This window comes from Paramormyrops kingsleyae, chromosome 8 (assembly GCF_048594095.1).
Source record: "Paramormyrops kingsleyae isolate MSU_618 chromosome 8, PKINGS_0.4, whole genome shotgun sequence".
Taxonomy (NCBI): Eukaryota; Metazoa; Chordata; class Actinopteri; order Osteoglossiformes; family Mormyridae; genus Paramormyrops; species Paramormyrops kingsleyae.
Genome location: NC_132804.1, coordinates 6,236,107 through 6,291,579, shown reverse-complemented (window position 1 = coordinate 6,291,579; position 55,473 = coordinate 6,236,107). Strand labels below are relative to the sequence as shown.

The 55,473-nt window shown below is 46.5% G+C and overlaps 4 protein-coding genes across 8 annotated transcripts; all 4 read right to left on the bottom strand.

The window, feature by feature from the left end:
* Positions 1–1,402: 1,402 nt before the first annotated feature.
* LOC111853488 (pleckstrin homology domain-containing family M member 2-like) lies at positions 1,403–22,476 on the bottom strand. Of its 3 annotated transcripts, none has more exons than XM_023830429.2 (20): positions 22,077–22,476; positions 21,569–21,851; positions 20,808–20,914; positions 18,406–18,515; positions 17,890–17,989; positions 17,173–17,260; positions 15,474–15,639; positions 12,610–12,880; positions 11,405–12,187; positions 11,253–11,322; positions 9,412–9,502; positions 9,112–9,233; positions 8,808–8,896; positions 8,057–8,189; positions 7,148–7,338; positions 4,836–4,901; positions 3,674–3,833; positions 3,377–3,556; positions 3,078–3,194; positions 1,403–2,997 (listed from the first exon to the last, which is right to left on the bottom strand). In XM_023830429.2, the coding sequence occupies exons 2-20, from the start codon at positions 21,770–21,772 to the stop codon at positions 2,860–2,862; spliced, it is 3,186 nt and encodes a 1,061-aa protein (XP_023686197.2). In that variant the 5' UTR covers positions 21,773–21,851; positions 22,077–22,476; the 3' UTR covers positions 1,403–2,859. The 3 variants fall into 3 exon arrangements, with proteins under 3 accessions (XP_023686197.2, XP_023686205.2, XP_023686215.2); XM_023830437.2 differs by having other exon boundaries at positions 9,112–9,176; XM_023830447.2 differs by lacking the exons at positions 21,569–21,851; positions 22,077–22,476 and having other exon boundaries at positions 20,759–20,892.
* Positions 22,477–23,510: 1,034 nt separating this feature from the next.
* Positions 23,511–33,001, bottom strand: ddi2 (DNA-damage inducible protein 2). 3 transcript variants are annotated; one of them, XM_023830630.2, is made up of 10 exons: positions 32,540–33,001; positions 31,713–31,839; positions 31,124–31,396; positions 30,900–31,026; positions 29,870–29,997; positions 29,153–29,281; positions 28,801–28,904; positions 28,543–28,723; positions 27,348–27,400; positions 26,770–26,864 (listed from the first exon to the last, which is right to left on the bottom strand). In XM_023830630.2, the coding sequence occupies exons 1-9, from the start codon at positions 32,675–32,677 to the stop codon at positions 27,387–27,389; spliced, it is 1,221 nt and encodes a 406-aa protein (XP_023686398.1). In that variant the 5' UTR covers positions 32,678–33,001; the 3' UTR covers positions 26,770–26,864; positions 27,348–27,386. The 3 variants fall into 3 exon arrangements, with proteins under 3 accessions (XP_023686387.1, XP_023686398.1, XP_023686407.1); XM_023830639.2 differs by having other exon boundaries at positions 27,348–27,397; XM_023830619.2 differs by lacking the exon at positions 27,348–27,400 and having other exon boundaries at positions 23,511–26,864.
* A 1,880-nt stretch (positions 33,002–34,881) lies between these two features.
* On the bottom strand, positions 34,882–39,726 carry ddost (dolichyl-diphosphooligosaccharide--protein glycosyltransferase subunit (non-catalytic)). Its single transcript, XM_023830966.2, has 11 exons — positions 39,469–39,726; positions 38,982–39,092; positions 38,695–38,781; positions 38,494–38,597; positions 38,268–38,362; positions 37,994–38,087; positions 37,508–37,656; positions 36,595–36,742; positions 36,362–36,482; positions 35,742–35,848; positions 34,882–35,340 (listed from the first exon to the last, which is right to left on the bottom strand). Exons 1-11 carry the CDS (start codon positions 39,716–39,718, stop codon positions 35,191–35,193), a joined length of 1,416 nt encoding a protein of 471 aa, XP_023686734.2. The 5' UTR covers positions 39,719–39,726; the 3' UTR covers positions 34,882–35,190.
* Positions 39,727–45,413: 5,687 nt separating this feature from the next.
* LOC111853022 (heat shock protein beta-7-like) lies at positions 45,414–48,885 on the bottom strand. Its single transcript, XM_023829465.2, has 3 exons — positions 48,481–48,885; positions 46,833–46,957; positions 45,414–45,985 (listed from the first exon to the last, which is right to left on the bottom strand). The coding sequence occupies exons 1-3, from the start codon at positions 48,626–48,628 to the stop codon at positions 45,806–45,808; spliced, it is 453 nt and encodes a 150-aa protein (XP_023685233.2). The 5' UTR covers positions 48,629–48,885; the 3' UTR covers positions 45,414–45,805.
* Positions 48,886–55,473: the final 6,588 nt, after the last annotated feature.

Genomic DNA, 55,473 nt, shown 5'->3' with positions numbered 1-55,473 from the left:
ATTCCATGTCGGGATGACATGGTAGTGCAGTGGTTAGTACCGTTGCCTTACATATCTGTGACCTGGGTTCATGCCTCCACCTGGGTTATATGTGTGTGGAGTTTGCATGTTCTCCCCGTGTCGTCATGGGGTTTCCTCCAGGCACTCCAGTTTCCCCCCCCCCACAGTCCACAGACATGCTGAGGCTGATTGGAGTTACTAAATTGCCCTTAGATGTGCGTGTGTGTGGATGGTGTGTGTGTGTGCCCTGCGATGGGCTGGTCCCCCGTCCAGAGTTGTTCCCTACCTCATGCCCATTGCTTCTGGGATAGGCTCCAGACCCCCCGTGACCCAGTAGGATAAGCGGGTTGGACAACGGATGGATGGATGGAATATTCCATGTTATTGAAACTGCAATATTGTGCAATAGCACTTTCAAGGGTTCGCAACACCCCTGAATGTCCAGTAGGGGTTGAAGAAGCTGTAAAATATTGTGTTCCTTAATGGACCACAAGTCTACAGTCGACCCTTCAACCTTGCAGAGGTTAGAGGTGCATGGCCCTTGCAATCTAGAAAAACTTTAACATTTTTTGGTCCCATTGGTGAGCAAAACAAAAAGATACAAGAAACACAAGACATAAAGATCACCATGAGATATCTGGAGAGGCTGCCATGAACATGCTTGGCATCCTCCACACCAGCACTGTACATATATTTTGTACATTTATGTGCTCCTAAATTGTTGGGTGTCTGCGGCTTTTGAAAAACACCCAAAAAATTCCCATTTCATTTCTCATGCCAACCCCACGATATATCGCGATAGGGTAGTTCGTGATGCAGAAAGGTTAATTGTACAGTAAAACCTCGGATTGCAAGTAACTTAGTTTACAAGTGTTTTGCAAGACAAGCAAAAATTTTATACATTTTAGCTTGATAAACGAGCGAGGTCTTGCAATACGAGTGTCACGTACTGTATACGCTTTGTCTGCTGAGCGTCACGTGATCACAACTGAGCCAATGGTTTTCTCTCTCTCTCTCGCTGTGGGATTGTGGGTATTCGTCTCCCATGCTCGTTCTCAGTCGGCGTCCCTCACTCGTATAGACAAAATTTAGTAGAAAAGCATCACTTGAATAAGGGCGTAGCAGTGCGGGTGATGAATCTGTTTAACAACAATGCAATTTTGTATTAATCATTTTTATATGAATATTTTTGGGTTGTGGAACGAATCATCTGAGTTTCCATTATTTCTAATGGGAAAATTTGCTTTGATATACGAGTGCTTTGGATTACGAGCACGTTTCCGGGACTAATTATGCTCACAATCCGAGGTTTTACTGTATTCCCTTTTGTGAAAATATTTCTATGTGTTTATTATAGTGTGGTTCTCAAGTCTTAGTTCAATGTCTTGCATCACTGCAAAAATTCACTCCAAAGAATTTTAATTAGTTGATTACCCTTGATATTAAAACAAGTAGAAATTAAATTACATTTAAATTTGAACATACCAGTTATTTTCGGGCAAAACAAAGCAAGCCAGTTTAGTTACAACAGCCCAGTGCTATTACAAAGTGTATACATTCAGAGATAAAAATGTTGAATGGTAATTTGCCGTCTTTTATTCCTAGATTAGAACAGGCATGAACATATTTACACACAGCAGTATAAGAGCAGCATGCACTTGCCAATGTGTACTGAGGTTTCCAAGGCTCAATATAATAATCCAGTTAGAGACATTCAGATAACATTTAAAACAGAATTAAACTGGAAAACACTGTGCATCGTGTTCATCAAGACAGTGATCCTGAAAGTGTTGATCCATCTACAGAAATGCTTTTGGATTTTGACTGCACTGCCTTCACAGTGGAGACCTTCTACACCTCAGTAAGAAATGATTCCTTGCTGGCAAACACCACGTCTACTCAGAGCTGATGGCAGACCTCGAAAAGGTTGCATGTAAACAAGGTCTTACACTAATTAAAATGCTACAGGCTGGGTTACATCTTCCAGGCCTGTTTAAGGACGGGCAAAGTGCTGACAGACTGCTGATCAGCTGCTGCAGGGCACTTGCTCTTACGCTAATACTAATGTGTCTTGACATTAGTATCAGACCAAAAGAAACACAATTAGCACTGGAGGCTCACTATTTAGTAGTACGAATAGTAATTCCCCAGCAGAGAGGCACTCGTAGCCAGAGATACCTCATTTTCTGAGGTTAGTGCAAAAAAATAACTAGTCAAGTTTCTCAGAGGAATTTAACTAAACATTAGTCAACTCAAAATAACGGAGATGATCCTGGACGCAAATTACCGGTGCTCTTTGACCACTGGGGGCAGCATCTCTGTGCCTATGACTGGAAGGTCGCTGGTTTGAGCCCAGCCTCGGGAGGGGCCCTTGAGCAAGGCCCTTAACCCCCAGCTCCATGGGCCCCTCTGCAGGTGGCTGCCCTTCACTGCCAAGCTCGCTCTCACCTATAGGTATGTCTGTGTGTGACGGAGAACAAGATGGGGTAGGCAGAAAGACAATTTCCCCACGGGGATCAATAAAGCGTCATTATTATTATTCAGATAAACGATGACCAAAAATGCCTCTCCTACATATCCATCTATAGTTAGCTTTTTTTTACAGTAAGTTAGTGTAGGGCTCAGTTTCCTCAATGCATGTGTAATCTTAATGTCTTGACCCTTGACCCTTTCATTGTTTCATTTGAATGGAGGAAGGTCACTGAATAGTGTCCTGGACGTAAATCAGCTGAAAGCTGAAATTTCAAACGGAGTCTGTCACCCCTGTATCTGCAGAACCTCCTGCCCATGTTCCAGTTCTGTATAATCATGCTGCTCCCAGATCAAACACCCTCTGGATCTTCCACCACAGCCTCCAGCTCAGCACCAAGGTTCTCTCTGTGCTCGACCCCTATGCAGACTGTCGCTGCGTTGCCAGGTGCTCCTGATCAGCGCCAACGCCTCGCCGCACCGTTTCTGCATGGACGGGTCAGCGACGCACCTCTGCGGCAGACACACCTGGGGAGCAAGGGGACGGTAATGTTCTGCAGGAATCGGGTGCCAGTCAGTCAGATAAAGGCGCTTCCTGTGAGTCGCACCTGGAAGAGTTCCTGCCAGGTGCTCTCTAGTGCCCCCTGCAGCCGATCCCTCTCTTTGCAGCTGCTGAAGTACAGAACCCAGGGAAGCTGCAACTGAGTGGAGTTCTCAGCAAACTCCTGGAGAAACGATGAAATTACAGAGATGTAAAATTAAAGGGGAGGGCGGGGGGCAAAAATGCACAGTTTAGCAAAACGTGTGACATATGTGTATATGGAATTTGGTGCTTAACTGCTGTTTTAGTCATTAGTTTGTTTTTATGTTTTGTACAGCAAACTATGCTACGGACTCAGAATCTCACAATTATGCAGTATTCTTTGTCTCTCTCCAAACAAATGTTTGTGATGTCACCCAGCTCAGCTTCTCCAAGTAAACGGAAGAAGCCAGTCTGACAATCCTGATGGCATGTAAGCAACTTCCTGTCAGTCAGGACAAGGCAACACGGAATACAGGGCGTGGGAGTCATTCCCGGAGGGATCACCTGGGGCGGAGATGAAGAGGCACACAAGCGACAGTCACTCTCCATTCCTGTTCACTTTTACCACGAGCTGCATAAAAGATTATCGCTCAGTGTACAGACGGGCCGTCAGGCACGCACCCCTTCGGACACCGACTGGCACAGCACCCGCATCCAGTCTGTCATGTCCTGCTCGCTGTCGGCACTGAGCTCCAGCAGGGGGCGCTCTGTCAGGATCACTTGGAAGGTGTGTGGACGCTCGGTGGAGTTCAAGCGCCGACAGCCGGTACACTGTGCACCCCTGCGTACACAGAAGAGTTATGTTCATTTTACTAGTGATAAACTGAAAGCAATATGATGCAAATAACATGCAGACAGAACGATGGTCATCTGGCTGTACGTTTAATAGGCATAGGGCCACAAGGAGAGGGCCGCAGACGGCCGCATAGGGCCACAGGGAGAGAGCCACAGGGAGAGGGCCGCAGACGGCCGCATAGGGCCACAGGGAGAGGGCCGCAGACGGCCGCATAGGGCCACAGGGAGAGGGCCGCAGACGGCCGCATAGGGCCACAGGGAGAGGGCCGCAGACGGCCGCATAGGGCCACAGGGAGAGGGCCGCAGACGGCCGCATAGGGCCACAGGGAGAGGGCCGCGTACGGCCGCATAGGGCCACAGGGAGAGGGCCGCAGACGGCCGCATAGGGCCACAGGGAGAGGGCCGCAGACGGCCGCATAGGGCCACAGGGAGAGGGCCGCAGACGGCCGCATAGGGCCACAGGGAGAGGGCCGCAGACGGCCGCATAGGGCCACAGGGAGAGGGCCGCAGACGGCCGCATAGGGCCACAGGGAGAGGGCCGCAGACGGCCGCATAGGGCCACAGGGAGAGGGCCGCAGGCGGCCGCATAGGGCCACAGGGAGAGGGCCGCAGGCGGCCGCATAGGGCCACAGGGAGAGGGCCGCAGGCGGCCGCATAGGGCCACAGGGAGAGGGCCGCAGGCGGCCGCATAGGGCCACAGGGAGAGGGCCGCAGGCGGCCGCATAGGGCCACAGGGAGAGGGCCGCAGGCGGCCGCATAGGGCCACAGGGAGAGGGCCGCAGACGGCCGCATAGGGCCGCATAGGGCCACAGGGAGAGGGCCGCAGACGGCCGCATAGGGCCACAGGGAGAGGGCCGCAGACGGCCGCATAGGGCCATAGGGAGAAAAACAATGAATAACAAACGACCACAGTCACATAAACAAAAAAAAAACACGAGCAAACAAACTGCATAAGGCGACAGGCAAAAGCAATTGGGGCGATACTTACCCCACAGCTACCGACAACATCGGGGTCACGTCTGTCCTGTCTGGGTACTGGGACAGGACGCCATTGCTGGAAAACCAGTAAGCATTTAAATACACTATTAATAAACCACAGCAGGACAAACCAATTAAGAAGCACCAGTGTAATACCAAGCATGTATGAAGGACAAAAGGTGTGTGTGTGTGTGTGTGTGTCTGTGTAATAGATATATCTCAACACACACATCACATAAACAAGTACAAAAGCGGCACCTTCCCAACATTAAATTGGACCCAATCCAATCTCAAGTGACCTTGACCAGGAATGTATGAGTAGCAGGCTGACACCACATTGATAATGCTTGGTTTTCCATATTTACGTAAGAAGCACGATAGCGGGGTACATCTGGAACACACGAACACAGTGACCATCAATGACCAACAAACAATGCAGTGCAAGGCCTTACAGACAATGTGCAGAACCAATTTCTGCAACTTTAAGCATTCATGTCTTCACAGGCTCAGTTGATTGTGATGCTATTTCAGTGAGGTGGCTAAATGAGCACAGCTGCGTCACTGGTCCCCTGGCTGCTATTAAAAACAAACCGCTTCTTCAGTCCCACCAGTAAGCCATTTATTTTGTGCATGCTCAGCTACCATTGCAAACAGTTCAGTATGGTGAGTTTTGGTGCGTTCCATTTGCCCTCGGAACTCGGATTCCGAGTCGGATTCCGAGTTTTGAAGCCGGAAGTGACGACATGCGCGCTCCCGTTTCTCGGAGATCCGAGAAATATCTCGGAGCAGCACAGAGGATCCCGAGTTCAGAATCCAAGATGGCTGCACCCTTTATCAACAGAAGGGAAAGTTGTAGTTTTATACTGTTTAAGCACTACTACTCATTTGTGGCTCATTAAATCGGTCGCACACACTATACCGTCCAACTTATCTGTGGACGTGTTGCTACAGAGTTTTAAGCACTGTGCGTAATGTGTTATCAACTGATATTGCTAACAATGGCTAACAATTAACTGGGCTAGAATTGGATTTCATGATTAGTCGGATTATTTGTCGGATTTAAGGTAGTTCGGGCTAATTGTAAGTGAACGGAGATAAAGGCCATTTAAACTGAGGTACCTTTAATCCGACAAGTTGTCCAGCTAAGCAAAAAATCTTGCTTTTTGATACGGGTCCATGGTATTGCTACTTCTGCGGCAAATGGAATGCATCCCAATGCATTTTCCCCGAGTTTGTAACGGATGTGACGTAATATCGGCAACCAAAACTTGCATCCGAAGGCAAATGGAATGCACCATTTGATAGTGGCATCAGACGTTATATTTTCTGCACTAGAGTGGGAAAAAAGTCGACCTTTTTAAAAGAAAAACTCCACTTTTAAACCTGTAATGTTGGATGTCAACATTCTGAAGTGCTGTGGGCGGGATCACAATCACAATCACATCAGTTCTGGGCCACACACCATACAGCAACTCCACAGACATAAACCCACTTTAGTCAGTGTAACAGGTGAAATGTGACATCCAGCTTTCACCTAGATTTTATCCCAGTCTATTTCAAAGGCTGAGGTACTCCTACTGTTTTGCCCACTGAAATTACGGGCTGTAACTGCACACATTCATGCTGTGCCGTTTGGTTTGGAACGCACAATGAAACTAATTAATGCATTTATTGACACGGGTGGAACCTGAATTCACAACGAATGTTAAACAGGGGAAACATCATACTAATAATGGCTATGGTTCAGTTAGGCCTGGTGCAGCAGAGCTCAGACACTCCAATGTAGTTCGGGAACACTGCAGAGAGAGTAGCTGATAAGGTTCAGTTCTGTTACACCAAACTTTGATATGTTGCTGGAAACACATGCTAACGACATGCTAACTCATTTCAGTGCGTGTACGTCCAGCACATGGCATTTCAGACACTTTGGCCAGGAAATGCAATCTGGACAAAATAATAGTAACAACAAAAATAATAAATACCTACAGCTATAGGGGTGTTTATTGCTACAGATGTTTGACTATACTCATTAAAAATAAAGGTTATAGTCATTTTTTTCATTTTTTATTTCACATATTTGGTGCCAGTTTACAATGGCTTATAATCTGATTATCAATTAGGTTGTAACACTTTGTAAATTATAAATAGACAATTTTAAACAAGTTTTCTTTTTATTTATGAGTTACTACCATTTACAAGGCAAAAGGGAATCTTATTGTAAAGTGGTACCACATATTTTACAGTGTGCAAATGACCCCCCCCCCCCCTGCCCCCAAAGTATATACATACAGATGCAGTACATTTGCTATGTATAAATCATACCTGAAAAGCAGGTAGCAGCTCTTCCACAGCTCTTTGCCCATGTAGGTGGTCCCGGCCCGGTACAGCAGCTGGCCCTCTTTGGTGCTGCTGGACTTGGAGGGCCCACCTGGGGCTGCGTGGGCCTCAGCGTTGGCATCCAGTGGGTCCTCCCAGTGAATCAGGCAGTACAACAAAATGCAGGCGTTGGACGGCTGCAAAAAGAGGCGAGCGACGTCAGCCTCAGCACCAGATTCCACATCCCTCAGAAACTACCTTATATGCCATGGGTATAGCTAGGGCCAGGCAATACGGCAAAATATTTTATCGTATATAATTTTTTTTTCATATCCAGCGATGTCGATGATTATCATACGGAGCCCTGGAAAGGATATGGAGGACAAAAAAAAAAAAAAGTGGTTGGGGAAAAGAAAAAAAACGTACAGACGCAACGCAAAGGTGAGATGGACTTTTAGCGAGATCACGCAAAGCCTTTTACGAGATATTTATTTACAAATCAAATGATGTTGACAAAAAAAACATGAATTATCTTGTGTTCATACTGTCTGCAATGAAATAAAAGTTAAGGGAAATTTGTAAATTACTGCTTTATTTTTTTATTCACATTTTCCACACTGTCCCAACTTTTTCTGATTTGGGGTTGTACTTACTCATTACCATTAATAACTGCGCTGTGTCCATTTAAAGTACAAAATATGGAATTTATTTATGCACTAATAAGTATAAACCTAAGTGATACAGACATGTCCGGTAAAGTGTGCATTAAGCATTAAACTGTAGGCGACAATGCACTGTGTCCACCGAGTCTTTCTGAAACCACCACCATGTGTATCTATCACAATCAAAGACCGTGGGAATGCCCTAAGTATTCCTCTAGGTGGCAGCAGGGAGCACGCCTCAGGCACCCCCTACCTCACAATTACACTCCTGGGACACAAACTTGGCGAGTGAGAGCTTCTCCCTGGTGGCGTCCGTCAGGATGGCGGGGTAGGGGGGCTGTCGGAGCCCCTTCGCCATGGCAGACTTCAGGACGTCTATGAACCAGCTGGCAGAAGAATCAGAATCAGAAAAACTTTATTGATCCCGGAGGAAATTGCTCAAGAAGGCGTTAAGAGACACAACGGTTAGGGTGTCCCAAAAAAAATAATTTTTTAAGCAGGCAACATTGCCAACAAGTGTGGTCCACGTTCTGGTATGAGTTTTCTTACAAGCAGCGCTTTTTCATCTTCTGTCACCAGTGATGAGAAGGGACTCTCTTACAGTGATCAGCGTTCAGCATTAAAGAAGCAGAAGTGATGTCATTTTGTTTTAATTAAGTTTAATTAAATTGCCTTACTTTGTTACAATGCACTGTAAATGTATTTGTGAGTTTCACCTTGTTACTGAAATAAAAACTTATAAGGTCACGAACATTGCGAATTATTTCAATTTTAGCGGTATTTTACGAATCTTTGCAGCTCTTGTGCCACCTCTAAATGAAGTCCGATTGAGCTGAAATTTTATATGTGAGTACAACTTACCAAAAGGAAACTTTTTAGGGGGTGTCACTTCGATTTTTTAAAAAATTATTTTTTTTGGGACACCCTAACAACGGTGATACATGTGTTGGGGAGGGGGAGTTAAAAAACGACAAACCGAGGAGCAGGACAGGGATTCGACTCACGTGGTCAGGGACATGTCCGCCGTGTCCAGCAGGAACTGCTTCCTGCGGTTAATGCACACCAGCGTGACCGTCTGCTGGTCCACACCCACCTGGGGCACAAAAGCAACTTTAACTTCAAAGCCGGTAATCTGTCAGCCCATGAGATGGAGCTACGCGTAAGGTCACGTAAACATTCGGCATGTCAACTTCAGCGGCAGGATGCTGCATTTTAACGAGTCTAAACCTCTCAGGCGGCTGAGAGGAGACAATCACAGATGTGAAGACACGAGATAAAGGTAAAACAGACAGCGGTAAGATCACTCACAGAGATGTAGTCCAGCTCGCTGTAGGATATGGCGTCTTCCACCATGTAAGGCTTCTCCGAGGCCCCTGTGAGGAACCACACCGAGACACTGCTAAACAGGGTTCCAATGAGGCAACTGCAACCTGCAGTGTGTGTGAACCAGGGGGCTTAGACACTGTACACTGTTAGTTAGGTGGTCAAAAAAAGGGAAAACTTCACTGATTTCTATTAGCATTCATGTTTAAGAAAGCCATATTAATATTAGTAACAGGAGTGGCCACCCAGTAAATACAATAATTCCTCCAAAAAAACAACAGTGACCTTTGCGGAGCAGGTAGATGGAGCAGTCAGTGAGCAGAAGGTAGAGTGGCTGCAGGTCGCCCTCCATGTGGCCAGTGCTCATCCTCATCATCTAGAAAGGCAGGCAGTGGTCATGCGGAACAGGTTAAGGGGTGATGTTCACAGAACTGGGTACGCCACTGGACTAATCAGGAGTCAGCACTGTTGCTGCAGTGGTCACTGGGTCACCTTACAGTGAGCCAATCTCTGCATCTTCCACAGTAAGTGAAGTGTTCATAAACCATTTACTTTGGTAAATAATGTTTAGTTAAATTCGAATGTTTAGAATTACAAGTTGACTGCTGTTAACTACCTTGGTAAACATCCGTTTCCGCTCAGATTTCGCGTATTTGAGATCGCTGCTTTTTTGCTCGCTATTCCAGTTATGGTTTTATTTATTTTTTTGCACGTATTTGAATTTTATTGATCATAGTTTCCCGTTTTTGACTCCGTTTGCCTCTACCAATCATAGGGTACGTATAATTGTAATATTGGGATTAATTTTCTTAACAATTGAACGCTATTTGCACATTGGCGAAAGAAAGGGCAGGCAAGAAAACACGCAGTGATATTACAATGACCGGACTGGGGAAACAAACTGAAACGCGGACTAAATACAGAGGACTAATGACAACCACCAGAAACAGCTGATCACAAGGGGATTCCACACGAGGTTAACGAGGGGGCGTGGCACACAGAAGTACGATCGGGGCAGGACAATTACTATCTGAAACTGCATGATCATCAAATCAAAGCAAACTTGTGGGGTTTTGAAAATATTCTTCTGGTACTGGAAAAGTTTTGGAAAAGTCATGGAAATTTATTCTGCCAGAACTGGGGGAACCCTGTTAATAGAAACGTCACTGTTTGTAAACATTGCCTAACACGTGTCCCTTACGCTAATGGAAACGCGAGCAATATGGCTAAGCATCTCAAGCGTAGTCATGCTGATATAACGGTTCCTGAACGGAGGACAGACGAAAAGGTAACTGCAGGTAAACAAGTGTCTATCGAAAAAGCTTTAACAGACATACCCTGCCACATCCAATAAACATACGAAAATAACCCGTGCAGTGGGAAGGTTCATTGCTAAAGATTTGCAACCCTTTTCTGTTGAAGATGCGGGGTTTTGCCACTTAATTAAAACGCTCGGCCCACGTTATGTTGTGCCCTGCCGTACACATTTCAGCGACGTTATAATTCCCGACCTCTATGACAAAGCGCGCAAAAGCCATCGAAAACGATTTGGCTCAAGCACAGAGCCTCGAGTGGAATATAGAGCGTTTAGAGCACTTTAAGAGGCACTTTAACATTATTTAAACTGTTTTTATTTACATTTTGTAAGTTTGAATTTTATACATGTATACATATTTTTTACATAAACAACAGGCAGTTTATTGTTTGTTTTGTTGTTATCTGTAGTGTTGTGTTTCAACTGAACCGAAATCGTGGCCCAAATACCGAGGTACATACCGTACCGTAGGATTCCTGTACCGTCGCACCCCTAGTGGATACATCATGGCCTTTTTATGCTACCAAGCGCCACCTAGTGGATAATGTTAGGAACAACATTGTTTTTTTTCCCCCCCACAGAATGTTGAAGAATATTTCATATGAATATTTCATCACATACACCCATTTTGTAAGAGAGATAATTAGATTTCTTCATAAGACTATGCAGAAGAGGAAGTGATGAACTACCACTAAGCTGATAAGTGACTGCCAAAGCCAGTTGAGGAGCTATGAAACCGTAAAAGCCCCTATGATCTGCCCACTGGCCACACTTTCAGGGCTTAGCAGGTCTGCAGCAGTAGCTCGCTGACCTTGACGAGCTGCTCCTCGGTCTCCCGGAAGACGTGGATCATGAGCAGCAGCAGGTGGTTGTTGTCGACCCTGAAACACCGTGAACCCGGTCAGCGATCAGGTTCAGACACCAGGTGAAAATGGGCAACGAGAACTAACAAGGGCATCGCACCTGAATTCAGCAGGATGGGTGCTTCCTGCAGAAAAGACCCTTTCCGCTTCCTCCTCTCCTTCCACTGTCGGCGCCTCTGTCTTCGCTACGTCCTCGTGCCCCGCTAAGGGGCCGCGGGTATCCGGCCCTGTCGGCGCCTCTCCTTGTCCCTCACCTTCATGGCCACCAAAAAGAGCCTCCTGCTGGCCATTCCCTGCAGGGTCATGGCAGCCACCACCCTGGGGAGCAGGGTCTGGACTGTGCGAGGCAAAGACGAAGAGGTCCGCTGGGGACTTTGGGGTCTGCAGGACGTTGGTGTCCGAGGCCAGAGCACAGGACCGGGGCGACAGCGGGGAGCGACCGGCAGGGTCAGGAGGCTTGCCTTCTGGGTCCCCCCGAAAGGGCTGCTGATCAGGCGGCTGCGGCTCGATGCTGCAGCCCCTAGGGCCTCCCTCCCCAACATCTGGATCCCAGGCCTGGCCATCCAGAGCGCCATTCAACTTGTCCATGACCTCCTTCAGGGGGAGGCCAACACTGTCCATGGAGGTGTCCGTCATCTCCGGGAGCCTCAGCAATCCCTCCTCCTCCTCATCGTCCCCCCGCGACCTCACAGCCTTGGCCTCGGGGCAGCGAGGCCTTGGGGGTAACGCCGTCCCTACTCTAGCAGGATGGCCTTCAGTACTGGGCTCGGGAACTGCAGGGGAGGGGACTCTCTCCAGGAGGGAGGTGCTGCTCTCCCTGTCGGCAGCTTCTGGAGCTCCTTTTCCTCGCCGCCTTTTCCATGGTTTCTTGCGTCGGGCCATCCTTTAAAAAATATGTATATATTGGTGGAAAGATAAATCAACTCAAGCAGTTTTAATGTTAGCAGCTGCACACTCTAAAAACCAAAAACAAAAAAAAAAAAAACTTCCGAGAGAAAAAGTGAAACAAGCCAATTGATACGATGAGTTTATTTTATTCAGAGACCATTTTTCTTAATCATTTTTTCCACAGTTAGTTTCAGTGAGAACAACAAGCAAAACGGTGAGCGCTTACTCTTTATCATTTGTTATTTTATAGGGGAAAAAAATAAGTCACTCAGGGCAAAAGGGATGCTTGGTAGATTCTTTTAACTCTTTAATTTCATAATTTGATTTCAGTCAGCCATCTTGCTTTCCACAATTCTGGGCCGTACTCAGTAGGCCCTGTGGGTCCGCTCCTATGGCAGAGGGGGCAGGGATGCTGACCGTATAACTTCCAGCTCTGTGCCGGTGCTCTCTGTGTCGTCGCCGTTGGTGGAATCACGTCGGTCGGCTCTGCGTATGGGACTGTCATCAGCTGAGGGATTAGCGTCTGAGTCTTCGTCCAGCGGCTTGCGCCGAACCGCAGTGCTGGGTGTGGTGGGGTCCTCCGGCACTTTCAGCTCCTCCACCCTCAACTCTGCTGCCGCTGCGACGATGCCCTGGGGGTCAGAGGCCACAGAGCTGGGACAGAGGACTGGGTCGACCACCTCTTCATCTGCCAGGGTGAGAGCACATGGGGGAAAGGTTTCAGCAGCTGGCACTCTGTCACTCAGAATTATCATTCAGGATGAAGTCTCATCAGAACGTTGGAACCAGGAGGCAAAGCGAGATCAGCGGCACGAGGCGGGACCCAAAGCGAGATCAGTGGCATGAGGCAGGAGCCAAAGCGAGATCAGCGGCACGAGGCGGGAGCGGGGAGCCAAATCGAGATCAGCGGCACGAGGCGGGAGCAGGGAGCCAAAGCGAGATCAGCGGCACGAGGCGGGAGCAGGGAGCCAAAGCGAGATCAGCGGCACGAGGCGGGAGCGGGGAGCCAAAGCGAGATCAGCGGCACGAGGCGGGAGCGGGGAGCCAAAGCGAGATCAGCGGCACGAGGCGGGAGCGGGGAGCCAAAGCGAGATCAGCGGCACGAGGCGGGAGCGGGGAGCCAAAGCGAGATCAGCGGCACGAGGCGGGAGCGGGGAGCCAAAGCGAGATCAGCGGCACGAGGCGGGAGCGGGGAGCCAAAGCGAGATCAGCGGCACGAGGCGGGAGCGGGGAGCCAAAGCGAGATCAGCGGCACGAGGCGGGAGCGGGGAGCCAAAGCGAGATCAGCGGCACGAGGCGGGAGCGGGGAGCCAAAGCGAGATCAGCGGCACGAGGCGGGAGCGGGGAGCCAAAGCGAGATCAGCGGCACGAGGCGGGAGCGGGGAGCCAAAGCGAGATCAGCGGCACGAGGCGGGAGCGGGGAGCCAAAGCGAGATCAGCGGCACGAGGCGGGAGCGGGGAGCCAAAGCGAGATCAGCGGCACGAGGCGGGAGCGGGGAGCCAAAGCGAGATCAGCGGCACGAGGCGGGAGCGGGGAGCCAAAGCGAGATCAGCGGCACGAGGCGGGAGCGGGGAGCCAAAGCGAGATCAGCGGCACGAGGCGGGAGCGGGGAGCCAAAGCGAGATCAGCGGCACGAGGCGGGAGCGGGGAGCCAAAGCGAGATCAGCGGCACGAGGCGGGAGCGGGGAGCCAAAGTGAGATCAGCGGCACGAGGCGGGAGCAGGGAGCCAAAGCGAGATCACGCTGCATGGACGCTTGCCACGCACTTCTCGATCAATTGATGAACACTTACATTTGTGACACATAAAATGTTGTTCAGTAAGAGAGAAGTCGAACAGGCAGTTTTGTCAGCACCAACAAAACACCGCCACTATCATTTCTGAATTTCTATCATTTCTGAATTCTCTGTGGAAAAGTTAATGTGGATTTCTCCTGGAGTGAATTTTACTGTGTACTTTTCATTTTGTATTTTCCCTCCCGGTGAGTTGCCCTGTTGTTTGAACTGTGTTGTCTTTCATCTGCCTGCTTGCCCTATTGCATTCCCTTATTTGTTCAATAATTCCCCCACTGGTGATTTTACAGATGTGTCTGCGTTTGTGCTCCATTGCCAGTCCAGACAAGCAGTCACAGATGAAGTGACGTCATTTCACTGTCATACAAAATGTGTCACCAGCCACACACTAACCTAGCCAATCGTATGCCGCACGCCAACAGAAACAGCCACTCCCACACACACTGGAATCAATATGCAGGGGGGCGGAGCATAACGGCCATGATGACTGCTTTCCCAATTTCAGTTGGGCACTGAATACAGGGTAGGGATGGGCCGATCCACATTTTTTCAGTTCCGATCCGATTCTGATACACAACTGCCGATACCGATACAGATTCCGATAAAAGAGTTCTTTTTACTTTGTTATACTTCATATATTAATTTTTTTTAAGCTAGTAAATACAGATGGGAAAAATGTATGACGAAAAATATTTAATTAGGCTACTACAAACATACCTACCGTACTGTTCCACCTCGTTTGCAAGTCACTGTACTCACACCCACTGAGTAGCAAAAAAGACTGAGGGGCAGCGTTAGCGTTCGATTTGAAAGCCGCAGAAAAACACATGTAAAATGGGAAAGAGCTGTCGTGCGATTGATTGTACAAATAGATTTAACACAAAATAGGAGCTCTCTTTTTAGAGATTGCCAAAAAGTAAATAAGTAAGTACAGGACGTGGATCGGTCACACAGGGCCGATACCCGATCCGTTAAATAGGTCTGGAACGGTGCCGATACTGATCCGAATATCAGACTGGTGCATCTCTACTACAGGGCAGCAAAAATGTCACATCAGTCTAATGGGAGGCATGCAATTCAAAGTCAACTGAATATTCCAAGGTAGTCTGACCAAAATAACGTCTTTTTCTCTCCCCTTTCATCAAACAACCAGAAACACAGCTACACCGGCCTACCTGCCCCAATGTTCACTGTCTGAAAAGCAATTTAGCAGTATCAACATTCGACTGCAATCTCTGTGTACATGTTAGGTCCTTCGGGGAAACTGTATGCAATTAGTACAAGTATTTACAACCTTAATGACTCTGTTTAAGTCAGTAACTCATTTTCAATGTTTGCCTGATTAACCTGGAGTTCTTTCCTAACAGAAACCAAATTAACATTGAGAAATCATTATCACATCACTATTCACTCTTCCTACTGTTTCTGTGCTTCCTTCTCAACTGTCATCCATTGCAAAATTGTGCGATGATCTCACCGGTTCCCTACCATCAGTAGAAGGGGCAATGGCGCTGTCTTCCCATTCCAGATTGGTGGAGTTGAAGGAGTGCAGAGACAAGCTGTCCGTGCTGGGCAGGCGTTCCTCAAAGTCCAGAAGGTTCTGGGGCTTGTAGTAGTCAGGCATGTAGGCAGCCACATCCAGGTAGGGTACATCCTGCCCGAAGGGAACCAGGAAGGATGAAAGGACAGAAAAGGGGCTCAGAATTTCAGGAAGAAGAGCCCTGCTCTTCATTTACGCACAAAAGAAATGACAAAACATTGCTATGAATTTCAAGTTGATACCTCTGGAAACCAGAGTGCTACTCAATAGAGGTGCACCGATTAATCGACTTAGTTGATTAAAATCGATGACCGAATTAGTTGCCGACTAATTTAATAGTTGATTAGTTGGTCACGTCATCACGTGTGTTTCTTGCGCTAACTCAAAATGTTTTGATACTAATACTCACTAGAGAGAAGTTAACCAAAGCACGATGGAAGCTTCAAAAATAAAAAACCCCGAAAGTGTGGGAGCATTTCACACCAAACTCCGAAAAAAAGACTGTCAGTTGCACGATTTGTAAAGACGACCTTAGCTGGCATGGGACCAGATCCTATATGCTTAAGCATCTGAAGAGGAAACACTTGCTCATTGGATGAAGAAGACTCATCTCAGTAGCTAGTTAATGTTAATATTAATATTAAAAGCCGTTCTACTTCATGTTATACGCTGTAACATTTTCTGTTTTGAAATGCATATTCTTTTGAATTAATGGAGTTGGATAATGCTGGCCTTATACCTAACTACTTTCACTGTTGCAAAAAAATTTCCATTGTCGGACTAAAATGAGCGTTTTGCTGGAGTTTTAGCACACTCCCATCATCTCGATCGTTATCTGTAAGTCAATCTTTCTAGCATGTTTAATTTTATCCTAAGTTTAAAGTCTTGGCTCATGCAAATAATGACACAGACATTGTCAACAACATACCCGACCTCCCCCGGAAGTCCCAGGAGCCCCCCCACATATTCAAAGTGGCTCCATGACTCCCACAAATAATATGCAATATCCCAGAAATTCATTATTTTTTTCTTTTGACAGCGAGCACAAGAAAGGCAGAGTGACAAACGTAGTGACAGAATGAGAGAGATTGGCTTTGTATTAGACTATACTATTATACTGATGTCATGTATGCAGTATAGACTAATACAAAGCACAAGTGGTGATTTAGGGAATGATTTATGTAAAACTGATGTAGTTTTGGTATATTTACTTGCTGCTACATTGCTTATCCTTGGCTTTAAATTTTAACATGTCAAATGGATATTGAATTTTTTTATTTATCTTTTGTATTAACAGGAACGTTCATAAAAAAAAAAAAGTTTTTTTTTTTTTTTTTTTTAATAAAGTCTTCAGCTTTATTGTCTTGATTAGCAAATGTATGAAACAGTCCCAAGCTAAATTTTAAATCTGATAGCTGATACCAAATAAGAGTTATTTGGCAATTGGGCAATTCGATCGACTAATCGATTATTTGTTTAAGTAATCAATAGATTATTTGACTATCAAAATAGTCGTTTGTTGCAGCACTACTACTCAACGCACCAGTCCAATGTATAACATACACAGACACATAACTATTAACATAGGAACAAATGATTCTTGATGGAATGCTGCTAGCTTTATTAATTTCATAAAGGCATGCTTACCAGCTCCAGGTCAAATCGGATAAACTCTAGACCTGAGACTAGTGTGAGGAAGAGGGTGAGGTGATCGTGACTGCAGACCAAAGCATTCCTGGAACACACAAGGACCCGTTAGCACCACACGGAGTGTGGTCACATGGAGATGACATCACAGGCAGAGCCCTGGTCATTCCCCAAGCGTCAGCCATTCCACAATTCAGACAACAAATTGACCTCTAAGCAAGTTTATTTTTAAATCGGTCTATTCCAAGAACTCCTAATACTTTCGGCCAATGCTGTTCAAGGATCAAACGAGCACAGAACTCAAAGAAAACAGACTAAATGTTCAGCTAAATTAGATAACACTGAGCTGCAATACTGGAATCACCCTGAAACAAACCAAACCACTGCAATTGGTTTTTACTAAACAAAAGGTTTTCTGGGTAACAGAGAAACTCTGGGATGAGGCAGAAGGTGGAAAAGAAGCTACACACTTAAATGTACAAAGTTTGTTATAAATAATGATATTTGGGGGTTTTTGCAATAATGGATATTGTTAAATGATAACAAAAAATCAAATCATTTCAATATCAGGAGTCCAGTTCTGAGGTTTGTAGCAGTATGTGATATGATTTTTATGCATCTACATCTGGTTGCTATTTCTTGCAAAATTTTCCTTAGCCCTAAACTCATTTATGAATATGCAAAGTTAATATGACTGGATTTCTCTGAGGGACTCACTTAAAGTAGTACTTGTGAAGCAGGGCCTGGTTCTCCTGGAAGAGTCGGAGGTAGCTCTCCAGGGAACTCTCGCTGAGAGCCAGGTACAGCCAAGCACGACCTAAAAGGCATCAAATAAGGACAGAACACACACACACACACACACACACACACACACACACACACACACACACACAGTAATGTAAACACAACCGCGCTATGTGAAGAATGAAAGCGTTCAATACCTTGCATGCCATGAGTGAGGAAGTGGGCGTTATTCTCATCTCATCACTGGCAAAGGCGGCTGCAAATCTGCTCATAGCTGTGTAATTTAGTTTGGCTCTATTTCCCATTTATTTCACCATTTGCCTTCAGTGGTGAATGTCAACATATTAAAACAATATCCCAAAGCTGAGATCGATCTTCCCCCTCATGAACAATCACTTAGCAGCCTTCATCCCCCTCGATGGAGAGGAGCACACATAACTCTGCCCAGCTCTGCGTATCCACAGTGAGGTGTCACGGGGGGGCACTCACTTCGTCCGAGGTTAGTGGCGATATTCTGGAGCTCCTCTATCTGCTGTACCGCCTCTTTGCGAGTGAAGTGGACGACCAAGACCCAGTAGCCAAGCGAAATGTCCTGCAAGCTGGACACGTTCCATTGGTTAAAATAAAAGTTTTTGCAGGTATTCTGAGTAGCATACAGAGAGCAGTGGAAACAGAGCAAAAGTAATAATTAAAAATCAGATTTATCAATGTGGCCATCGAATCACTACAATGTAAAATTTCCAACCCCAGGTCCAACAATATGTTGCACGCTAAGCTAAAGCTAGCATGTACTAGGCTGAAGATTAACAGCCGTGAATAATAGAACCCAGTAGTGGCCTCATCTCCAAGGTTGTAGGTACAATTATAGCCACCAGCTGTGCATGTTTTTCCTATATCTGCATGGCTAGTGTATCAGTAACTTCTGCGAATGAAAACACAAACGCAAATGGACTAACAAGCCACGTAAGATGGAAGATACACTCGAGTGGGGGTTTAGTATTTGCCTAAGATATAGAAAATTACATATGGAAACAGCTATTGAGACAAATCAGTCAGCACAAACGAATGGGGAAAACCATTCACATGTAATTTGATATTTATTTATACCCTATCAGAGCTATTTGTAATTTGTTGTATATTGTATTATTTAATATTGGTATTTTAACTTGTTCTACTTCTAACTTTCTTACTGTCCTAGAGCAACTTTAACCATATATTTTCCTCAGGGATTAATAAAGTATTCTGAATCTGAATTTATTATATAACGTTACCCTTTAAAACAGCTAGATACCCAATAAATCAGTTCTAACAGAACACAAGTCAACCACCTAACAGTAGCTGCATTGAAATGTTTTAGTGTAATATGCAGCTATTCTGAGCGGCAGTGGTCAGCACTGCTAACTCACACCTCTGGGACCAGGGTTCAAGTCTCTGCCATGGCTCTGTGTGGGTGGAGTTTGCATGCTCTCCCCGTGTCACCGTGGGGTTTCCTAGGTACTCTAGGTTCACCCCACAGTCCAGAAACACGCTGAAGTTAATTGGAGTTACCAAGCTGCCTGTAGGTGTGGATGGTGTGTGAGCGTGCTCTGTGATGGGTTGGCATCCCATCCTGGCATATTCCCAGCCTCTGGACCCCCCATGACCCTGAATAGGACACGGATGGATGTAGGTACAGTGGTACCTCGGTTCTCAAACTCACTAGAACTCGAAATTCTTGAAAGTCGAACAAACCAGTTTGACCTAAAACTCGATCTGAATATCATTAGTCGAACCGTGAACACTGACCTAATATAAATTGTACGCGCCGGGAAATGAGTCATACTACAATGCAATTCTTACTTGAATGCCTTCTTCACAGACTGGACGATTAACCAAATAAAGCAGCGCAACATTACAGTAACTAACAATAAATAAACCACTAACTTACGTGTACTATTAGAGCATTTATGTCATTTATTTAAACTTTATTTTACCAGGTAAATTAACTGAAAACCAGTTCTCACTGTTTTACGTGATATTCGGGAGAAATAGCAGATTACGCATTGGAACTGCCTGAGATACAAACGTCATGCGTGTAACTAAACTCTTCAGCCAATAAGGGCAAAGGTGTGTCGTCACGGAGGCGGTTCCAGTGTGTGCAGCCAGGTGAGAGGTCGCAATCCATCTAACCGTAATGCATTGCGTCAGGATCAGAATGCGTTGCTTTAAGCCAGCGCTGTAAGCAAGTCAAACGCACCCAATGACCCGACTGGGGAAATAAACTGAAATGCGGACTTAATACAGAGGACTAATGACAACAACCAGAAACAGCTGATCACATGGGGATCCCACACGAGGTTAACGAGGGGGCGTGGCACACGGAAGGAGCGGACGATCGGGGCAGGACAGGGGTAATGTTGGGATAAGATCTTTATCGTTTTGGAAGCCATTAAGAAAAAAATGCTCTTCTTGTTTTATCCTGTTCATTTTGTGTTTAAATGCTAAAAAAAAAAAAAAAAACATATTTAGGTGTAATTTTGGGGGGCTGGGAACCAATTAATTGGCTTTCCAGTATTTCTTATGGGAAAAATTCTATCAGAACTCGAACTTTTTAGGATTCGATCCGGAGTCCGGAACGGATTAAGTTCGAGAACCGAGGTACCACTGTATTCTGTTAACCTGAGAAATTATAATACTTGCACTGCTTGTCAATTGGAAGCTGAGCCTAGCTGCACTTTATACCCAGCAGACTTCTTGACAGCTCTATGCTTGTAATGTACCATCTGCCTCATTTGTACATCGCTTAGGAGGATTGCATCTGTTACATAAATAAATGTACATTACTGTGCATTAAAATACTGACCAATCACCACCCTGTGGGTTCCTCTCCCACTCACGCACACGCCTCATACCCATAAAGCAAGGCGTGGTCCAGGTGCTCGCAGAGGCGCTGTAGCACGCGGTCGTGGTTCCTGATCGCTGGGGCCTCGTCCTCACAAGTCGCAAAGTAGCTCTGCAGCTAGACACAGACCACAAAGGCGTACTGTCCCGTCAGCTGGGCGCTTCGTGGTAACCAGTCTCTGAGAATCTCCCAGATAAACAGACAGTAATTTCTGAATCTTTATGAAACCCAAGACCATTACGATGCTTAAATGAATGTAAAATCATGTCATTTTTGAAAAGGCATTAATTTAACAAGGTAGCAACCCATAGAGGCCTATATTAAGGAAGCCTTAGATAAATTTATAATCAAAATCCAAACTGAATACAACAGTACAGATACTACACCCAGAGCTTAAAGTAAACAAAGAAAAAAAAAATCAGCAGAATTCTGGGCTCAAGGGTCACATCATACAGAGCAACAACCTCGCAGAGGCACAAAACAAATCATACTGCAAAAAGGGAAATTTAGAAGGCTTAAGTGCCCAAACATGACTACACAATGTGACCTAGTTCGCCTGGCCCGGGCAAAAACCTGCGTCCCACATATTACTAAAAAATCCTACTGTGTCGATCAGTGCAATAAGAGCAGCGTCATAATAGATAGACATAACAGAGCGATACAGGCGGCATGAGACGCTTATATTTTCTCTTCGACTAATAAAACATGCGCCATCCCTGCCGTCTCCAAGTAAAAACAGCGTCCCCGCATCTAGGAGTCGGTACCACCGACCTTCTTCACGGAGAGAGAAATGTTTTCCAGGATGCCGTCTTTGACTTTAAAGGGATCCATCACCGCTCGGCTTCTCCCAGGCCGCCGGGCCTCCAACCGCACGCCGGTGCGGAGCTCCTTTACGGACGTGGCGATCGCAATCCCACCGGGCGTCGGCTCGATTTTCCGGCGAATACAAGCGCTGGGTGCTTCGGGTGCTTTCATCCGGCCGGGATAAAGAGGTGCGCCGCTCCGACTGGCCTCGATCACCCTCTTACAAGGCAGATCCCGGCATTTAAATTACCTGGTTAAACGCATAAATAAATACCTCTGAAATTATATACAAATACATGGGGGGGCATCAAGAATGTCCAGTGAATGGTGATGCAATGCAAAAATATTGCATGAAGGTTCACCGTCAAATGCACCGTCTGGGTGCAGAAGTTACAACCGGTGCAATGATCACATCAGTTATGATCGTACATATTAAAAATAACCAGGTTTCGGGAATGTCAGCTGTACCACGCACCTGCTCTGGGGATGCTCCATTCGGCTTTCCCCGCTACCCTTGTTGTCTGGCAGCCCCTAAGATGGACAGTCTGCCGGCTACAGGTGCAGGTCTTCGCGTCTCAGGGTGGAAGCGAGCGAGCGGACGGAGGGAGGGACGGAGGGAGAAACAGCGGATCGGGCTGTGGAGCGGTACACGCATGCCGGAGCGCCGCAGCCGGGCACGCCTGTTGGGCAGGGCAGTCACCGTAAGCTGCCTTTCAGCCGGCTCACTGCTATCACCAAGGTCCGCTCGGCTCTGCACGGGCTACGACAGAGACGGAGATTACGCCATAGCACGACCGACCTTTGCAGAATCAGCATCTCCCACGGTTCGCTTCAGAATGAACCTGCGCTTCACAGCGGCGGAAGTGACGTCGTGCCCGGAAACGCCCGCTTACCTTTATTCCCCACTATCTTTATTGAGGTACTATAAACTTGCATTTATATTATATATATTATATTATATTTATACCCATATAAATGGGTATAAATAATGTACAATAGAATATGACCGTATACAATAGTAATAGATAATATAGTTCTATTACATATATCTTCATTATATGAATTTAATCTGTAAATATTTCTTTCCTACCTCGGTGTTAATTATACTCTGGCAGTAAAACAACAAATCTTAGAGATCATTAATTTATTTATATTACTGTGAACTTCCCTTCCAGTTTTCTGAATGATTTGCTCGGTTGTAGTATTCTGAAATTGCATTACATTTTAATTTTCAGCATGTAACCAATGAAAGTGTACTTTCCGTGACCTGAGGAACAAAAGCGTCTTACAAGGTGTTTTAGGGTCCTAAATATTTTATTGAATATCCATCCATTTTCCAAAACCACTTATCCTATTCATGGTCGCGGGGATTTATTAAACAATTTAATATAAAAACACATTTTTCTGTCATACACCCAAAAAATATTCATTTGTAAGAAAAAAAAAACACCAGCATTTCTCTCTGCGCCCCACCCCATAGGGGATAGAAAAGGCTTCAGTTGAGTAACATTCTATTTAAGTTGCATGTAAATTTTCAGAGGAACACACTTTTTTTCCAGTGACTTCAAAGAGAGAATACTACTGCGTGCATTATCCTCTGTCCTACACAAATCTGTGTAATGTTGGATCTCTTACCTGTGATATAAGGCAGCTGTATGACCACAGACGGCTGAAGGGTTTTACACATGGTGCTAAAACAGAGTATCATATGAACGTGGTGTGTGGGGGGAATTGCTTTGGGGAACATTACCACTGATGCATAGCAGTATTGTTCATGCAATGTTATACCACAGGAACCCTAAAGGAACCATCAAGCAGAACTGATTCAGCCCTGCATGGAGTCAAAGCCCAGTGGCTTAACACCTTCAGCATATCTGTACAATATAAACAAATGTAAACAAAACCAGGCTTGTAAAATATAAAGAACCCATTTTATTAATTTCTTTTATCATGTGTACAAGATCAAACTGAAAAATCCATACAGCCTGTTGTAGTACATACATTTTTTTAAGAAAAAAAAATATTAATATCCTAAGGATAAAATGATGAATGAGAAAATGCAGTAACGGCTGGATTGGGCATCCTAAGAAAGTGAACAGAGATTGAACCTGAACTGAAAACCGAAACGACAGAGAAAAGACAATACCCTGAAATCGAGGTTTAAAAAAAAATATTGGCTTAACGCAAACTACCCACAGGTCCAATCCAAGTAAAACCTTGTCCAATGTCCAACAAACAGGAATTTATCAGCATATCTCACAGCTACTTCAATTCAAATAAGGTAAAATTGTAATAATTAAGGTATAAAGGAGAAACGAGAACGAAAGGCTGCATTTCTTTTTTGCAAAATACAGATTTAAAAAAAAAAAATCAGTCTGCATCAAATATTGCAGCATTCCCCAAGCAGTCTATGATTGTAACTGACAGTATCTGCGTGAATGACTGACTGATAATGAGCGACAAAATGATCACAGATAAATCGCAGGATTTATAGGCAAGGGATGGAAAATTAAGGAAAATGATCCCACAGCACCAGCTCGCCCTGCAGCTTCCATTATCTCCTCAGTTTCTCTCATCACCTCATGCATTAGAGCTTATTAGGTACATGCGGGGGAGTGGGCTATTAAACTCATTAAAAGTGAAAGACATGTCTGCCAAACAGAACTTTCTCAGCGGCCACTGTGGTAAACACAAGGAGGGGAACGCCAGTGCAGACTGGAATATGACGAATTCTTTGACACGAATTTCCAGTTTGCATGTGATCATTCGCTTCAGCCTGTGGCATATTCAGTAGTCTTCTCTGAGGATTTAACATATTCTCAGCTTGAGAAATGGGGCCCATTCTGGAGAGTGAAAAGGCGTATGGTATAGCAGAACAATGCACTTCTTTATGGAACATGAGTTGGGTAGTTTTGAGGATCCTTAGGGTTGGGAAGAAGGGCGGCGCGTGAACAAGCGAATGTTCTCTGTGCACTTTTACAAAGGGGGGGGGGGGGGTGGGAGGGAATTACAAAAAAAAAAAAAAAAAAAACCATCATCCTGCAGCGCAGAACGACACTTGTGTAAACCACTCGCTAAATACGCTAACGTTAGAATTACAAAAAAATCTCTCCGTATCGTTTCATATTGTTTTTTTTTCTTTGCGTTATGAAACATCCACTCTAAGATCTGCTGACCTATCAGCTCATCGTTGACTCCGCCTTTGCAACGGGCAGAATTTTTATTAGAAAAGGGAAAATGCGAGCTGTTCTGTGCAAGATGCATAAAGACAGAACCAGAATCCAAACACCTGACCAACTCTTCCAAAAAAGTTACCTGTTCAATGATGTCATTTAACTCAACATGCAATCTTCAAAACACCATAGTATAAAAAAACCACTGATCATGTTTCTCTTCTATCCATATCATTGTCCATTAAAAACTCCGAGCTTGTATTGAATTTATACTACTGAGTGGACAGGAAGGCTTGGGCCTGGTCCAAACCATGGCTTAATGTCTGGACTAATGCAGGGAAAGTCTGGGGTGTGGTTTCACAGGGTTCTTGGGGGGTGGATGTCAAGAATCTATGTGGGCACAGTGATCTTACGAGCCAGCAGCAGCAGCAAAGCCAGCTCCACGATCCCCTGGGCCAGCTCCAGAGCCTCGGCGGCCTCCCTGGCCGAGAATCCAGCCTCCTGGATCCTCTGGATGTGCGCAATTGGAAATCTCTCCATGGCAGGAGGTGGGGGAGAGGGAACAACTGAGGGGGTGGGAGGGAGGAGAGGAGGAGGAGATAGGGAAGGCATAGAAGGCAGCGGGAAGGGAGGCTGAGGAGGAGCATCTTCCAGGGTGGTAGGAGGAGAAGAACCAGCAGCCGCGGTCGAGGGATCGGACACGTCGCCAGAAGGGAAGGTATGACACGGGGAGGACATGGGAGGAGAGAGCTCGTCTACAGCCGATACCTCCATTCGGAAATGTGAGAGATCAGTGGCTTCTGGGCCAGCTGCTCTCCCATCTGCGATGCCTCTGCCCTGAAGGCCCTCAGGAGCCTGTCGGACATCCATGCTCTCCAGATCCAGCGGAGGCAGCGGACCAACGCATGGCCCAGGCTCCGGCCCCCTTATCTCCTCCACCATACTGAAGGCCTCCTCACTTTCTCCCATCGCGTCCTGGCACCTCACCTCCTGCTCCTCTGGCAGCTCTTTTCCCAGGTTCTCCACTTGGCCAGAGGAGTCCACAGACATGGGAGTAAGGGAAGATAAGTTGGGATCTGGGACACACTCGGATTTGGCTGCACCGGTTTCCATCGTGGTCATGGCAGTAGCACCAGTGACAAGATTAGTCGGTTCCCAGGCCGATTCAAGGGACCCGGGGAAATGACCCTCATCTACCCCATCAGCATCTTCCCTGCAGGTCGGCGAGGGGATAGGGCTATGTTCCCGGGACAGGGTACAGCGGTTGGATACCAGAAGCTCGTGCAGCTCCATTAAGGCAGCAGCCAGGGAGGGCATGCCGTCCGAGCCAGGCTGTCTTTCGCCCTCCGGCTGGTCTCTCTCCGGCTGGGGAGCTTCTCCGGTAGCCGCGTGCAAGTCCGCGATTTCCGCCAATGGGGTGCCAGGTGTGGAACACAACTCGGGGGTGGCAGCAGGAGTGTCGGGAGTCGGTTTGGCATCAAGGGAAAGCAGAAGTGGATGCTGGGGACTGACTGCCTCCGAATCCTCCTGCTCAGGTGGAGATTCCAGTGAAACAAGCGGCTGAGCCTTTGTAGAATCAGGAAGGCAATCTTGGACTAGCTCTGGCGGTGGGGCGGGGCTAACGTCAGGGCAGCCAATAAGGGAGAGCGGGACGGACTCTGCTTCCTCTTCCGTAGCAACAGAGGTGGCACTGACCTCCATGGCTGTGGGTGCTCCACACTGGACATTCCCTGAGTTTGAGTGACTCGAGGGCTCGCCCTCAGGACTGGCACACATGGGGGGGTCTGGGGGGTTGCAGCCAAGGGGGTGGGACGGGGAGCCCAGCTGGGAAACGTTAGCCTGTGCTGGCACTAAAGTCGTGGGCGCAGGCTCAGTGAGACCCTGAAATTGAGACTGGCTGGGGCTGGGCACAGACATCGGCGCTGCCTCTGACAGGGGGGGGCGCAGGAGGGCGGGGGCAGACTTGGAACGGTCCAGGGCAGGGAATCGGGAGTGGTCCAAGGGAGAGGCGGACACTGGAATTTCGTCATTTTGGTTCGGTGAGGACCAGGGCCAGGACTGCTGTGAGGTAGTTCGTCCATCTTCAACGTCTGCAAAAGGCACGAAACAGCGGCGGTCAAACGATGGCGTTGGCTGCGCATGGCAGACCGCGAAGCAGGAGGTCATGCTTGGAAACGGCGAAACATGCAGGAAACCTAATCAGCCAAAACATTTCTGGGAGCCGTTCTGCTCATCTGATTGGTAATAATTAGATGTTCAATTTAAGAAGCAGGAGTCTTTAAAGGCTGACAGGTTCAGAACTTCTCAGTATGCGAAGCAAGGCTGGGCTGAACTTGAAGTCAAGGAAAATCTACCAACCGACTACCAGGCTTGATTTTTATTTGCAGGCCTATAGCTTTCAAATTAGCTTCAATTTAATTTTAAATAGCACCATTCATAACAGAGTCACCCAAAGGCACTTAGGAGTGGGTGACAATCCATTATTACATTATTTATACATGGTAAGAAGGAAATGCTCTGGGACGGACATGAAGCCTGGTGATCTCTGTGCTTGGAAAAAGCTGCAGATGTACCTCTTGGTGGGTCCCTCTCCAGCCGTCCCTCGACATGCATCAGTCTCGCTCTGCTGGGGGAGGGTGTTAGGGCACACGCGCACACACAAACACGCACACACAAACACGCACACACAAACACGCACACACAAACAGCACGCGACAAAAGGCAGAGAGTTAGCACACACAAACAAACGCATGCAGTATCCCACCCGCCTCATACGCCAGACGCTTCTGACGTTCCAGGTGGGAATGAAAGAGCCTAGAGCTCAAATCCACCGAGGAGGTCAGCCATCCTTGCATCATGTCACCTCACAAACCAGTTTTAACTGGTTATTTACTGCCACTTCAACTTCTGAGTACAAAATGCATGATCTACCCATTATTAGTTACAACATTAAGTACCTTAATAGTAGTAACACAATCATCATTAATGTTTAATAATGATTAATGATATCATTCCTGTAGATTGGAACAGGCCGTGTAGCATAGTTAGATGGGTAGGCATAGACTTTGAACCACATACACTAGTGGTCACCGGCTGGCTAGCTGAGGTCTGTATCTGGACAGAAATACAACTGAATCCAGCCCATGTATGATCCCCCCCGCCAGTTAATTAAATTGTCAAGGGACCCCCTGGCCTGCAATTATTTTTTTCAGACGCAGTGGATTTCAGCTGTGCCCGATTTCAGGGGTCTTATCCTTCGGAGGACGTGGTCTTCGTGGCCTTTGTAGGCTGCGTCCTTCGAAGGTCTGCGCAGTGAATTTTGGGACAGGTTAGGCTGCGAAGGATCCACCGGGTAGATCCTTTGCAGCTTGCATTCTGAGGACAGCCTTGTCGCGCCGCCATGACACATTCGGTCTTCGACTGCAGCCTTAGAAGGATGCAGCCCCTGAACTCGGACACAGCCTTCGTACTGCCGGAGGAATTTGGCGTTTGGGGAAAAATGGTTGAAATGGACCAAAGGGTAACAGACGCCGTAGCTGGTGACCTGTTCCATTTGCAGACCTCCAAATATCTCCAAATGCTCTAAAGGCTGCTGCCATGAACTGGTCACCCACAGCACACGTGTTCGTGCAAAGTGCCGTCATGTGGGGTTGGGGGGGTGGATCTGTGGTAGCAGCAGTGCCCCCACACTACATGCAGAGCGACTCTCTCTGTACTCATGGTAACCCTTCAGCTCCTGGCCTCCTGCGCCTCCCCAGGCATCCTCACCGCTCTCCTGCGCGGATCTCTGCAGCACCTCCGCCAGCTCGCGGTCGGCGATCTCCTCCGGCCGTGTCTCGGCGCCGTACGCCAGCCGGGCACACTCAGGCAGCTCCGCCTCGGGCAGGAAGCGCGTCTCCGAGCCCGTGGTGCCGATGAGGAGCACGCTCTTCTTCAGGTCGATAGAGCACTGTGGGGGAGGGGGGATATGGTCATTGGGGCAGGTCCCCCCCCACCACACCACCACAAGCGTGAGTGGACGCCAACCTGGTGCCTCTTGAGCATGTCCAAACCCAGCAGCATGTCCATGGGTTGGTCCTCCAGGATGGAGAAGGAACATGGCAGAAAGTCACCCTCAATCTGGACCTGGGCTGGGGACAACAGAGACCCCACCCCGAGCTATCAGGAGGCACATCAGGAGTCACTTGATTGGCCGAATAAATGTGAACTAAGTCCGTCTTCTGGGACTCACATTTCAAACAAAGCTGGAACACTGCAGTTTTTAGCAGTAAAGGACACTAAAAGCCACGCGACTTATTTTTGCTGCCCTGCCTGCAGAGTGACTCGAAAGGTCACTTTCTGAAACCTGGGACCCTCGGGTCACGTGACGCTGGCGTACCCAGGTGTACCCTGCCGATGATCTTCTGCGTGCCGACGCCCTTCGCTATGCCCGCCCAGCGCCGGTCCACCAGCCGCATGATGTTACAGCGCTCGGCGCAGGCCTGGCTCATGATCGTCATCTGGGCTCCTGGGGTCAGAGACAAAGGGGGGGGGGGGGCTTTAAGCAGAGGACCAGCTGAATAGGTCCTCTGGCCCTTTAAGACAAACTCATGTGTTATGGAACTGAAATACATACTAATACGATGGATACGGCAGTAAAGTCTGTTCAAGGCTTCATCATCATCATCATCATCATCCTCCTCCTCTCACTTTCTACTGCCCTTTCATCTCAATCCATCCTGCTCTTCATCAGAGACTCTCGGGGAAAATCAGCCTCTTATTCCCCCCCCCCCCCCAAAAGGTGGATGGCACCACCATGTTTTAACAATCAGGTTAAACCAGTAACAGGATGGAGCAACCCCCCCCTGGGCGCTTCCAAACTAGATCCTGCTTATTACTACAGCCTCAGTCTGTGCACTGAGGAGAACTTTCTAGATGAGCCTGGAAACAATTAGATTCTGCAGCTGCGTTTGGAGGGGAAATTGCATGCCTCAGCGTGTGTGCATTATCTGTATATATACACACACACAATATATTACCAAAGGTCCCCACAATGTGATAAAAACCTGTTATTTTGATGTTGTGGGGACCATTTTTTCGGTCAGCAGCCTCTCACCAGAGTCCACAAAGGCTTTGACCGGGTGCCCGTTGACCTTGCAGTTGATGTAGAGCATGACCACCTGGCCGAAGCTCTCGGGAGCCTCCTCCATGGCGATCGTCATGTTCTCCTCGATGTTGTGCCGCCTGGACAGGAAGAAAACAGCACGAGCTTGCAGGGATCTACACAAGGGCACATAGCCAATCTGTGTAATGGAGGAACGAGGGGCAAAGACCGGACAGCGAAGGCGGCAGCTAAAGACCAGCTAGACCTACAGGGTGTTTTCAGTGGCTCTATAGCTTGTGCAGAAACTTTGACGAAACACTAACCATCTATCCTCCATAACTGCTGATTCAGGGCAAGGTCAGGGAGCGTCTGGATCCTGTCCCAGGAAGCACAGGGGACGAGGCAGGGGGGCACAGCACAGCATGCCAAGCCATTACACGGCACAGCAGTGCTAAAATGCTTAGATCCAGTTTTAACACATTTTCTCTTTTTTTTATTATTACTATCTACTTTGTATTTCACTTTGTAACTATCTGCTAAGGGAGGCTTGAGGAGGCTCAGATCCTTCGTTATATTGTTTACGTAGGAGTATTGTAGACCTTTTCATACTATCTGTGATCATCCATCCATTTTCTGTACCTATTCAGGGTTGTAGGGCTCCATACTCTATTCCTGGAGGCTACTGGCGCAAGGCGGGGAACAACCCGGGATGGGGCGCCAACCCATCACAGGGCACAAGGCAGGGAACAACCCAGGATGGGGTGCCAACCCATCACAGGGCACAAGGCAGGGAACAACCCAGGATGGGGCGCCAACCCATCACAGGGCAGACACACCATTCACACACACCTGCACACCTACAGACGGTTTGGTAACTCCAATTAAGCTCAGTGTGGACTGGTGGGGAAACCGGAGTAAGAAACCCCACTATGACTCGGGGAGAACATGCATGGAGCCATGGGGGAGAGCCTGGTCCCAGAGGTGTGACTGAACTGTGCCATATAAACACAGTGACCAGGCTTCAGAATCCATACTCACACACCTGATATCCTCCTCTATTTTGGCCTGTGCCTCCAAGTCGAAAGGGTCAGAGGTGAGTAGCCGTATCCTCTCTTGCTCGCGGCGTGCTCGATCCTGCTGCTGCTCCAGCAGCACCTTCGTGAAACGCTCTGCAAAGCAAGGGGAGGCCAGAGGTACAGGGAGACTTGGGGCAACCCGCATTTCACACCAGGGAAGAAGCAGGCGATCGAAACGGCCCACACCCACCTAGGTCTCCACTCAGGAGGGCGTCGGCCAATGGCGGGTTCCTCTCCTTTAGGAGGGACAGTTCATGGGGATTAGCCAATAGCATGTCGCGCAGAAGGGACGGGTTGTCCAATCCCTGTGGCGAGGAGGCGGGACCCATGAGAGAGGAGTCCAGGGCCTGGGGCGGAGATTGCGGCTGCAGGTTTGGTTCTGGCTGCTGTGGCTGTGAGGGTGGGGGCTGGGCGGAGGAGGTGCCCGGCACGGCGATGGAGCTGAAGTCAATGCGGGGGAGCCCTGGGAAAAGGAGGGAGAGGGAGTGAGCCATGAGGAGGCAGGCAAAAGGAAGGAGGTGCCGTATGGGTAGAGATAAGAGGAGCACAGACTGGACAAGAGGCAGAGGAGTGCAGGAGATGGTGAGACCACTAAAAGGGAGGAGGGACTAAGGGAAAAGCTAACAGAAGTGCAAGCTATACACACGAAAACACCACAGTCAGAGGCTGGGAGCCTGGAAAATACCCCCGTGGGAAAAGGGGGGGGGGAAGATTAAAGATCAGCAGCGGCTTAAGAGAATGTGAGCACAGATCTGTGCTGAGGGACACCCCGGTGGTACCTGGAAAGGCGGGCTGGGCCGGCGGCCGCCTCTCTGCCTGCCTGAGCACCACCACGTCCCCGTCCTTCAGGCCGTAAGCCCCCAGGGCACGCGTGGGGTCCTGGAGGGGCTGCTCCGCGTAGGAGATCTGGCGGGGGGGCAGACAGCAGATCCATTTGATAAGGTTTCCGTTTTCTCCAACACCACAGTTGGGGGAAAACAATTACTTGTACAGTACAGCAGGGGTTACAGAAAGCGCCTAAACACCCGAGTTCAAAGACTAGATAGACAGACTGACTCCAAGGTGACTATGTCTCTTCGATATTATTACTGACAATCCAGTTGCACTCAATACCGAGCAAAACCATTGTAGTTCCGTTTGTTCCTCAAGCAGAGGAGCCAAGACGTTACTTTAAAAGTTGCCCTCACAACGTGGATGACTGAAAATGAAAGGGAAATCCAAGCATGCAACTAATCAGCCTATTTATTGCAGAGCCATAAACTTCATTTAATGCATCTTTGTTACATTTCTCTTAAACAATGCAAATCTTCCTATTTCCTATTATGTGTTTTATTGGGGACAGCGTTTTACGTGTAATAGATAGTGCCCCACTAATTTAGCATCTGGATTAGACGTTTTTTAAGGTGTTAACTAAATCAAAAACTAAAGCAATGACACCCGATTATAATCTCATTAAGCCTTAGTGCCAGCAGGCTAGCCTCTCCGATCCGGTACTACCAGCCATGGGTATGAGTACTTCATTAAAAGCCTGCGGCAGAAACCCATTCGCCGGGCAGAGTGACCGGGCGATCCCGCAGCGCAGCGCCGCGCCGCTCCGCCGCTTCACCTGGATCTCCGCAGCCGGGATCCCCGACTCCAGCTCGCACAGAGCTATGAAGTCCCGCAGCTCCAGCTCGGGAGACACGTCCAGAGAGAAGGTGATCTCCGAGCGGTCCCTCGGGGCGCAGAAAACGGTCACCAGCATCGCAGCGTCGGGGTTTAATCTGTCACCGAAACCCGCGGCGGACGGGCGTCGCTTACCCGGCTGATGGCTACTTTTAGCTAGCCTTCTTAAATTTAACTTAGAAAGCCGGGGGGAAAGGGGGGGGTCAAAAGGAATTTCCAAACCCAGTTTAAATGTGGCTTGTAAAATCGGCTCGGATGAAGCACTTAGGCGAGCCGATCAGACGACCTCACATACGGAGGGGATTACTCACACACGCCGACAACAGCGAAAACGAAAACAGTTCTTTCTTTATTGCCTTTCCCTCACTTCCTCGGTGATGTTGCCACATTGCCGTAAAGAAGGACTGGCGACTGTCGCTGTAATTGTCGTGACTGCCGCAAATCGAATTTAAAGAGACCCAGTTGGCTTGGGTACTGTGTAATACCTGTATATTTTATTTATTTTTCTTTAGCAAATTGTAAATTTGTAGGAGAGCGGTGGTGGAGCGTGTATGTGCATTTTTTGAGTTAAGGATGGCTCACTTTTTTACTGTATATGTGAGCCATGTAAACAATTTTGTAAATTAATATTTGTTTGAGCAAGCATGTTATTTGACATGTATTCAAGTTCCAGTTATATTTAAACTCTTTGTAATTGTAATTTTATAAAAACCTACATTTAAGAATATGGATTTATATTTTATTGTGTATAGATTTTTTATCCAAGAAGTTATCAGCAGGAACGTTACTTTGTCTTATGTATTTTCTCGTCCATCTTCTAATTCCAAGTCTTTCCTAGGCAGTGGTACACTCAACAAATGGTGCATGCAAGCAAAATGGGCAATTTAGAGACATCAGTTTACTGTATGTCTACAGCCGGAGAATATACAGTGCAGAGGTAGGACTGAACCCCTCCAGTTCTGGGGGTGTGAGGTCACCTTGCCACTCATAGTTTGTTCGCTGCTAATTGATAAATGAGTTTGCTAGTGTAACCAAAATGCTAAATATTACATACATTACACCTGTTTGATACCCCTGGTAAAATCTGCTGGAAGTACCTAAAGACTTAGGCCCCAATTTCATGAATATAATCCTTTGATAAAGTACCACTTTCCTTTTGTTAAATAATTCTTATAAATCCACTTATAGCATTTTCAGGCATATAATCAAAGGACCTGTTCACACCTGGTATTAACATGCGTCCTGGTTGATCCAATCGCAAGTGGAATGCACTAATACAGGTGTGAACGGACCCAAAACAGACCGAGGACGCATTGAAATTGGTCTTGTAATTCACCAACAGTCATCCATGAGGATTTTTTGCCGCTCTTATGATTCTCCTCACTGTACATGGGGGGGGGATATACTTGGGTTCCACTTTATTATTGCCCTATCAGTAGAAATGTGCATTTTAAGGCAATTAGTTATTTTAAGAAGGTCAACACACTTCTCCCTCATTTGGTCTGTATGTTCTCTTCTCTTTCCCATGTTGATGAATGACTAAGGGAATTTGCGCTTTGTGTCACCTAATGTTTGTATCCCTGTTAACCAGGAAGTAATGGATTACAGCTTGAAGGTTCCTATTCACTCCACTCAACTCAAAGATGTACAATTTATACAGAAAACATGCTTGTTACATTGTGTTCACTATAATTTCTATAGGTGCCAATAATCGTGGCACACGTGTTTTTCAAAGAATTTCTTGATAAATTTATTCCAAGAAAAAAAATCCTGAATGAAGGTTTTTCTCAATTTTTCAGTAACATGAAGCTGCTTCACCAAATGGTAGATTTTTTCCAACCCTTTTTGTAAATCTGTACAAGGGGTGCCAATAATTGTGGAGGGCGCTGTATTTATTTATATTTTTATTGATTTCATCTTGAGTATTATGGCACTCCATGCAAACATTTTAGGTGGTTTGGTTTCCCTGAAGTGAGCAAATAGCCTTTGATTATTCGGCAGATTCTGCATACGGAAGTGATTTACGCGACATGCTTATCAACTTATAAATTGCAGGAAAGTGAGATCCGATCACAAGCGGTCGGTTGAGACGCAGGCGGAGACACACGTTAATACCAGGAATGAACGGACGTAATTAGCGGTGCTCAGTTGTAACCGGATCACCCAGGATGCATGTTAATATCAGGTGTGAACAGGGCCAAAGTGATGGATAACTGCTTGGGGCATTTCTTAAGTAACACTGGTGATCTTGGGTGACAGAAGTACGGAATACAAACTGACATGTTAGGGTGGGATGTCAACATTTTATTGACCAAATGGATATTGGTAAAATTATCAAAACAAAAAAATGAACTTTGACATAAAAATAAAACAGACCAACAAAAACAGTTAACATCCATTCCAATGAATCTGTATCCGTTTAGACTGAAAAACAAATCTGTCATTTTCTTTAAGTGGCATTTTTTTAAAAACTTCCCCCAGACAAGAATCACAACACATTAAATATCCTATTAAGGTTCTGATCACACCCAAATCTGCCCGTCTAAGGAAGCCCACCCCGGCTCCCCAGCACCCCCGTTTGCCCCGCCCCCCCTACTCAGATTTCTCCTTCTCTTTCATGTGGAGGAAGACAATGCTGAAGATGAAGAGCCCAGCCATCATGGAGAACACGCTGGCGTAGTAAGGGTATGCCGAGGGGATGAAGCGCTCGTACTGGGTGTGCTGTAGGGGGCGCACTGACACCTGGGGAACAGGCAATGGAGGAGAAGGAACGTCAGCATTTAGTTCAAGGGTGCACTTGACCATACTTGTGTTCTTGTGTACCCGTTTTACGTCGTCATCCATTGCCAAAGACCAGTTCCGATACTAAGAACAGAAGTACGGAGGACAGTAAAAATCCCTGGAAGTAGTTCTTGCCCAGTCTCAAATTTCAAGCATACATCGGTTGCATCCTTCCCAAATGAGACCAATCCCATGATGCATTGCACCCCAAGTTTGTTCTTGGGGGGCAAGTCAACAAGACCACTCTTGCCAAGACCAGAAGAAAAGGAATCTTTGCGTCCCAGGTATTGAGAAAGACCCCCCAGTGTAGTCGTTCTCATACCATTACACGCCTGCCGGGGTGAATCCAGAGGGCTGCTCACCTGGGTGGATGAGTACAGGTGTGTGTATCCCAGCCGGTTGTAATCCACCTTGAACTGGAACACTCCATACACATCAGGCAGCTTGAACTGGACGCTGTACTTCCCACCTGCAAGAGCAGAGCAAAGTGACTCATGCATGAAGTCTGCAACATGTACATTATAGGGGCACTTTGACCATGAGGGTTCTCCCAAGAGACAGAGGGACCAAGGCAGCATATATCCCCCCCCGGTGGGATGCCGCAAATGATTCAGCCAAACCGCAACTTTGGACTGTGGTAGGAAATGGCACCAGGGAATAACCAACAGAACCCCCTAGAATCCACGTGAATCCCACACACACCTGGAGCGGGGACCAAACACAGCCATCACACCACTCCAAGGCAACTCAATATAATCCAAATGACAACAGGGATAGGCAGTCCGGTGTGTATGCAGGTTTTTGGGGTAACCTTTAGGTCACCTGTTCAAACCCAGGTGTGAGGACTCCTCAGCCAATCAGTCCTCTAATTAGTAATCTAATTAGGGAATTGCAGTGAAAACCCGCACACACAGCGGCCCTTTCTGGGTAAGACTGCCCACCCCTCCAAGGGGTGGAAGACCTTTCACGACTGAACACGCACCATTCTTCTTCAGGTAAGTCCTAACGAACGGGTCGATCCTGACGAACTCCAGCTGAATATCATCTCCGTCGAAAGGCACCCACTTTCCGTTGGACAGCTTCTCGATCACGATGCTGTACTCCTGAAGAAGAGCGAGGGGGCAGGGCACCATGAGACCCCAGTCTCACAGACGACTGGAATCAGGAGCTGGAGAACCTCAGAAATCAGGCGGCGTAAAGGTCCTGGCTGCTCACCACGAGGTCCGTGATGGTGTAGGCGGCTGGGGGACTGCTCTCCCCGACTGGGTGGTGACTTACAGCCCCGACCCTCAGAACACCCTCCTCCTTGAACACCCAGCGGGACAGCGCCACAGCGAGCTCCATGTTCCCCGTCTGTGCGTGCCTTTGAGGGACAAGGACGCTTAAGCGTTTCAGACTGCATCTCGGCCATCCGACAGGGAACACCCTTATTCCTCAAGAGTTCCACTACCGGCACTTCAACAGCAGAACAGTGGCCATTCTTACAGAAACAGCCACACAAGTAATCACAAGCAGGCCAACAGGCAGAAAATTAATTGAAAAAGTCTAAAAAGAAACAAGATTAATAATTTTTGATCCTGGGGGAAATTCGTTTGCATATGCCCAGGGCTGTCACTATCACACTGCGATGTAATCATGATTATATGACGCATGTGCAATAATCACCAGGGGCGGGTGAAAAATCGGTCTGGATGCCAGCTTTTTGGTACTACACGGACGTTCACTTACGCCGACAATTTGGTAAGCAGGTTAATAGCGTGCCTAAAATATTAACGAGAGGCGTATTGTGACGCCCATAAGTTAGTAATCTATACAAATTTGGGGTATCCTTATGTTTATTAAATTTGGTTAGCGGAGCACGCCACATGCAACTGTTATGGTAAATCATGGAAGCGATAGGCACTGTGCAAATGGCGGTGAAGAAGGTGGCGAAGTAAAAAGATGTCGGTGATGTGGCGGTAATTTAAAGACCAACATATTTATTCACAGTGAGGGCAGGGGGGCGGAGCTACCTCACAGTGAGGGCAGGGGGGCGGAGCTACCTCAGTGAGGGCAGGGGGGCGGAGCTACCTCAGTGAGGGCAGGGGGGCGGAGCTACCTCACAGTGAGGGCAGGGGGGCGGAGCTACCTCTCAGAGCCAGGCACAGCCTTCTGGACGGGGGAGTTGAAGAAGGCATCACTGAAGAACTGCAGAGACCCGCTGAAGACTACCCGAGCGTTGTTTCTGGCCTGGAGGCCTGCGATCAGCAGGGTGTTCTTGCCCACGGCGTGGGGGTACTATGGAAAAGGGGAGGAGGAGGAACACACACATCTTTACATAGCTGCGTGTGCTTTTCCAGAACAGCTGAAATGTTCATAATGAAAAATGCTTGACATCACACCAAAGGTTATAAGACATATAAAGTTACTTCTCATAAAAGCTATAAAGCTACTAAAAAGTTTAAACTTTTCAGAGAAAGAACTGCAATCTATCAAAATTACTGTAAAGAACGTTTAACGTATGATCAAAGAATCAATGCTATTAAACCAGCAGGACCTAACTAGACACAGAAGTGCATTTAGCTATTCTATTGTACATGTGCTCCGTAGGATATCAAGGCACAGAGGAAGGTACCTGGGTGATGGGGCGGTCAGGGAAGAAGGAGTAGGATGTGGAGGAACCGGTCAAGATGTCCAGCACCAGTGGGTTATCGGGGTCAGCCACCATTCTGGGAGGAAGGGAGGTTACATCAGTTACCATCCACCATAAATATAGGCTCACAAAGATATACACTCCCTGAATTAACCATTATCACTGCTAAGTGAATAGAAAAAAAGTTTAAGTGCTAGAAGTTTTATAAGTTGTTCATTGCAGTCGGTTGTTAACTTGTAGGAAAACAGCCACTCACCCAACACCTTTGAAAAGAATGGGCTTCCCCGTGGGCCTGCCAACAATGGTGGGGGCTTTGAGAAGGTTCTCTGGATCTGCCACGATCAGAGTATGCTGCAAGGACATGGAGGACAGGGAGAGAAGGAAAACAGTCTCATCGGATCTATCCACACTCAAACGTCTTTAGCTTTTGTTCGCATGAGGCTATGAACCAGTTAATGAGGTCACAGGTAAGCCTTGCTCACCTCTCCTGGGTCAGATACGTCATAGTTGTGGTGGTCGATGACGCCGGTCTTCTCCTCATCAAACTCAATCCCACACTCACTGCCCAGCTCTCTCAGGGGGTCACCTAGATCAACGATTACATGGAATTATCCAGAACTGCCAATCTCCTATTCCCCATTATCATAACAGCCTGCCAATAAAAGGTCTTCAGAAGACCTTACCGATGTCCGAGCTGGCAGCAACAAGGACGTTCCCACCCCCGTCGATGAAAGCGGTGATGGTCTCCACGTTGATGTTGCCCCCAAAGTCTACAAAGGTTTGCAAAATATCAGAACAAAGCACTACTCTATCCAGTCAGAAAAATACCAATGCCATGTTAAATATCTCCAAATATAGGAACTTTAGCCACAAAAACTCCCACCTAAAACACTTCACTATTCAGTATTCAAGTATTTAATACTGATGTTTTTAGTCAACCCTGACACCGAGCTTCCGTTCTAACACTTACCTTCCACAGATGGCGAAAAAATGATGAGATGATCATAAAGGAACTGGCCATATTTGATGAGGGAGAGGCCAGGGTCGTCGGCAGTCTTGAAAGTCAAGTCAAATCCGCGATCTGTGTGACAGAAAAAGAAAACATATTTTGGCTGCTATTCATTTAACACACTAAGGTGACATTATGATCTAAAGTTAAAGACAAGGTATCCGCAAAGCTAAAATGAAACACACTTGCAATGTGTACATGCTTGAAAAGGAATTTATATTTGCACTTTTAAGCATGGACAAAATAATCATAAACGCTTGGACGTGACCAGAACTTATTACAGTGCAATCGCAATGCTGATATGCTGCAGACAGGCACAGTAAAGGCTCGCTAACCTGAGTGAGTGCACGGGAACAAACCTATAAGAAACATCTAAATTACGAGCATATTGGCATTTCTGTCGTGTAATGACACAGACTCTCAAAGCGACAAATATTCTTGCACATACCAGTTAAACTGCGGAAGAATATTGAATGAGTGTCTTTGATGTTAAGGTTGTCCAAAAGAACTAGGGTTTTCCCGTCAGCCACCGCTCCATGAAGCGTCCCCAAAATCACAGAGAGAATAAAGAAAAATCTGAGCTGGAGACTCGCCCTGCATTGACTCCGGCAGCTAAAAGAGGGCAAAAACCAAGACAATCTCCTGCTAGTTACTGTTCCTGCCGCCATCTTTCCAGTGAGAAAGACGTCAGCGCTCATACGTTGACCTTTCAACTTGCTCCGCTCCTCCAATCACACGCCAAAAACTAAGAGCGGTCACCAAGACAACCAAAATAGCCGTAAAGCGACTCAGAAAAGTCGCACATAAGGTTACCAAATTGCTTAGCCAATAAAATATCTATAAGCGTAGCACGGTACTAGCTGTTATATATATATCATGTAGTACTTTAGATATAAGTGGAGTATCTCATATGAATGCATTTTAAAGCACACATTTGTTACCGCAATGAATCCTCCGAGACCGTCTCCAAATCGTCCAATCAAATGACGACAGCTCCATGCGGAAGTGGATGACTTGCTGCAACCGTGCAACGTGCGACAATCCCACATGACTCCCACAACAGATAGACAGGGGTTGGAATCAAACCCACAGTCTTCCTGGTAATGATGCATATTCATGCATAATCATAATCACTTCTGAAAATGACACTTAGGCTACAGGGTAATCCTACCATAAACTACATTCAGTGCCATTCCTAATGTCTGGTAATCCATGCACTAGGGAAGAAAGAATTCAGAATGGGTGATGGAACAGTGCTGAAATGACAAAATGTGCAGGAAAAAAAGGAGCTGGACGCCATGGGAATCAGTGCATGATTATGTTCCTTTATCCTTCCATCTATCCAGTGTTTATCCTGATCAGGTTTGCAGGGGACTTGGAGCCTTTGGAAGATGGCATAGAGCACAAGGGTAGGGAACACTCTGTAGAGGATGCCAGCCAATCACAGAGCAGTTATGTAACATTACCTGGAAATAAATGATTTCAACTACAGGAATCACGCATCGGGGTAAAAATAAGACAAATTCATAGGTGAAATATGGTGCTACACTGGGGAGATGTTTTCCGGAGTGGGACACGCTATGCATTTTCATAACGTGTCAAAAATGTCAGACACACCAGCTCTCACCAAACTAGACAGGGTGTATTTTCCCAGAATAAAAGACATCAGAATCATATTTATCTGCCTGCTTGGCAAGGAGGATGCCAATGAGGGTAACTGAAAAGTACTGGAATCCAGTGACTTAGGAAATTGGTTGGGGGGGGGGGCAGAGAAACATGTATCCCACAATACTTCACTCAGATTCTCCCCCCCCCCACCTAAATACATGGATCTTTGTATTTAAATGAGTAAGTTGTGTTCCCCCAATATCGAGTTCTCTCCTAAGCCGTTTCTGGAATCTGGTATTTATTTTCCATACAAAACAGGGACTTCTAGTGAAAAAGGAAATAAAATACATAGGCTTTGAACCCACCACCATCACTCACAACAAGAACAAAACTTTGTAACCACTGTACCTGTTTGCCTATGCGGTCTGTCCATACTTGCATATAAGGTCATGATTTTTGAGATACACCTACTTCATGCACCTACAGTTCAGTCACCAATTATTGGCTTCTTCGGAATTTTGCAAGTTGCCTAACGTGGCTTTAAAAAGCTACATATCAAAGTGCTGATTATCACATCTCTTTTATAGTTGACAGTAGCTGTTAATTTCCATTCAGCCTCAACATATCTACCCGTTGAATAAAAAGGTATACGTGCCTGTACATGTAGAGGCTGGGCTGGCTTTGGTGAACATTTGGCTTTCTAAAAATGCTTCTATTGTTGGATGAAAATGTAATTGTCCTGTGGAAAAGCTAACAGAAACAGATATAACTATACCTTCACTCAAATGCTTTATGGAATGGCAACGATACTGAATCTGTCGCCATAACAGCTATTTTGAAGTTTTTAGTGTTTTGTTAGGGTATTGTTTTGGAAGTGCCGCTGTACAGTGAGCAGTTGTTAGATGTCATACACTATAGTTGTACAGTGTAGCACAGTGTAGCTAATTGACTGAGGGACTGCAGACTGGAGTCCAGAACTGCATGGGTGAACTTATTACTGCGTTCCACTAGAGGGCAGTCATATTCAACATTAACTTATCTAGTTCAGGGTCATGTGTATATATGTATATATCACAGATATTATATGTATACAATGATGAGCCTAAACATTTTGGCCACCCCCGCTTGAAGTGAATACTGTTGGCTGTCTAGTAAAAACTACATGTGTCAACATCTGGGATATATGCTAGTCGGTAAGCTAACATTCCGTTCCTGTGGTCAACATGCTGTGTGCAGAAGAATTTTGCAAGAGGTTAAGATCTGAATGACTTTGATAAGGGCCAAATCATTACTGCCAGACAACTGGGTCAGAGCATTTATGAAACGGCAAGGCTTTGGGGTGTTCATGGTCAGCCGTGGTGTTTGGGTTCCAAAGATGCAAAAACCCTGACCCGTCGACAGGGTGTTGGTCAGTCTCATCAATGTTGGATGTGAATGATGGCTATCCCATCTGGTATGAACCAACAGAAGGCCTACTGTGGCACAAATGGCAGATGATTTTGATGATGATCACGGGAGTAATGTATCATGACACACAAGGCATTGAGCATTGAGCCCTGCTCGGTTGACTGTTTATTGCCTCTTTTATTAGTTTTACTTTATGGGATCTCATCTTTTAGTATTGATTATAGTGTACATCATGTTATGTTTTTGATTTGCTGTTGTCATTCAGTATTTATGTAGACCACCATTGTCGTGACAATATTGCATGATGATGAGTTTGTGGAATAATGATCTCAATATGGAACCATGTCTCACCACATTGATGTCAGGAGTAGAATTGAGTTGTAGAGGAAGAAATGTAGAGCAGCAAGGGAACTTCTGGCATGATTGGAGGACAGAGTGTTCTACCTACCATGTTTTCCAAAATATGCTGACCACTACTGTGGCACAGCCCCTTCCACAACTCAGTTGGGGCAAACCCACCTTGGGGAAGCCAATGTCAGTGACAGTAATGGACAGGGGAACCTGCAAGGTCATCCTTTTCCATTGTCCAGGGGCTTTGGCAATTTTAGGTAATGCTATTTGGACTCTGCAAAGCCCCTGCAACATTTTTGTGCCTCATGGAGAAGGTGACGGCCTCCATGACACAGACCTGCTGTGTGGGGTACCTTGATGAGACATTGGTGCGCGCAGAAGATTTTGATGGAACCATGCACTACTTGCAGCAAGTCTTTGCAGCCATCTGTTGGACCGGCTTCCACTTCACCCACAAGAAATGTAGCATCATTACTGGGCCACATGGTATATGCGGTGACCGGCTACCAAAGAGGATGGCTGTCCTGGACCAGCCTGTTCCTCCGGACATCACTGAGTTGCACAGCTCTCTGAGAGTCACATCTTAGTGTGCTGTCACAGGTTTTTCTGCCATTTGGTAGCATGCTCCATTAACTGCTGAATGAGTAACAGTTGTTTGAGTGAGAGGCTGCATGAACCACCACCTTCAACCAGCTTTATGTCACGCTCACTGAGGCTTCTATCCTGGCATACCCCAATTCATCATCATTGACATTGATAGCAGTAGTGTTGGGATCAGTAAAGTCCAAGGTTGGAGGAGAGGGAGAACATGTGGGGACCTGTTGCAGCAAAGCCTCCAGCTGCCCTGAGCACAAATACTGTGTTTCATATTGAGAGGTTCTGGTTTTGTTCTAAGTACTCCACCACTTCTGTCCCTACTTGTCTGGCAGGTGCCTCCTCCTGCAGACAGATCATGTATCCATTGTGGCTTCTCGTAAGACACCCATGGAACAGCTGGCTTGGTGGATTGCAGCACTCCAGGGCTACGACTTTGATGTTCCCCTGTAATGCCGACCTGCTCTCCTGAAGTCCTTTTGCAGTTGCAGAATGCTAATACCATCAACGGCAAGAAGAGTATGGCTGTGTGACTATCACAGTGGAACCACGGCTGATGATGGTCTGCCCAGTCTCAACTAACAGCTATAGTGTTAGCGAATGACCCTGAAATGAGGGCCCGTTACTCACACTTGGACACATTCATGCAAGAAGAACGCCTTAAGTTTAGATTGGGTTGGGCACCAGACAAGGGTTCCATAGCTGGCTGTCACCCCCGTGATCCAACCCCAGGCACTGGCCATGGCTTTGTAGGAGGGGGCCATTTTGCAACATTTCTGAAGATAATTAAATAAAGCTGGATGCCATTAGGAGTTCCATGTCCACTACCCAGAAAGGATCATTCCATCACTCTGATCCCGATACTGCAAACTGTGGTGCATGAGGGGTAGATATCCTGCGCCCATTCCTCACCATGGTATAGTAAATGTTTTGCTACTTCAGCCCACTTTTAGGGCTGGACTGTGGCCAGGAATGAAACATTGAAGCGCAGGTGTTTGGTGAGGTCTGATGGAAGGCTCCCGCTGCTCTAGCTCCCTTGCAGAATGTTCTCCATCCAGCTAGCCACCCTCATCAGTTCACACCAGTGCGACAGGGACTGCCACCTGCACATGGTCTTGTGGGTCTACCAGACAGTAATTCGGTAGTCCATCAGATGCACGCCAGCAGCTGTCATGCTTAGGAAAGAAATAAAGACAAGTGGGTCTCACAGAAGCCTTTTTTGGGTCCCCAGCAGGGGCTGAGGAGCAGAGTGAGGCTGGCATGGAGTACCTACTGTACATTAACTTCCGTTAGCAGGTCTGGGTGGTACATGAGCTTGCTTTTCATTCACGGACACACTCAAGAGCCTATCAGAAGAGAGCATACGTCACGCTCTGTGACAGCCAGGCCTCACCCCTGGAGAACCCAACACACTGACCCTTGGGGGCAATGTACCCTGCCAGAGACCTGCTGTGCACTTCCAGTATATCCATCCCAGCATGCTTTGCAGCAAGCCTATTGCCGAATGGTGCTCGGTTTGATGGTTTTGTTTTATTTATTTTTCTCTTCTTTTGACTTTTAGTATTGGTTGTAGTGTGTTTGTTGTTCTGTGTATAACTTACAGTTGTCATGTGGTGTTAATTTCCACCACCATCATAGCAACAATATCACAATGATGGCAGTATGCCTGTCTGGAACATTAGTGTGAGTGTGTGGAATATTCTGGAAGCTTGTTTAGCTGCTTTCTCAGTCTTGCTATGGAGACCCAGTTTGGCATAATATTCTTTCTCAGAGTGTCTCCATCCACATTTAATGGCTTACTGGGTCTACTGCTAAAGACACAACCTTTCAGATGCCTGTACCTTAATTCCACAACCATTTAGGGAAGTTTGTTGTTTAAAATGTGGGCCATGATATTTTTGAGCTACTTTGCTACCTTCCTGCAGGTCTGATATGGAAGGGCTGCGAGATGCGCTCTGTAGGCTTGGAGTAAAATTAACTTAGTATCCAAATTTTCCAGTAGGGGGCAATATTATGCAACCAAGAAAAACGAAGAAAAAACATTCTGACAAAAACCCTGCAGCATGTCAATGGATCTGTCAATACTAATTTCATTTAGCTCCATTTGTGGGGTATTAACTCTGTCATTAATGACTTTTCCCTTCTTGTAGTGTGTTCTTTCTACAAACACTCATGTGCAATTTAATTACTAAATCACTGGTGCAAAAATACTGAAAAAAACAGATTTTTCATAGCTGCCAAAATGCATGCCATTATCATGTTAAAATAACTTATTTCCAAACAAGATGACTATTTTGTTGTATGTCACAGGTTTTGAAATGTGCTTCTACATTGTTTTGAATATCTCTCAGGATGTTTGGGTTATGGGGAGACAAATTGTACTTGCACAGCCCTTTTAATAATATCACTCAAAAGCAATCAAGATATTCTGAAAAAAAAAACATTTCATTTTTCAGCTGTTTTAATGAGTACAGTGTGTTAAATATGTATTACAGCTATTCAGGATGTTGTATGAGTTTGTATTCTGCAATAAATGTGCCCAATATAAGTAAATACTTTGTGTAAAAAGTTTACAGTTTGGGTATCTATGTCCTTCTGATGAACATGCTCAGAAAGTCACAGAGATGAACAATATATACGTGAGTACATTTATATAGAAGGTGCTGGGAAAATGGCATAGCGGGGGAAGAGACAAAGGAATGTGGGGATGACATGGTGTCATGGAAAAAAGGATTCTGGGTAATGACTAGAGACATCTAGTATAAACAGCAAAGGATTCAGGGAATGTAGGGAGGGGCAGGGAGACCGTAGTGAGCCACACCATGTTAGATCTTTATTTCGGAGCGAAAGGTCTGAGCGTGCTCCAGTTTAGCTGGGTGCCTGCATGCCTTGACGGTGAGAGTGCCCCCGTCACTGAGAGATGATGTCACCGAGGTGGGGTCCACGTCTTCTGGCAGCTGGCACTTGTGGGCAAATGTGTTTGTTACTGTGCCATCTGCTGCCAGCTGGGGAAGATGGGGAAGATGGGGAAGATGGGGAAGATGGGGAAGATGGCGAGAAAGAGAATTACAGGGTAAGAACAGTGGAGACAATTTGGAGGCAAATGGGGTATTTGTGAGGATAAAAGCATGAAGCATGAGAAGAAAGTACTGCACATGTATCGAGAAGCTGAGCAACAATATATCGATTCTGTGCATCTCATGTTGGTTCTCTTCGCTGTGTTTTTCTCTATTTCAGTTCTAGTCTAACTGGCTTTAGTGACATAACATCGCAATTTCTTATTTCCAAAGTGCAGCAGCAGTCTACAAAAGGGTCAAAATGACAAACAAGCTATTAAAGAATAAGGTGAACGTGTTTTAACCCTCTACCCCCCAGGTTCTTTGGGGATATATAGGAAATCAATGCTCTGGAGACGCACTGGCCATTTGTCATTGTCTGGAATTTTTGAAAATGTTAAGTTCACTGGCAAACATTAATCTCTAGGCTTCTTATATTTGTAAGATTTAAGAGCAAAGTGTTGTTCCCTTGCTACCTCCTGCTGTTCTCCCCATTTTGACCAGTTTCAATGGGCAGCCTGTCCTACCATCTTATTCTGTATGTTATTGCTTTGAGTTGTTTTTCGTGTTTCCTGTCATGGTTTCATGGTGGTTTGGTGTCTCTTTAAGGATTTTCAGCTCTCCCTCTGCTTTGGTTTGCTCAGCACCATTGAGTGACCAGTTGATCTGTGCACTGGGATGTTCTGACGCTGTCCTTGGTTGGTGAGGGTTGGTGAAGTGAGCTGTAGGACTGGCTGCTTGTGGGGATTTTGTATGGGGTAACAGTGGCAGCCGTGAGGCTCCTGGTACAACTCACCTTCTCTGCCCGAACCTCGATCTGGTTGTTTGAGGTTGTGACAATCACGTCCTCCGGGGAAAAGCCTCTGACATCCACAGTGAACTGGTACGTATCTCCCAGCGTCCTGACGTTGCCTGACTGACCTGGTGGGGGCGATAAGGAGGCAGTACAGGAGGCTTAAGGGTGCGAGGCTTAAGAGTTTTAACAAGACTAATTTAGGTCAACTCACGCTGACCTCTGACCTACGACCTATGATGCAGGTTTATTTACTTGTGTCAGCTGTCCATGACCACTGTCCTTTGACCAGGAGGTCAAAGCATGTCTCAAAGTTGCTGCTGTTGATGTGTTCACACACACGTCACAGGTTGGTATGCCTATATAGGCAGTGTGTGTGCATAAGAACATACTCACTGCCACGTGACATCCTGCCCAGTCTCGCCAGCTCGGACACCATGCCGTCATTCCCCGCATGTGAAGTCACAGTCCTGGCCCTGGACCAGACATTCCCTGGCTCACGTTCGACCCCCCGAAACCTCCAACCCCTCCTTCCCAGGGTGTGTTTGCCCACAGACTAAAATACACCTCGGTCCAGCACAGTTGTTTCGAGTGACTGCTGGCCCAGGGTACACTGTGTATATTTAACGTCACACTCACAAATGCATTTACAAACACACATATACAGATTAGCTGTATGCACCAATATACATACTTAAACAAACAGATGAACACAAATACAAGCACACAAAATTACCTGGAGAAATGTCTATACACTCATGCACATACATACACACTCACTCATAAAAAAGGGCATAGATTTGTGTATGGAGAGTAGGGACGTGATCCTACCATATTGGGGGAGGCCCATGTGTGTTTAGGGGTCCCTGCTAATGAACCAAACTTACGCCCTTGGTCATAAACACAGGAAAGTCATATGTTTATGTTTGCAAAGTGCCCTGAGCTCCTCAGTGCTCCCCCTAGTGCAGAGCAAGAGCAAATGCACTCCTTTATTCTCACTGAATCTTCTGCTCAGTCGGATTGTGCTGGTCCAGCCAGCTAGGTCAGGAGAACGAGGAGCCGAGATGAGACAGGATGGCCGAGAGACAGCGGAGGGACCCTGATCCGGGGCAGGTCACTCTTATAGGCGACGTAGGTGATCACTGAGGGCTCCGTCTTCTGAGAGGGCACCGAATTAGCAAACCACCTGTAGTGCCCAACCCCCCCCCCCCCCAAGCCCACCATGCAAGTTTCACCACCGGCACCCACCCCCTACCCCTCCAGGGCCGCACCATCCAAAAACAAAGTCAAATTGCCTAGGGGGGGTCATATGGGTTTTCCCCAGCCCAGCCTTGATTGACAGTAACCTCCAGGGTCCATCCCAGGGCTTATGGCCGGGGCTTTGCTGGAGAGGCTGAAATGTCACAGTACGGTCTGTCTCCGGTTCCCCTGGCTAGGGGCGTTGGATTGATTTTGGCTACATATGAAGAGAGCTTTGAGAGATCAGGATGGCCATCATGAGAACAGGCAGTAGGTGTATAAAGCGGCCGCACACATCCAGTTATCTGAGGCTCCAGAGCCTCAGAATCAGCGGCAGCAGCTTCCGGAGACCCCGCCGGATCGCGTTTCCAAACACGGTAACCAGAGGAACAGCGTTGGCAGGAAAACTCACCCTCGAAGGTCACCGAGCCGTCCCCCAGCGGGGGGTGCACGAACGACCCAAAGTCCTCCCCGAAGATGCCTCGACTCTTCTCCGTGTAGCTGGACGAGGAGGCCTGGTGGAAAGTGCGCTCCGAGCGAAAGGCGGATGAGGTGGACATTGATAGTGGGGTGGGGGAGGCTGCAGTGTCGAAGGAGATCAGGAGTAGACTGCCTCGGCTCGGGGCCTCTATGCCTCGCTTTGTCACTCTGCCTTCAGCCTCTATCCGTCTTTGTCTCTCGATCTGATTTGACTGCTATTTGCTTCTGAAGTTGGTCTCTAAAATCCTCTCTTATCCCAACAGGCCCCTCCTGTCTTCTCCCTCTGGCTGTAGGTGAATTTTGTGCACATCCAGCCCCCGTGGCTTTTATACTGTGGGTTGAGTAATGGGATTTTACTGTGCGTGTGTGTGTGTGTGTGTGAGCGCGCGCGCGCGTATGTTTAGCCGGACACGACGGAATGCCGCAGGCGCTATATTTGTCACCAGAGGGATGGGGGGTCTTCAGTATCAGTCCATGGAAAAGTTTTGTGACGTGGGGGGGGGGGGGGAGCCTTCACAAGGTCGAGGGCAGATCTGTGACAAAGAGAGAGATGGAGACTGGTGGGGGGAGGAAAAACAGATGGGGGGGGGGGGTGCGTCAACAGTTGGCATTGCAGGCGCTGTTCACTCATGGCCAGAATTAGCTGTGTGTGCTCTCTCTCCACTGTCCCCATCCCTCTCTCTCCACTGTCCCCATCCCTCTCTCTCCACTGTCCCCATCCCTCTCTCTCCACTGTCCCCATCCCTCTCTCTCCACTGTCCCCATTCCTCTCTCTCCACTGTCCCCATCCCTCTCTCTCCACTGTCCCCATCCCTCTCTCTCCTGACAACGCCACATCCTCCCATCTCCTTCACCAGCCTTCCTTTTACTCCCTTTTTACTTCTTGCCTTCTGTCTTTCATCTTTTCTGTGATTTTGTTTATCTCCCTCTTATCTATCCCTCATCAATCTCTTTACTTCTTACTTTCTTCCTGCCTGTAGCATTAAACACCTTGAATATGATAACGGATGTCATTAGCTTTTTCTACAGTCTCTTTCATCTCGCCAAGTCTTTTGATTTCAGATTTCTGGAGAATACCATGGGGACCACAATCCCCAATGTGTTCAGGACCATGATCCCACACGTGCTCAGGACCACGATCCCACGCGTGCTCAGGACCACGGTCCCCATGTGTGTTCAGGACCATGATCCCACACGTGCTCAGGACCACGATCCCACGCGTGCTCAGGACCACGGTCCTCATGTGTGTTCAGGACCATGATCCCCACGCGTGCTCAGGACCACGGTCCCCATGTGTGTTCAGGACCATGATCCCCATGCGTGCTCAGAACCGCAGTCCCCTTGCATGTTCAGGACCACGATCCCCATGTGTGTTCAGGACCATGATCCCTATGTGTGTTCAGGACCACGATCCCTATACATGTTCTGAACTACAATCCACACGTGTGTTCAGGACCACAATCCCCACTCATGTTCAGGACCATAATCCCCACACGTGTTCAGGACCACGATCCCCGTGTGTGTTCAGTCTGCGGTTTCCTCCCTTTATTCGGCCCATGCTTATTAAAGCGCCCAATGAAAGACGACCCGCCCCGATAAACACTGCCTTGAAAAGTCCCCCTAAAAGTCTCGGGTCATTACTGCTCTGAGTCTCTCACCAGCCAGTCAGGAAACTGAACACTTTAATTTCACCTCACATGGGATTTCATGAAATGTACGATTTCCAGTTACTTTAAGCATACTGTGTTCTATCTCCTGAAAGGTTTTGAGCAAAATGTTATATACACTATATATACTCTTCGATATGTGTTATATATGTGGGGTTTTTTTTGGCTATGTAATATTATTTAAAGCAACAGCTAGTACTCTGTTGCATAACTGTGCAGTTGGAGGCATCACTTAACGGCAGATGCAGTGTGGCATGAACTACACTGCGTCGTCACGGTACACAGTCACAGGTGGCTCCCCTACGGTAAAGATTAAAGAGCTGAATACGCCACAGGCAGTCTAAATTCTACACGGTGTCTCACCAACAAAGGTGTGAGTGTGCGAGTGAGTGTGAACCCGTTTGTAGTGTGACAAATGAAGCAGAAAACACACAGCCGGCTCATTTTCCCGTTTTATGTCATTTGTTTTAACTTTAGTAAAAATAGTATTTAGATATACAGTCTTACGTTGAGTTACGCCTGATCAAGTCAAGATCACATTTATGTCTGAGGTCCATAGTACACACACGTGGACAAAATTGTTGGTACCCTTCGGTCAATGAAAGGAAAACTCACAATGGTCACAGAAATAACTTTAATCTGACAAAAGTAATAATAAAAATTCTATGAAATTTAACCAATGAAAGTCAGACATAGCTTTTCAACCATGCTTCAACAGAATTATTTGAAAAATTAAACTCATGGAACAGGCCTGGACAAAAATGATGGTTCCCCTAACTTAATATTTTGTTGCACAACCTTTTGAGGCAATCACTGCAATCAAACGATTCCTGTAACTGTTAATGAGACTTCTGCACCTCTCAGCAGGTATTTTGGCCCACTCCTCATGAGCAAACTGCTCCAGTTGTCTCAGGTTTGAAGGGCTCCTTTTCCAGACGGCATGTTTCAGCTCCTTCCAAAGATGCTCAATAGGATTGAGGTCAGGGCTCATAGAAGGCCACTTTAGAATAGTCCAATGTTTTCCTCTTAGCCATTCTTGGGTCTTTTTAGCTGTGTGTTTTGGCTAATTGTCCTGTTGCACGACCCATGACCTGCGACTGAGACCAAGCTTTCTGACACATGGGCAGCACATTTATCTCTAGAATCCCTTGATAGTCTTGAGATTTCATTGTACTCTGCACAGATTCAAGACACCCTGTGCCAGATGCAGCAAAGCAGCCCCAGAACATAACAGAGCCTCCTCCATGTTTCACAGTAGGGACACTGTTCTTTTCTTGATATGCTTCATTTTTCCGTCTGTAAACATAGAGCTGATGTGTCTTGGCAAAAAGTTCCATTTTTGTCTCATCTGTCCATAGGACATTCTCCCAGAAGCTTTGTGGCTTGTCAACATGTAGTTTGGCAAATTCCAGTTTGGCTTTTTTATGATTTGTTTTCAACAATGGTGTCCTCCTTGGTCGTCTCCCATGAAGTCCACTTTGACTCAAACAACGACAGATGGTGCGATCTGACACTGATGTTCCTTGAGCTTGAAGTTCACCTTGGATCTCTTTAGTTACCATTCATATTATCTGTCTCTTTGATTTGTCATCAATTTTCCTCCTGCGGCCACGTCCAGGGAGGTTGGCTACAGTCCCATGGATCTTAAATTTCTGAATAATATGTGCAACTGTAGTCACAGGAACATCAAGCTGCTTCGAGATGGCCTTATAGTCTTTACTTTTAACATGCTTGTCTATAATTTTCTTTCTAATCTCCTGAGACAACTCTTTCCTTCGCTTCCACTGGTCCATGTTGAGTGTGGTACACACCATGCCACCAAACAACACAGTGACTACCTGGAGCCCTATACAGTATATAGGCCCACTGACTGATTACAAGATTAGACACCTGTGATGCTAATTAGTGGACACACCTTGAATTAACATGTCCCTTTGGTCTTTTCTAGGGGTACCATCATTTTTGTCCAGGCCTGTTTCATGAGTTTATTTTTTTTAATTATTCTGTTGAAGCATGGTTGAAAAGCAATGTCTGACTTTCATTGGTTAAATTTCATAGAATTTTTATTTATTATTACTTTTGTCAGATTAAAGTTATTTCTGTGACCATTGTGAATGTCATTGTGAATGACTCAGGAGCGGCACGGTGGCACAGTGGTTAGCACTGTTGCCTCACACCACTGGGACCAAGGTTCGAGTTCACTCCCAGGTTTCATGTTTGTGGAGTTTGCATCTTCTCCCTGCATCATCTGGGTACTCCAGTTTCCCCCCACAGTTCAAAAACAGGTTGACTGGAAATGCCAAGGTGTGAATGGTGTGTGAGTGTGCCCCGTGATGGGTTGGCACCCAATCCTGGGTTATTCCCTGCCTTGCACCCATAGATGCCAGACCCCCCCCCCCCTCCCATAACCCTGAATAGGACAAGCGATTACCAAAAATGGATAGATATTATGGCTCAGTACAGTCAAAGCATGCAGTGGGTGCAGAAGATAGTGATGATTTTTCAACCTGTGGCTGGATTATATCACTGACACAGAAGTACCAGCTGGTCCTGGCCGCCAAACGACATACCCCTACAAAGTAACCACACTTACAGAGATATCTGCCCTTCCCATAATTCCCTGCGCCTATCAGCTGTTGCTTGTTACACAACTTTTCCATCATTTCCTGCCCTTTTGGATGGCTTACCACTGAACATAAATATAACACAGGGAGAGAGGCACACATGCAGCAAAGCTGTGCAAGCACACAGAGGAGACTCCACCGTGATCGATAAAGTTTGGGCAGTGAACCCCAGGGAGAGAAGTAAATCAGATAAAGGACAGAAGAATCAGAAAAGAGTGACAGTGTGAGGGTGGGACAGCTTTGGGGATGGGATTCCAGAGACAAAGATCAGCATCGACAGGAGAACAAAGACCTAGATTTTTGGGTTCGCAAGAAAACTTATCAGATTTAAGGTAGTCCGGGCTAAATGTAAATGAACCAAGATGAAGTCCATTTCACTGGAGAACCTTAAGTCCGACAAGTTATCTAGCTAACCAACATATCTCTCTTCGTGATACAGGCCCCCAATAGCGTAACAATCAGCAGCAACGGCACTCATAACCTGAAGGTTGTTGCCAAAAATCCCTATGGTACTGCCATTGATCAAAGACACATAAAATGCATCTCTGCTGTGAATATGCAGCTGACTAATAGGGTCAAATTTGTCAGAACAAGCACAGTAGTTAGGTTGTGGGTTGTTGATTAATCACTATGTGGCAGCCGTTAGCCATTACACCTGTGTAAGGAGACCATCAATGGGTTAACGGCGGCCTGTGCGAGTGTCTTCTAATCCGTACCGTTGTTTCAAAAATAAGTCCTTGATTTTCAGTCTTTTTTTTTAATAAAGTGCTCTCTGCCCTTTCCTCACTGCCACTGGACATTGGTTTGTCTGTGTCGGCCTTCTCTATGGTGCCCCCTGTTGGCAGATGAGCTCATCACCAGCATCCTGCTTTATATTTCCATTCTTCGGTCTTCGAGGCCATTACAAAATGGCCCGCATTCTTGCCGCTGCCTCAGTTTAAAGCTCAACACATCTCACTGGCACAAGGCGCCATGAATGCAGTGATAGAATCTACTCACACACCTTAACACATTCCACATACACGGTGCCAAATGGTATGTTATTGAGAACAAATCATTTTTATATACCATAATTATAATTATACATTCTCTTTTTCTGGCTACATGCTGCATGCTTGGTTTTAAGCACAAGCATTCTGCATAATTTTTCCTCTTCCTCGCTTAGGGGATAACAGCCTTGACATTGTCCATGGTTACAGTCTGTACCCGTCTTTCTTAATAGACGTACAGTGTGCTGATTGTATCTAAGGTGTCCAGTCTTCACATAAAGTGGACAAAATCATCCTGACAGGTGAAAACGCCTCAAGTGCCTCGCCGTTTTTTTGCTGATGCATTCCTTTGTGTTGCTAAGATTGCATGTGATTTCAAAGGAAAGGCGTGATTGCTTAAGCTCACATACAGGGGCGGAAAAAGGATTTACAAACACAAAAGGCGCCTATGTGCTGACTCACTGCTACACGGTCTATCATTTTCTTCAAAGAATTACCACGTCACTGAAACTGCAGTTTAAAAAGTTGATTTCTCAAGATGTCCAAGTGGTATCCACGATTGTCTACTGAAAGTTAAACCCAGGAAAAGTTCTTGTTTGGCCAATCATACAAATGCTAATGTTCCATTCCATGATTGTGTGTAATAGGTACGTGGTTGCATGTGAATATTCCCGTTCAGTGTAACTCTCTACTTCCATGTAACTCTTTTCTTCATATATTTTTTGTAACATGAGGTGTTGGTGCCGCCAAGGAGGTCTTTGGGTTTTTTTTTATGATGATCAGGTGATATTAGCATGCAATTTATAAGGGATTCATCAGGGTTGACAATGAAGAAGGTATTTATGGTTAAAATAAAACTGCTCTCTCTTACGTTACTGCAATAAAACAATGATCAATGCTCTTTTTTCTGGTATTACAATACTCAGCAGGGAGATGGTCATTCTATCTCTCTCATTTCACACATATAAAAAAATAAAGGAATAGCAACATATTTTTTTCCTTCCAGATTTACACAACACAGCTCACACCTGAAACCACTCAATCCTCTTTCTTGACTCCATATTTCTGTTTTTCTTACCTGGCTCTCGAAATGTGTTTAAAAGGGTTATATTAATCTTAGACAGGGTGTTAAAACTGTATAATTATGTTTATTATTGCCTGCACTGTGATCTTCTTCCTATTAAGCATGTATTATGTTTGTGTGTGTTTCCCAGTAGAATAGTATCTGTGGGTGAATATTCCAGCATGAATCAATGTGTGTGTATTTCGGATCATCACAGTGCGTGCGGAGTGAGCTCGTGTTTGAGAATTATGTGTCTTTCTCCCATACATGCCTTCTCCTTCGGAGAAACGGAACTGCTAAGGTGCTTGTGGGAAAAATGCTTTGTGTGCATTTTACATTTTTATCTGGGAACTCTAAACATGCATGTACAGCCAGGGTGTTGTCTGAGTGTGTCACAATGTGTGAGCCTCTGACAGAGAAATAAAGAAAACACTATTTCTTATTTATATGAAATTATACAAGCAACGATATAAAAGCTATATGGTATATTTAATTTATAACACAAAAAACACTAATTAACTAACAGGACAGGGTTATTCCTGTAGTCTTTGAAATCATATAAAAATATTACCAATTTAAAGA

What these genes read in the sequence shown, in the direction of transcription:
- LOC111853488 (XM_023830429.2), bottom strand. Translation starts at nt 21,772, where the DNA reads ATGAAAGCACCCGAAGCACCCAGCGCTTGTATTCGCCGGAAAATCGAG. An exon ending in TTTCTCTCTCCGTGAAGAAG is followed by an intron (nt 20,915 to 21,568) that starts GTCGGTGGTACC and finishes GTCTGTGTCTAG; the next exon opens with CTGCAGAGCTACTTTGCGAC. An exon ending in TCCGATTTGACCTGGAGCTG is followed by an intron (nt 15,640 to 17,172) that starts GTAAGCATGCCT and finishes CCCTTCGGGCAG; the next exon opens with GATGTACCCTACCTGGATGT.
- ddi2 (XM_023830619.2), bottom strand. Translation starts at nt 32,677, where the DNA reads ATGCTGGTGACCGTTTTCTGCGCCCCGAGGGACCGCTCGGAGATCACC. An exon ending in TCCCGGCTGCGGAGATCCAG is followed by an intron (nt 31,840 to 32,539) that starts GTGAAGCGGCGG and finishes CCCCCCCGCCAG; the next exon opens with ATCTCCTACGCGGAGCAGCC. An exon ending in GAGATCCGCGCAGGAGAGCG is followed by an intron (nt 26,865 to 28,542) that starts GTGAGGATGCCT and finishes TGCCTTTTGCAG; the next exon opens with ACGTTGAAGATGGACGAACT.
- ddost (XM_023830966.2), bottom strand. Translation starts at nt 39,718, where the DNA reads ATGAGCGCTGACGTCTTTCTCACTGGAAAGATGGCGGCAGGAACAGTA. An exon ending in ATTCTTTTCAAAGGTGTTGG is followed by an intron (nt 38,088 to 38,267) that starts GTGAGTGGCTGT and finishes CCTTCCTCCCAG; the next exon opens with AATGGTGGCTGACCCCGATA. An exon ending in ACCTGTACTCATCCACCCAG is followed by an intron (nt 35,341 to 35,741) that starts GTGAGCAGCCCT and finishes CCTGTTCCCCAG; the next exon opens with GTGTCAGTGCGCCCCCTACA.
- LOC111853022 (XM_023829465.2), bottom strand. Translation starts at nt 48,628, where the DNA reads ATGTCCACCTCATCCGCCTTTCGCTCGGAGCGCACTTTCCACCAGGCC. An exon ending in CGGCTCGGTGACCTTCGAGG is followed by an intron (nt 46,958 to 48,480) that starts GTGAGTTTTCCT and finishes CGCCCCCACCAG; the next exon opens with GTCAGTCAGGCAACGTCAGG. An exon ending in TCGAGGTTCGGGCAGAGAAG is followed by an intron (nt 45,986 to 46,832) that starts GTGAGTTGTACC and finishes CATCTTCCCCAG; the next exon opens with CTGGCAGCAGATGGCACAGT.